Source organism: Lactuca virosa, chromosome 4 (assembly GCF_052849685.1).
Source record: "Lactuca virosa cultivar CGN04683 chromosome 4, Lactuca_virosa_CGN04683_v6, whole genome shotgun sequence".
NCBI lineage: Eukaryota > Viridiplantae > Streptophyta > Magnoliopsida > Asterales > Asteraceae > Lactuca > Lactuca virosa.
Window position 1 is genome coordinate 208120321 of NC_136429.1, and position 72089 is coordinate 208192409.

The 72089-nt window shown below is 38.6% G+C and overlaps 1 protein-coding gene across 1 annotated transcript; it reads left to right on the forward strand.

Annotated features, from left to right (window-relative positions):
- Positions 1–27567: 27567 nt before the first annotated feature.
- LOC145107952 (EPD1-interacting receptor-like cytoplasmic serine/threonine-protein kinase) lies at positions 27568–29664 on the forward strand. The gene is made up of 4 exons (XM_079044917.1): positions 27568–28151; positions 28237–28372; positions 28467–28603; positions 28702–29664. Exons 1-4 carry the CDS (start codon positions 27771–27773, stop codon positions 29476–29478), a joined length of 1431 nt encoding a protein of 476 aa, XP_078901043.1. The 5' UTR covers positions 27568–27770; the 3' UTR covers positions 29479–29664.
- Positions 29665–72089: the final 42425 nt, after the last annotated feature.

The window sequence follows — 72089 nt, forward strand, 5'->3', positions numbered from 1 at the left end:
GGTCGTGATGGGTTCACCATCCTTCATTTTGGTTGTGATCATGTAGGCAATGATCTCATACCTCTCCTACCGAGCACTTTGATGGTATATTTCCATCAAATCATGATACATTTCATAGGGGTAGTAGTCCTCATAGGACTTGTAGTCATGGTTGCAATCATAAGACACGACACCTTTGTCGCATCCCACTCATGAGTAGTGTGTTCAGCGATTTTTTCAGGGGTACCAGTGGTGACATTAATCTCTTTGAGCTCTTTATCAAGGACATATTCTTTGTCCTCATAGCGAATAGCCATCCTGATGTTTCGAATCCAGTCATTGAAATTTGAGCCATCGAAAATGACCCTCCCACATAGGTTCATGAGGGAGAAAGAGCCTGAAGGGATTGGGTTGGAAGCATTGTTTGGGATAGACATATGAAAAGAAGAAGAAGAAAGTTTAGATTAGATGAGAATCCTTAATATTACACCCAATATGAAATATTAAGCCTAGGACCCAACACAATATTCTACAATTGTGAAAAGGGATGCCGCAATCCAATTGTAAAATATTTGAAGGTAGGTAAATGACGATTTACCAATTTCCACCATGAAAAACGAAATAGATTATTAAGTTTTAATTGGATTTGAAATTCCTAGATCTTTGAGATTCATTGAACTTTTTCAAGGGCATGTTTAAATCTCGATTGTGCCCTTCAAGTTTGTGACTCGGATGCCGATGATCACAAACAAGGAGTGAATAACCATGCAAATTAGCTTGGTACACCCAATGTTACAAATCACCTAATCAATATGCCGGTTAACCACACACGCTCCATTGATCTATGATTAACACCAAGTTACCCTTTGCGACACATTGTCAGTCCCAGATTAGTGTGTCAGTTAACCACACACGCTCCACTAACGACTTAACAAGGTGCAAAGTGTAATTTCATGTATTAGCATCATTTCACATTTTCCTAAAGTAACTAAGATTGTGAATTTTAATAAAAGTTTAGTTACTTTATATTTTTATCATTACACTTTTAATGAGGGAGAATTAATGTCCTATCCTACCCGTTCGGCTAACGACCATCCACCAGTCAAGGAAGCGGTGGGTGAGAGTGGACACCCATTAAACTACCATTTTATAGGCAGTAACCTTACACCCCCCTTATAGACCGGCTTCGTGAATGAGGCCTACTAACGGTAAGACCGACTTTGTCTTATACACACACACACACACACACATATATATATATATATATATATATATATATATATATATATATATATTATTAAACTTATAATATTATAAAGTATAAGGGTTGAATTTTAACTTTTAAAACTCTAGGGTTTGGATTTAAAGTTTCATTAGTGAGACTCTACAAATTCCAAAACTTGAGGGCAAGTTTTGAAACTTGTCAAAACTCTTCATATTCATAACTTATGAGTTTAATTGGATTTTAATGTAAGAGACCTTTCATTTTCCATAACTTGAGGACAAGTTATGGAGGTCATTAAAATGCATTTAGATCATTTTTTCTCACAACTAAATTATCACATAATTCATGATCTAACTAAACTCATAGGCAAGATAAATTCTAGCCAACAATTTGAAAGCAATTTTTTTTATCATATAAAAACAACAATTATTTTAAAACTTTGACAATTATCTTGTGGTTGGATGAGTACAAGCACTACCATATCATAAAAAAAATTTCCAATGATCCAAAACAGTTTATGGTGGTGTTCCAAATCCAAACCAAGCCAAGAAACTCGAAATTCTGCACACAGAGCCTTCCACTCCTCAAGTACATGAACTGGACTCGCCGAGTTGCTCTGTTACTGAGTGGACTCGTTGAGTCTGTTCATGTACTCGGCGAGTTCACCAGTCAGAGGCAAAAATTTTGACTTTTTCAGCTTTGAAAAACTACTAAGCATCAAATATAACACTCCTATGGTGCACATGCAACCCTAAATGCTTTGGATCTATGTTTTCTCTAATTGTACATGCATTTTATTTTTCCAAAGCATTCACCCTAGCTAGCATACAATTGAAGCTATATAATAAAACTTAGTTTGGATGCTTACCTCTTGAGTAGGGTAGAGTTCTTGACCTTTGAAAGCTTGAGCACCTCAAGTGTGATGCCTCTATTGGTTCACAAACACCAAAGAGTGTGTAGCCGATTTTGGCTTATGGGGGCACTATTTATAATGTGGCAAACACTAGGGTTACACTTTGTAAACCCTAATGCTCCATGACTTTTCACATTCTTATGCTCCATGGGTTAACCTCCATGGACTATCCATGGATTATCTTATTGGTTTAGCCCAACCATATAGTCATGGATCATTAGTCCACATTTCAAGAATTATTGATTTACATAATCAATCCCCATATATTTAATTAATCTCTTTTTATCAAAAAGTTAATTCCAAATTAATTCTTGATCAATACCAATTAAATAATATTAATATATTATACTTTTAATATATTAATAAATCACAAATAACCTTATTCTAAAAAATCCTTCCTATCAAGTTGCACTGGTGAAGGCAACCCAAAAAGGGACTATGCTACAATCGGGTCAAGTACATACCAGTTATAGTTATGGGCTTAGACACCAAATCCAACATTTTGATGGTCAAAGCGAGCGGACCATTCAGACACTTGACGATATGCTATATGCTTGTGTTTTGGACTTTGGTAGGAACTGGGATACTTATCTTTTTTTCTAGCAAAGTTTTCCTACAAAAACAGTTACCATGATAGCATTGGCATGCCTCCCTTTGAGCTGCTCTATGTGAGAAGATGTCAGAATATGATTTGTTAAGGTGAGGTCGGTCAACGGGTGATGGGGAGCATTGAATTGGTGTTCAAGACCACCTAGTTGCTCCAACATATGTGGGATACGTTGCGGGTCGTGCAGAGCAGACAAAAGAGTTATGTTGATCGATGTCGTTCTTACCTTGAGTTTCAGGTGGCAGATCTCATGATTCCGAGGGTGTCACCTTGGAAAGGTGTCATCCGGTTGTGGAAGTGGGGAAAGTTAGGCCCCAGGTTCAGTGGACCTTTCAGGATTGTCGCCCACATGGGCAAGGTTGCGTATCGTTTCGATCTACCCGTTGAGCTTAGCCAGATTCACGATACCTTTTATGTCTCTCAGATGCGAAGGTGTTTGGCTGATGACCCCACATTAGTTTCCTTGGATGACATTCAGGTCGATGAGCTCTTGAAATATATGGAGAGACCGGTTGCGGTTTTAGACAGAAATACGAAGTCGTTGTGCAACAAGGTAGTGGGATTGGTGAAGGTGTAATGGTAGCACTGAAAGGGTTCTGAGTGGAATTGGGGACCCGAGGAGGAGATGAGGTAGAATTACCCAAATTTATTTGCAGCAACGGACTTCGAGGACGAAGTCTTATTCAACTGGGGGTGTGTTGTAATGCCCGGTTCCAGGTACATGTTTCACTTTATAATTATTGAGGATTTTGGTTATCCACTACGTGGTGAAAGGATCACCACGATGTGTCATTCTGTAGGGAACACACATTTTCATTGAAAGCACCACAATGTTGTTGGATTAGGTGTCTAAGTTCATAACTATTTCTGTGTGACATCCCAAAAATACAGTCTGAAAATTTCGTTTAAATTAGTAATAAAACCATATCCATCAAACGTCATATAAGAATCATAAACAATGCATCTCAAAATATCAAAACAACTGTCAAATATATCAGAGTATAAACATCCCAGGCTGAACAAATGGTGTGTGCACTGCAATCTTCCCGAGCTCCTCTTTTAAAACTGAGTACCTGAAACCAAAACTGAAAACCATAAGCACGAAGCTTAGTGAGCTCCCCCAAACTATCACATACCATACAATAACTCATATAGCACATACTGGGCCTCGCCCACTGCATCGGGCCCCGCCCGGCATCGGACCGAAGTCCGGACTAGCTTGGGCCCCGCCCACTGCATCGGACCTAAGTCCGGAATAACTTGGGCCCCACCCACTGCATCGGGCCCCGCCCGGCATCGGACCGAAGTCCGGAGTAACTTGGGCCCCGCCCACTGCATCGGGCCCTACCCGGCATCGGACCGAAGTCCGGAGTAACTTGGGCCCCGCCCACTGCATCGGGCCCCGCCCGGCATCGGACCGAAATCCAGAACTAGCTTGGGCCCCGCCCGGCATCGGACCAAAGTCCGGAACTAGCTTGGGCCCCGCCCACTACATCGGGCCCCGCCCGGTATCGGACTGAAATCCGGAACTAACTGAACATAGCATAGCATAATCATAACTACTGGCATAAACACATATACTGCATACTGTATCGGACCGAAGTCCGGAACTCATATCACAAAAACATGCTTGAATCACAAAGACATCAAGCACACTGAACTACTGCATCAGACCGAAGTCTGGAACTACTGCTAACTAAACGGGCCGGCATTATGGCCGTAGACCCGTTCCTACTGGAAGGAAACTCACCTCACACTGCTGAAGTCCCGTAGATACAATCTCATACTGCTGAAGTCCCGCAGACTCAACCCTAGCTGCTGGATGACAAATTCCCGAACTGTCAACACCAAAATAACACCCAATTAATAATTGGGATCTAACACATAACTATAAATACATACTTTGGATAATTACTACATTACCCCTAGCTTGGCTTACCCAAGCCCAAGGCCCAATCCATAGGCCCAAAGTCAACTAGGGATCAAAGCCCAACATATGGCCCAACTTTCCAAATTGGGCCCAAACCTCTACATGGACTTCTCTTAAGGCCCAATTGTTCAGTCCAGTCCAACATGTCTCATTCTAAGGGCCCAATATCATACTACCATCTAGGCCCAAACTATGGCCCATCTATGGCCCAATTTTCCAAATTGGGCCCAATCCTTCATATGGGTTTACCCTAGAGCCCAACTAATTACTCTAGTCCATTTGATTATTCTTGGATGGCCCAACACAAAGCCCAAGTGAAATTAGGGTTTCACATAAAATGATAATTAGGGTTAAGTGTTTCTTACTTAACCCATTAAGGACTTAATCCATTAAGTCCTTTATTCTACTAGATAAGTGATATGGAGTGATTTGGGCTTCATACATAATTCCATCTCCAATGGCCCAAATGTGGGCCCAAATAAGTCCAAGGCCCAATTACTCAAGATTAGGGTTTTCTAAACCCTAATTAGGGTTTTCACCCAAACACGGCCCAACAGGCCCAAAATAAATCTTTAAGCCCACTAGGGTTTTTCTAGGTCAATTAGGGTTTACTTGTGGGGCACCACCCACTACCACCCCGGGTAGTGGTGGTCAATGGCGGCTCACGGCGGTGGCCACCACCTTACGGTGGTGGTTTTGATTCTTTTCATTATTAACCAACGCTAATTACAATTACAATGCTTTAATCCAAATAAACACACACCACTAACTAACTAACACACACACAGCCACCCTAGCGGTGGCCGGCGGTGGCAAGTGGCGGCAGCCACCACCGGTGGCTGTTCTTGGGTATTCCGGCCAAACAATCCAACACCACTCAAATAAAATAAATACATACGCCCTACTGATCACAAAACGACCCCAGCCACCCACCTGGTGGCACACGGCGGCATCAGCAACACAAAACGGCGACAGCAGCGGTGCTCCTAGTAGCCGCAACGGCGGTTTTCCGACTCCTCACGAGAAGACACTAACGCCGGCCTTTCTTTTCTACTACTGCCACATAACGCGTCCCCATCATGGTTCCACGAGCTCAGCCACCCTTCACGGTGGCAGTAAAACATTCCCGACGACACTGGGTCTTCAACGAAACCGGCAGCAGCATTATCTGCGATTCAATAGCGGTGGAGTGGCGGCGTTCAACAACCCAAGCGACACCGGCGACGCGAGAGACGGCGTAGCAACGGGCAAGCAGCAGCAACGACGAACACAGCACCCTCCGCCGGCGGTGAGGCAACAGCGATGGCCTCATGGATTCACCGGTGGTCTTCGATGTCACCGATAGCAGGGGCACGACGATGGTTTAGGCTCTCGACGGTGGAGGAAGCGGCGGCTGAAGATGATTGTGGCGGCCGGCGACTAGAAATTGTAAGGTGGCGGCTGATCTCCTCATTTAGGGTTAGGGTTGGACTGGAGGGGTGACGGGATATATACCCTGATCCCCTAACTTGTTCCCATGATGACATAAGTAGTCCCTCTCTCTAGAAATATTTTGCAAACTAACCCAATATTTACCCTTTCAACCCTCAATAATAAAATTCATTACAATCTAGGTACGATAATTACCAAACATACCCTTGCCTCTAGAATTCTTCTCAGAACGACCCGTAATTTACTAATCAACCCTCCACTATTAAAATTCTTCACAAATTAATTCCGGGAATTACATTTATTAATTTATTTAAATAAACGGGGCGTTACAACTCTCCCCCGCTTAAATTAGATTTCATCCTCGAAATCATTCCTTACCATCTCTTATACGCCAAACCACTCTAGTAACATGGTCACCATTCTGAGTGCACCCTAGCCTTCTCAGGGTAGCTGTAACCAATCATCACAAATCCTTAACATCTGCAGGCGAACTAATCCCTCACAACAAGATCACATCTACTTCATCTGAATTCTGATGTCTCGAGATGATCTGACCCTCTAACTGACCGCCCATACTGAATCATTATTGCCGACTCCAATCCACTTGTCTCTCAGCTGCCTACTCATCTTCTGATAACTCAAGGCTCCCACTAAAAGAACAGAATCACAGACACCCCCTATCCCTGCGATTCACTTATACGTAGCCAAAACTCATATAATCCTGTTGTAAGTGACTTAGCATAACCCAAGCTATCTGTGACTCTAACCATACATGAAATCCCCAAATACCATTACTGCTGGAGACTCAAAACTGTCTGAAACACTGATCTGCCTGAAACACTGATCTGCCTGAAAACACTGAACTGCCTGAAACACTGACTGCCTGAAACACTGAACTACCTGAACACTGAACTGCCCGAAACTATATGCTGCCATATGGCTGCTTCCCAACATCTACTGAGACCTACCTGGCCTCAATTTTCCGCCAATCATCTGAAATATCGGGTTCCAGCCCAACGGCGGAGCGAAGGACTCCCTGCTTAGCTGCCTCGCACGACTTCTGAACGAAATCCTTCTATGAATCTAGCTGCTACTAGTTATCTTGTCACTGTGGCCCTAACGGCCTTCTGATCTAACTGATTGGGTCTGTGCGTCGAATCCTTATGTTACCGAACCACGGATAAAAGTGATTGCTACATGACCATTGGTAGCCTCATGTCATAAATGACCTTAAGCAGTCCACTGCTTCCTTGCTCTCATCTCTGTAGTGGCGCTTCTACAATCTCATCACTGGCTTAACCAGGTCTAATCCATCTGGGAAATTCTAAAATCCAATCCATGGATTTCCATTTCCTCACTGCTACACCCGAACTGGTGGGTACTACTGTCCTTTCCGCGTCCTAACAACGCACTCACGCTATCTACCAACCTAGTGAATGTTACGGCTACACCCGCAGACTTACAACACTCTATCACTGTCTGACTGCTAGTGAATGCTACGGCTACACCCGCAGACTTACAACACTCTAACACTATCTGGCTACTAGTCAATGCTACGGCTACACCTGCAGACTTACAACACTCTCTCACTATCTGGCTGCTAGTGAATGCTACGGCTACACCCGCAGACTTACAACACTCTAACACCATCTGACTGCTAGTGAATGCTACGGCTACACCCGCAGACTTACAACACTCTAACACTATCTGACTGCTAGTGAATGCTACGGCTACACCCGCAGACTTACAACACTCTAACACTATCTGGCTGCTAGTGAATGCTACGGCTACACTCGCAGACTTACAACACTCTGACACTATCTCATTCGATGGTTACCGATCCGAACACATCCAACGTCGAGCATACACACGACCTAGCATCCAAAACTAAACCCATGTCCTGACTGGAATCCCCAAACTGATTCCCTAAGGCTTGCTAGCAATATTCCGAGAACGCGATCTCATCATTGGCAAGTTTTTCTGAACTTCCATCTCACACTATCCTCAAATCATACAGCCGCTTGGGCTTTCTTCCTTCCTGACAAGGATGTGAAACTTATCCTATCTTCATAACCGCTCTTGCTTCGTTCCTTGGGTGATTCTCCCCCACTTTGTTTCAGCTAATGCCCTACAGCACCCAAAACTGGAAAAATTCTCAATTCTTTCTACCCTCTCATGACCAATCTGCTAGAACTCACGCTTATCCTTGATAGTGTTTCAACACTAGCTAATCCAAAAGATCACACAACTTCTAAAAATCCGAATAAATCTCCGGTAATAACCCCCTAAACTCACGAAGCTCCGAATCTCAATTGGAGACCTCAGAATCTCCCACTGCATCACGGCCTCTATCTTGGCCGGATCAACTAGAATATCCTTCCGATTGATAAGGTGCCCAAGAAATTGCACCCCGCGCAACCAGAACTCACAATTGGAGAACCTTGCGAAAATTCTCTCCCTGCTCAAAGTCTCTAGCACCTCCCTCTGGTGCTTCTCCTGCTGCTCCTCAGTCTTGGAATGAACCAAGATGACGCTGTACTTCCAATCCCGTAATCTGGGGAATTGCTCTATCACTATTCGCTAATGCTTCTCGGTATGCAATTGGCATATGACATCTCTTAAAAATATAATTCAGACACAAACGGAGGATAACTCAGGGTTACACTTACTCAACCCATGGAACAAAAGGCTCCCTTGTGCAGTTTCCCGCAAGTGCTGCACCGAATCTGACCCCGCTGGCCTCTCAGAAGCTGATCTGACATCTACGGTCTCCTCCCGAGACCCCTCACTATAAGCAACTGATCTGGTTCCCTCTTTCTAGTGTTCTCTAAGTCAATATCCCGCTCTCGAGCTCTAGAAGTCATATCATTCAGGGTCTTGCACCCCGAGATACTCACAATCTCCCTGCTATCATTCTACAGTATGTTTTGATAACTTACCTTCTTCATTTCCTCATCTGATGCATACTGTGGTACCATATAAGCTCTTTCCCGAGACTTGGCAGTGATCTCTGCCACAGTCTCAGTCGTCTGGTGGAGATCTAACAACTCTTGCGCCAACTGCTGCGCCTCAATCGTCTGGGCACACTCTGCCCAGAATCTGGTCTAAAAGTCATCCCATGACATAGCATTAACCGCATCATCACTCAACCTTCTACCAACCTCTTCCTATCAATCTCGTGCTCTGTCCTTCAGAAGACAGGAAGTAATTCATATCTTGTCTCCTTTTGAGACAATGTCTGGTACGAAAAGTGTTGGCAACATCTACCAACCATCTGCTGCTAACAATGAGGTCCCTAACCCCCATGACAATCTGAAGCCTCACAAACTCTGAATTCCCGAAACATCAACGTACGGGTCTCTATCATGACTGCTATCTCAGTGCGGAATGCACTCTGCCTCTCATCACAAATCTCTAAACTGCTCTCCTTGATCACAGCAAAGATCATAGGAGTCTGATCAATGATACTGCGCGTGCTTTCAGATGGAATGAACTCCCTCATCTGATCATCAATCTGCCCGTCTCCAGAGTCCGAGCCTGATCCCTTGTCGACACCAGACCTACCATCTGGTTTACCACGTAGCGTCACTATACTCGGTAATATACCATCACTAACACCACAATACTCATCCAAACTCGAGGGATCTCACACACTACAAGTTTCCTGGTCTCATCTCAGCCTTCCTTGAATCGAGTACGGATCCTCTGCTTTCAGTAGTACGGGCCCATACTACCTTCCACATCTATCCGTACTTTCCTCAAGAACTGCCTCGACTCCACCACGTCACTTCTACTGTTACTGATCTCTGCTACTCTCATCCTAGGCTTGCCCTAGGGAAATCTCTGACTCCACCCAAACCAGTCCTCAGCTGTTGAAGGCCTCCTTGTAATGCCAATTAGCCATCACTTGAATACCATCACATGTGACGAGGCTCAGATAATCCTTCGAGTAAAAGACTCGTCCCTACAACGGTTAAACTTAGACAAGAGCTGCGCAATAGGGCCAAATCCAGCACTCTAAGATTATTCAACCCTGATCACATGTGACGTGACGTATTCACCTAATGGCTAACTCCCATCACTCAGAGTCCCACAAAGCACAAAGCAAGCAGCATTCAGACACAGGAGACTACTCAAGCATATCTATCCTCATAAGGAGAAACTGTACTAGCATACAATGTTAAGCTCATACTATCAGGCATAACCTTAACAGGCTATCCTACTACTGTCTACTCAATACTAGCATGCAATTCTCATAAAGCTGAAGCACATATAACAGGCACATAAGGCATCCTCCTAGATCCTTAGTCCTATTCTAGCATGCTGTTCTACTGTAACTGAAACTGATAATCATAACATAAACTTGTATGGGTAATTTGGGAGTACTTACTTGAGCTCGGCTGATTGCATGCACCACACCCTTTTCTCTTTTCAAAATTCTTTTTGCTTTTTCTAAAACTCTTTTCTTTATACTTTTTCTAAAATTGTTTTCTTTTCTCAAAATCCTTTTGTAAACATGGTTTTTCTCATGAAAAATTTATACCACTTCCTTAGTTTGAGTTCAGACACACTCGGGAGTGCGCCCGAATCCCTCAAACCAAGGCTCTGATACCAACTTGTGACATCCCAAAAATACAGTCTGAAAATTTCTTTTAAATTAGTAATAAAACCATATTCATCAAACGTCATATAAGAATCATAAACAATGCATCTCAAAATATCAAAACAACTGTCAAATATATCAGAGTATAAACATCCCAGGTTGAACAAATGGTGTGTGCACTGCAATCTTCCCGAGCTCCTCTTTTAAAACTGAGTACCTGAAACCAAAACTGAAAACCATAAGCACGAAGCTTAGTGAGCTCCCCCAAACTATCACATACCATACAATAACTCATATAGCACATACTGGGCCTCGCCCACTACATTGGGCCCCTCCCGGCATCGGACTGAAGTCCGGACTAGCTTGGGCCCCGCCCGGCATCGGACCTAAGTCCGGAATAACTTGGGCCCCGCCCGGCATCGGACCGAAGTCCGGAGTAACTTGGGCCCCGCCCACTGCATCGGACCTCGCCCGGCATCGGACCGAAGTCCGGAACTAGCTTGGGCCCCACCCACTACATCGGGCCCCGCCCGGCATCAGACCGAAGTCCGGAACTAGCTGAACATAGCATAGCATAATCATAACTACTGGCATAAACACATATACTGCATACTGTATCGGACCGAAGTCCGGAACTCATATCACAAAAACATGCTTGAATCACAAAGACATCAAGCACACTGAACTACTGCATCAGACCGAAGTCTGGAACTACTGCTAACTAAACGGGCCGGCATTGTGGCCGTAGACCCGTTCCTACTGGAAGGAAACTCACCTCACACTGCTGAAGTCCCGTAGACACAATCTCATACTGCTGAAGTCCCGCAAACTCAACCCTAGCTGCTGGATGACAGATTCCCGAACTGTCAACACCAAAATAACACCCAATTAATAATTGGGTTCTAACACATAACTATAAATACATACTTTGGATAATTACTACATTACCCCTAGCTTGGCTTACCCAAGCCCAAGTCCCAATCCATAGGCCCAAAGTCAACTAGGGATCAAAGCCCAACATATGGCCCAACTTTCCAAATTGGGCCCAAACCTCTACATGGACTTCTCTTAAGGCCCAATTGTTCAGTCCAGTCCAACATGTCTCATTCTAAGGGCCCAATATCATACAACCATCTAGGCACAAACTATGGCCCAATTTTCCAAATTGGGCCCAATCCTTCATATGGGCCTTACCCTAGAGCCCAACTAATTACTCTAGTCCATTTGATTATTCTTGGATGGCCCAACACAAAGCCCAAGTGAAATTAGGGTTTCACATAAAATGATAATTAGGGTTAAGTGTTTCTTACTTAACCCATTAAGGACTTAATCCATTAAGTCCTTTATTCTACTAGATAAGTGATATGGAGTGATTTGGGCTTCATACATAATTCCATTTCCAATGGCCCAAATATGGGCCCAAATAAGTCCAAGGCCCAATTACTCAAGATTAGGGTTTTCTAAACCCTAATTAGGGTTTTCACCCAAACACGGCCCAACAGGCCCAAAATAAATCTTTAAGCCCATTAGGGTTTTGCTAGGTCAATTAGGGTTTGCTTGTGGGGCACCACCCACTACCACCCCGGGTAGTGGTGGTCAATGGCGGCTCACGGCGGCGGCCACCACCTTACGGTGGTGGTTTTGATTCTTTTCATTATTAACCAACGCTAATTACAATTACAATGCATTAATCCAAATAAACACACACCACTAACTAACTAACACACACACAGCCACCCTAGCGGTGGCCGGCGGTGGCATGTGGTGGCGGTGGCTGTTCTTGGGTATTCTGGCCAAACAATCCAACACCACTCAACTAAAATAAACACATACGCCCTACTGATCACAAAACGACCCCAGCCACCCACCTGGTGGCACACGGCGGCATTAGCAACACAAAACGGCGACAGCAGCGGTGCTCCCGGTAGCCGCAACGGCGGTTTTCCGACTCCTCACGAGAAGACACTAACGCCGACGTTTCTTTTCTACTACTGCCACATGACGCGTCCCCGTCATGGTTCCACGAGCTCAGCCACCCTTCACGGTGGCAGAAAAACATTCCCGGCGATACTCGGTCTTCAACGAAACCGGCAGCAGCATTATCTGCGATTCAATGGCGGTGGAGTGGCGGCGTTCGACAGCCCAAGCGACACCGGCGACGCGAGAGACGGCGTAGCAATCGGCAAGCAGCAGCAACGACGAACACAGCACCCTCCGCCGGCGGTGAGGCAACAACGACGGCCTCATGGCTTCACCGATGGTCTTCGATGTCACCGATAGCAGGGGCACGATGATGGTTTAGGCTCTTGACGGTGGAGGAAACGGCGGCTGAAGATGACGGTGGCGGCCGGCGACTAGAAATTGTAAGGTGGCGACTGATCTCCTCATTTAGGGTTAGGGTTGGACTGGAGGGGTGACGGGATATATACCCTGATCCCCTAACTTGTTCCCATAATGACATAAGTAGTCCCTTTCTCTAGAAATATTTTGCAAACTAACCCAATATTTACCCTTTCAGCCCTCAATAATAAAATTCATTACAATCTAGGTACGATAATTACCAAACATACCCTTGCCTCTAGAATTCTTCTCAGAACGACCCGTAATTTACTAATCAACCCTCCACTATTAAAATTCTTCACAAATTAATTCCGGGAATTACATTTATTAATTTATTTAAATAAACGGGGCGTTACATTCTGGGATGTACTTGACCCGGTTGGCATGGTCGATTTGGGTTGCATGGCATCATGCATTTGGATAGACTAAAATGAGAGAAATAACACTTAAGGTTTATTAATATATTATAAGTTCTAATATATTAATAGTATTATTTAGTTAGTATTGATCAAGAATTAATTTGGAGTTAATTAAGTGATCAAAAGAAGACTAATTAAATATATGGGTTGATTGTGTAAATCATCCATACTTATATAGTGGGCTAATGCTTCATGGATTATCAAGTTTGGCTGAAACCCATAGGATGCTCCATGGTGGTTATAGAACCCATGGGTCATGGAAATGAAAAGTCATGACAATTAGGGTTTACATGGTGTAACCCTAATTGTAACACACTATATAAGCATCCTTATGTTCACCAAAAATCGGCCACTAAGCATACATGTGAGGGCTAGCCGATTTCAAGAAGTGTATCATTTCTCTCTAAGTTATTCCAAGTGCATTTGGTGTTGTGTGAGACATTTGAGGCATCACACTTGAGGTGCTAGGCTCACAAGGTTTTCAAGGAATCCTAACTACTACAAGGTATGTATTTCCTACTAACTTTTATGTTTAAAAGTTCTCCATGTATGCTAGATAGGTTAAGAACCTTGAAAAACAAATTTGCATGTATTATAGAAAAACATAGATCCAAGGTTTCTAGGGTTGCATGTACACCATAGGAGTGTTAGAATGCTCAAAACCCTTCAGTGGTATCTGAGCCTAGGTTTGTTTTCTTGATACTTGATGCTATTTGCAAGAAAAATCGTTTTTTTTAATCTGCCAGTTTACCACGAGGTGGTGACTGTTCAGTGAAATTTTTTTTTTAGTTTTTGGCCTGTTTTGGATTAGAATCATTACCACAAAGTGTTTTTGTTCATAAAACTTGATTTTGATATTATGGTAATGTTTATTCTCATCCAAATAAATGGTTATTATCAAAATTTCAAGCTTTGTATGGTTTATTTATGATTCTTGAAATTGTTGATATGAAAGTTCATACACTTCTGAATTTAGAAGATCATAGGAATTATTTGTAACTTCCTTGTTAGTTTTATTCTTGATCATTATGTGTTTTTAATGGAATCCATAATTTGTCCTCAAGTTATGGATTACCAAAAGTCATTCTTTTAAAGTCCATTAAAGAAACACATAGGTTACATAAAATGAAAAGTCACTCATTTTAATAAACCATTTAACTCATAAGTTATGGAAGATGAAAAGTTTTGAAAGTTACAAAACTTGCCCTCAGGTTTTGGAACATGTAAAGTCACTCTAAAAACTTTAGTTCCAACCCCTAGAATTTTAAAAGTTAAAATTCAACCCTTATACTTTATAATATTATACGTTTAATAATAATTATATATGTATAAGAATAAGTCGTTTCACCGTTAGTAGGCCTCATTCACGAAGGCGGTCTATAAGGGGGTATAAGGTTGCTGCCTATAAAATGGCAGCTTAATGGGTGTCCACTCTCACCCACCACTTCCTTGATCGATGGAGGGTCGTTAGCCGAACGGGTAAGACAAAGACTTTAAATCTTTATTAAAAGTATGATGAATATATAGTAACTAAATGTTTTTATAAATTCCCAATCTTATTTACTTTAGGAAAAAGTGAATAAGGTGCTAACCCATGAAATTACACTTTGCACTTTGCTTAAGTCGGTTAGTGGAGCGCGTGTGGTTAACCGGCACACTAGCTGGACTTAACAAGGTAGGCAAAGGGTAACTTAATGTTTATCATAGTATCGATGGAGCGCGTGTGGTTAACCGGCATATCGATTGAGGGGTAATACATTAAGGGTACCAAGTAATTTGCATGGTTACTTCACACCTTGTTTTGTGATCCTCGGCATCCCAGTGACAAAACCTGAAGGGCACACTCGAGATTGAAACATGTCATTGAAAGTTCAATGAATCTCAAAGATCTAGGAGTTTCAAATCCAATTAAAACCTAATAAATTATTTCGTTTTTCATGGTGGAAATTGGTGAATCGTCATTCACCTACCTTCAAATATTTTATAGCTTGGATTACGGTATCCCTCTTCCAAGTTATAAAATAATGTGTGGGGTCCTAGCCTTAATATTTCATATTGGGTGTTATATTAAGGACTTTAAATCAACTATCTTGAATATCTCCCAAAAGATGTCTGGTTCAGACAATTATGATCTTCCCAAAACTCTTGGAATTGGCTTTCCTAATGAAGATGATGTCCCGTGACTGGAACATGGAAATCATACTTCAATTCCTCCACCTCCTCCAATTATTCTCCCTATCCCACAAGTTCAAGGTCACTCAAGCCCTATTGGCAAGCAAGGTCTATGTGTGATCACATCTTGGAGATGAAGTCACATATTGACAGGCCGGGAGAGTTGGGTGTCAAAGTCTTAAGAAAGTTGGTTGGTCAATCACTTTCTAAGTCACATACTGAGTGTCCTTTGGGACTACTATGGAAAAAACTATGACATGACCCTTAATGATCTTATCTATTTGCTTGGTGCTGCTGAATCAGAAATGATTTGGAGCTTTGGTAAAGCAAAGTTGATTAGTAGATCAACTTCCCAAACTACCATGGACATTGACAAATTGGTGACATTGGAAATCCAGAAAGCTTTCTCTTCCCAATGGAAAGGGATCGGCCATAGTCAACTCGATTGACCAAATGGTAAAGAGAAAGGCTAAGTCTGAGATAGTCCTGTGTACCATTACCAATGGGTCCATATGGTTCTATTGCCAAAGGAAGGGGCATTGGTTGCGAAGCTGCCCTATCTACCTGAAAGATCTGGGAGAAGATCAAGTCAAAAGTTTGAATCTGCTTCAGGTAAGTCAACTATCTAACTCTATTAAGTTTCTACTTGGAGATTCTTATTACATGATGTGACTCGGTCACATGTTGAAGTTTTAAGAATCAAAGAAAAGAGAGGAGGCTTAAAGAAAAGTAAGCTGATTCTGATCGCGAAGATGGATTTCAATCGCATGTTTCGGTGATCAGAATTTTTGAGCTGCTGTTTAAGAGTTGTGATAGATTGCTTAGGAATAGATAACAACATAGTTTTCATATGCATTTGCATTATTAGGATAGGTTTTTCCGCAAGTTTAAAATAAAAGAAAATTTCTGTTTTATTTATTTTGAGTATCCTTACAATGGCATCTGTGGAAAATTGTTGTTTAGATGATTCTAGTGATAGCAATAATGGAAATGTGAATTTGATTCTTTCATTTGTGGTAGTGTCTAAATTTATCAGATAAGGAAATATTCTCATCACCCAAGGTTTCAATTGGACCGAAACCTGGAATCACACAAGTTGTATAGTATGATGAATGAGAATTTTCATATTTGGAAAATTAAGGCTAATTCCTTGTTCACGTTTATATGTGAGTCAAGTGAAGGGCTAAGGTATCGAGTACACATTCTTGTGCACTGGTCAAGTCCACCACAAAAGATCGATTCGCCATGATTTACTAAAGTTCAGTAAATATGGTTATACTTACCAGCTTAAGTATAATTCTGAAACATTGGAAAAGTTTCAATGTTTTGCAGGACGAATGAGAAGAATCAAATTAGGCAGAAGGATAAAAGTTTCTCAAATCTGAAAAGATGGGAGAGTACTTTAGTATCATGTTTAGTGATTATCTTAGTGATTATGAAACCATATCACAATTGATCCTCTAAGGGCATCTTAGTACATTTGTTTGACTAACAAGAGGAATCGTGAATTGTAGAATTGGTTAAATCAAAAGATGAATCATACTTCGTTCCAAAACAAGTCTTAGAATTATACTCTAAGATTGTAATTTGAGTGACACATCTTAAAGAAAGGTTTATAACACTTGTCAAATGTATGAGTAAAATGATTCCTACTCTTGTACATTTGAAGTTGGTAAGTTGTGATGTTTTGGATAAAACAAAGACCAACTAAGGCCAATTGTGTGAAGTGTTTGTCTTGATAAAGAATCCGCACTATCTCTGAAACATCCTAAAAATACGGCCCAAAAATTTTGTTTTTCAATCATAATAAAAATCATAAACCATCCAGTATCATAAGTAAAATCGTAAGTCATGTATCATAACACATCATAAAATCTGTCTCATATATAAATCTCATGACAAAATATCAGAGTGAAACTCCCAGGCTGAAGACTGTGGTGTGTGCCATGCGATCATCCTGAGCCCTTCCCTTTGCTAGTGGAAGTACCTGAAACCAAAACTGAAAATCGTAAGCACGAAGCTTAGTGAGCTCCCCCATACTACCACATACCATATAATAACACGTAAAACACATACTGGGCCTTGCCCGCTGCATCGTACCGCAGCCCAAAATAACTTGGGCCTTGCCCACTGCATCGGACCGCAGTCCGGAATAACTTGGGCCTTGCCCACTGCATCGGAACGCAGCCCGGAATAACTTGGGTCTTGCCCACTGCATTGGACCGCAGCCCGGACTAACTTGGGCCTTGCCCACTGCATCGAACCGAAGTCCGGAATAACTTAACATATCATATACATAAACATGTAACATAAACATATAACTACTGCATCGGACCGAAGTCCGGAACACAAGGCACATAACATAAACATGCATGAATCATAAAGACATCAAGCATACATACTACTTCTCGGGACCACCCCGGCATCGGACCGAAGTCCGGAAACATATAAACTGCATCGGGCTAACCCTGACATCGGACCAAAGTCCGGAACTACTAACATCTAAACGGCCGACATTGTGGCCGTAGACCCGTTCCTACTGGAAGGAAACTCACCTCGTGTATCTAGCTGCTGAAACACTAAGCGGAAAAATATCTGACTGCTGCTTTGGCGACTCTCCGGCTATAATTTCCATAATGATACTTAGTCAGAAACTGAAAACTATACTTAGGGTAAATTGACCATTTTACCCCTGGCTAAAGTCCACATCCTGGTCAAAGTCAACTTTCCAGTTGACCGGACTCGTCGAGTTGGCCCGCCAACTCGCCGAGTCCCAATCCTTTCATCTATCCCCAACTCGTCCCCACTCGTCGAGTTTAGCAAGAACTCGGCGTGTTCTCCTTCAATCATAACATCGGGACAATCTTCATCTGACTCGTTGAGTTTATCTTCATCATATGATAGTGTCTAGACTGTGACTCGCCGAGTTGTATGAACAACTCGTCGAGTCCGTCTTCAGAAGTTGGGAGATGGCCTTGGACTCGCCGAGTACGTTCCTGCACTCGCCGAGTCTCATGGTTTCCAGATCCATGGCTATGTCCATTTCGTTGAGTCCCTTCCCTGGACTCATCTAAATCCCTTCTAAACTCAATTGGGTTTCTCCTTAATCGTAACAGTTGTGGGAATCAACCCACGACTCGCCGAGTCCAAAGAACGACTCGTCGAGTCTATGCATGTCCAAGCTCATAAGTCGATTTCTGATGTGAAAAACTTAACCAAAAGGTATATTTGGGCCCCTAAGGCCGATATAACACGTAAAGTCATACACTTTACGTGTATGCATGAAGCATTTGAGCTTAAAAGGTCAAAATGGGGGTTAATAGCATGCATGGGGGTTCTCATGGCCATAAAGATGGCACCTTTATGCCATGAGGACCCTTCAAGATCCAGATCTGAAAGTGTATCAACTTGGGACGTCCAAATCCCAAGGATCAAGCTTCAAAACCCAAAATAGCCATAAGAAGATCTAGGAAATCATAAGTCAAGTGTGAAGCTTTATTACCAGAAAATGAGGAGAAGATGGTGTTGATTCTGGATCTAAAATCTTCTCTTGAAGTCCTCCCTCTTCCTCTTCTTCACCCAACTTCAAACACACAAGATTACTTAAGGAAATGGCACCCAAATACTCACAAGGCTCAAGGGTGGCAGTTTAGAGCTTTTTGGACGTTGAGGGAGTGATAAGGGAGGCCACAAGGGTGTTATGTTCCTTTAAATAGGGGGACAAACCCTAAAATTAGGGTTTCCATCGGACAGCTCCTACTCACCGAGTTGGTCTTCCGACTCGTCGAGTAGGTCACTTAGTTCCCCGACCCCGAGTCGATCCTACTCGATGAGTTGAGCCCCCAACTCGTCGAGTCCAAGGGTAAAACATGAAGTTTGACTTGAATTAAATGCGTACCTGAGACCGGGTGTTACAATCTCTTGAATATTTGGCAAGTGAGTCTTATATGTCAATAAGACAATGGAAGTCTTAAAGATCTTGAAAAGGCTTCTAGATATAATCAAGAAGAAAAACCTATAGTTTATCACTAGCACACGACTTGAGGTTTATAACCTATCGTTTTGACATATTCCTATTTTTGTGCCCATTCTAGTTAAAGTTGGCTTTGCATATGAGTTCTGAGATTTCTCAATTGGTTGCATAACAACTTGGAAGCAATGGCAGGCCTTTGGGTTGCCAGGTGGCAAGAATTTAAGACTGCACAAGTTCAATCCATATGAGTTTGGATTTGTCACTAACCTTGTCTTGTGATTATGGTTTTGACAAATTCACATGGATAGGAACACATACATCATAAAATCTAAGTGTCATAAGGTTTCTCTCCGATTCATGAAAATGATGGTGAGGAAATTCTTTCACTAAGTAGATTTTAAGTAGATAACAATTATGACATTTGCATTCTCAAAGTCGTTAGTGGAGCGTGTGTGGTTAACCGGCACACTAACATGGACTTGTGAGGAATGGAAAAAGTCTAAATAATTGAGACTATGATTACGGCATCCCTTTTCATAGTTCTGAAATTGTTAAGACACACATGTGTGCTATCTAAGGAAAGGTGTATGATTTTGATAAAGTTTTATCAAAGCATCTTGTATCAGAAATATGAACTTTGGTAAGAATGTCAATAAAGTATTGATTTCTAGAAGTCCAACTGATTTCTGAGTACATGTCAAAGCTAATGGGAGCATAAGTGTTATGCTAATAATCATCATACAAGTGGGAGCATGATAATTATAATAAGTGTTGCAAGTTAGCAATGTTAATTATAGAAAACAAAAGGTTTCAATTGGGAAAAAGTTGTTTTGCTATAATTAAGGGAGAGGAAATTATACTTCACTTCGATTCTAAAAGCTTAGATTGAGGTTTTAATCATCTTTAGTCAAGGATATATATATATGAATTTTATGTTGGAATGGCTCAACACAAGGAAATTTTATATATGGGTCCATTATTTGCGTTCTAAAATTTGATTATGGTTACGGCATCCCTTTTCATAATCTGAATTATGAGAACTTGGCAAATAGAAATAGAAATATTATAGCAAAAGACTGGTCTAATATCATGTCTTTATGAATCGTATCCCATATGCTTCGGATATAGGATCGATTGCATGTGCTATAATATTCACCTGTTCTAAATTTTTCCAAATTCCTAATGCATTAAGAGGGAAAAAGTACTAGAACTAGATATGACTAATTTGATTAAGCAATTGTTGAGGACAATCTAAGGTTTACCAAATATTGGTTGCTCAGGGACAGTTGGAAGTATAGTGTTAATTTTGGAAGGACCATATTGACATATTCTGGAAAGAGGCAACTCTTGTTCAGGAGTAATAGTCAAAAGGGGAATATGGAAATATTCCCATAGGTGGAAGTTATTCATTAAATCTGTGTAAGATTAGAAAACTTAATGCAAGAAGAATGTTCAAAGGCAATGAACTTTGAATAGGAGACTTCGTTTCCATGGAGTTGATCTCCAGTAGAATACTCTGTAATGTCTGTTGACAAGTCTTTGTGACTCTGTTCATAATCATTATAAGAGGACCAATGCATATAAGTTTAGAATCTAACAGATTTAGGTAAATGGCAGGAATTTGGAATTCTTTCATTGCGGTAAGGATTTGGGATTGTGAAATAAGTATCATTGGAATTATGTCCAATCGATCTATTTCACAAAGTAAAGATCATAGACAAACTTAGTGTGCATACTTGGTGTATGGCATAACTAATGTTTGGAAAAACATAGTGTGCATACTTGGTGTATGGCATGACTAGTGTTTAGGAAAAAAAACCATAGTGTACATGCTTGGAGCATGGGACAACTATTGTTTTAATTCAAATATAAAGTTGATAGTTTGAAACAGTATGCAATGAATAATGTGTAATCAATATGGTGATAAATAAAAGATGTTTTATTTATATTCATAAGTTCTGAGACCATATTTGATTCGATTATTCTTGTGTTTCACTTTGCATGTTTTGACTTCCAAAATAACTAAGTCACTCTTCCTGAATGACTAAGTTATTCAAACCATCCACAGTCGGTCATATGTTGGAAGTAGATATGAATCAAGACTGTCATGGGTTGGCTTGTAGAGGTCTAAGATGTTGGACAAAGTGGTGCTACAACACTCATGAGTGCTCATAAGTTCTGAGTATTGGATTCAACCCACGCTCACTGGTATCACTTCATGGAATTTATCTCGAGTGATCGTGAGACGGTAATATCATATAAGTCTTCAAACCTAGAGATATGACTTGTTGCCTATGAGTTGGTTATACATTGATTGTACGTAAATGCATTGGTAACTCGATGATATAAAACGTGCCTTTGTGTATGATTCCACAAGTAGTAGAACAAGCATATGAGTCGAAGTTTATTTGTTCCTTCTTGGATTAGAAGCGATATCTGGGCCCCTCGATGATTTTGTGTTGACCCATGTACCGGGCCCGGTCAGAACTAAGTTGATGTGTTCAATTAAGTTCTATGTCAAACAAATCGGAAATCGGGAAACAAATTGCTGGACAATAAGTAAGACATTGTTCCATGTATTTTTCCGGCTGATATCTAGAAGAGAGGATTATATGATCACTTATCTTAAATAGAGTATCATCATCATCTCAGTTCCGCGAGACCTTGAAAGAGCTACAATTGCTGATTGGTTCCTGAAGTTATTCTTGCAGATATAGTTATTAGACTTATCCAAGTGGGAGACTGTTGGATTAGGTGTCTAAGTTCATAACTATTTCTGGGATGTACTTGACCTGGTTGGCATGGTCCATTTGGGTTGCATGGCATCATGCATTTAGATAGACTAAAATGAGAGAAATAACACTTAAGGTTTATTAATATATTATAAGTTCTAATATATTAATAGTATTATTTAGTTAGTATTGATCAAGAATTAATTTGGAATTAATTAAGTGATCAAAAGAAGACTAATTAAATATATGGGTTGATTGTGTAAATCATCCATACTTATATAGTGGGCTAATGCTTCATGGATTATCAAGTTGGGCTAAAACGCATAGGATGCTCCATGGTGGTTATAGAACCCATGGGTCATGGAAATGAAAAGTCATGACAATTAGGGTTTACATGGTGTAACCCAAATTGTAACACACTATATAAGCATCCTTATGTTCACCAAAAATCGGCCACTAAGCATACAAGTGAGGGCTAGCCGATTTCAAGAAGTGTATCATTTCTCTCTAAGTTATTCCAAGTGCATTTGGTGTTGTGTGAGACATTTGAGGCATCACACTTGAGGTGCTAGGCTCACAAGGTTTTCAAGGAATCCTAACTACTACAAGGTATGTATTTCCTACTAACTTTTATGTTTAAATGTTCTCCATGTATGCTATATAGGTTAAGAACCTTGGAAAAAAAAATTTGCATGTATTATAGAAAAACATAGATCCAAGGTTTTTAGGGTTGCATGTACACCATAGGAGTGTTAGAATGCTCAAAACCCTTCAAATGTGGCAGCATGCTTGCCACGATGTGGTGATAGTTAATGTGCAAAAATCTTAATTTCTGTTCTTAAGGCCCTATTTAAAGGAAGTGATGGTTAGGGTTTCCTCCACCCCAGCCTCTATCACATCCCAAAGCATCTTTGAGTAACCATATCCTCCCTTTGAAGTTCTTGACTCATTCTAGTTTCCTTGGTGCACTTTAAAGGAAAAAGAAGAAGGTTTTGGTGCAAGGATCGAGCAAGCAACTCCTCTCCATCTTTGGAATCACTATCTGGACCATTTGTAAGACTTCAAGACTTGATCTTTTTGGTTCCTTCTTAGTAGATCTAGTTTGGTTTCATTTATGGGTTCATACTTGTGTCTGGAATTGTTTTATGAGATAAGGTTTGCAACTTTATAGCTTATATTGGTCCCTTGGTCACTATATCTTCTAGATCTAGAAGTTGAATGATTTTTAAGAGCCATGCATGTGATTTAGGTCATTCTCATCTTTTGACCTAGTTGGGTGAAGGACATACATGGGTCATGCATGTCTATAAAGTTTGGATTTTTATGGACCACTAGGGTCCAAAGAAGCTTACTCGAAAGTATGAGCAATTGGCTTAGCAAATTAAGGACTAAATCCATTTAGTAGTCCAAATTGCAGTAACCACAACATTGTAAAGAGGTTACCATGATGTGGCGAAGAAGGGTTTCGCGACTGTTTTGCCTGGACTTTCCATGGTGTAGTGGCATGTTGTACACGCCATGGTAGAATATTCTAATCATGACTAAGCTGGGTAGCATGGCATGGCCATGGATTGGCCACAACGAGGAGGTCAATTGACCATTGACTTTTGTCCTGGTTTGAATTTTGGTCAATTGCTAGTTTTAGAAGGTAAACTAAGGATTTACCTTGTATGATTCAAAAGGAGGTGTGTAACAACCGCTTTTCGACTGTGAGAGCTCGTTAGCTGTCAATTGCGTTTATGAGGTGAGTTTTCTCACTATATTACGCAGGATGCTAGACAATCTTTGTGACTCTTGCATGAAAGTCTATGGTTGGATCACAACACTTGTATGAAATACTGTTGTTGGATCATAACACTTGTATGGAAGACCATGGTTGGATCATGGCAGGAAAGACTGCAGTTGGACTGTAGCAATGGAAGTGATTGTAAGACTATGGTTGGATCATAATTGTAACGCTAGTGCTCCAGGTATTTTTTATTTTAGCATTAATTCATTAAAAATATTGCAAAATTGGTCCCTACGTTGGGCGTACGAGATGGGTACAACGGGCGTAGGTCCTTAAAGATGGGTACGGATTCCCTCACGTACGTTGGGCGTACGTGTGTGTACGCATGCAGAGGGAAAACCCTAATTTTTAGGGTTTGGACCCTATTTAAAGAACTTTATGTTGGATTAGGTGTCTAAGCCCATCACTATAATTGGTATATGCTTGAATTGATAGAAGCACCGTCATTTTGGGTTGCCTTCACTCTTGCAACTTGACAGGATGACTTTTGGAGAGAAGCTGAATTTATTATTTGTAATAATAAATTGATATAAATGATTTATTAATATGTTATGAAAATAATATTTTAATTATAAATCATGTTATTTAATTAATATTTAATCAGAAATTAATTTGGAATTAGTTTTGGGATTAAAGGAATTAATTAAAAGTATAGGGGTTGTTTTGCAATTAATTGATAGTTGTGAAATAGGGCTCTTGGACTCCTTAGATAGGAATGGACGAAAATTATAGGGAGGCCCTATAAGTTTTCGTCCAAGGCTTCTAAATGAGGAGTCCATGGGCTGCTTAGGCCTTAAGCATGAAATTAGGGTTTCCATCTGCAAACTCTAGCTTTGGGACTAAGCAACCTCAAGTATAAAAGGAGCCTAACCCTTTGGATTTTCGCCCACTTGCTTCTAACCCTAGCATAGCCGAAACTTTGGTGTTATCTCCTCCTCTCTCCTCTCGTCCTCTTGCAAAGAGTGTTTGTAAGCCATTAGAGGTGTCACATTTGAGGCAGTTGCTCTCAAGAGTTCAAGATCTAAAAGGATTAATTGTTATTGCTATATAACAATTGAGGTATGTATCTAAACCCTAGTATTAGGTTAATTTCTATTATTATAGATGCATATTGGGGTTTCTATTTTGTATTAAAGTTTTCATGTTCAACTAGTGAAAACCTAGATCCAAAGCATTAGGGTTGCATGAACACATAGGATTTGTAGTTATGCTCAAAACCCATCACTTTATGGCCTTAAACCCTTTCCTACCTCCAACCTCCATCTCTCTTAGCCTCCATCTTGAAACCCTAATCCATGTGTGCAAAAAATGAAGCTTTTAGTGATATTTTGGTGTTCTTGGTGGTGAAGGAAAGCCTTTCGAGTTGTGGTGTTGCTCTTAAGCCTTTGGATCCAGATTCTTCTCATCTGTGTGCATCTTTAGGAAGTATAGAGTTGAAATCTTGATGATTGCTTTGATAGATATTGTTTAAGATTAGATTTATGTTCTTTTGTCCCAAAATCTTGATCTTTGTGAGTATGGAATACTCCAGAGCTTTTGAGCTGTCTTTTCAGGCACTTTAGAGTGTTTAGTGTAATAAAATGCAAGCTTGGACATTGTTATTCTTCCATGCAAGAGTTATGGAGTTTTAGATGGTTAAATGAGTTAGGTTTTTGGTGTTGGGCTCCTTGTAGCCATGCAAAGGCATAATGGTTGAAAATTTATGATTTTAAACGTTTACTGGAGCTAGATATGAATTTTGGACGTTAAGTCTTAAAGCATTAAGACCTTAATAAAAGGTCTAGACTTTTGAAGAGTAATTCGGGCGTAACCTTGAGTACGCCGCGTGTACTGGATCGTTGCCTCGTAATCCTTCCGCATCAAGTGTTGTACGCAGGGCGTAATAAGTGGTACGTAGGGCGTACTACCAGGAAACCCATTTGGGCCATTTTTGGGCCTTGGGCCCTAGGAGTTTTGGGGCCTTGTATAGTTAGGTCGTGGATAGGAAGGGCAAAATGTTCTTTTGCCCTTAGATAGATAAAGGATGAATTAGGCCTTCATTTATGGATTAATACTGATTATTAATTGGGATTGTTATTGGATTATGATTAGTGTGAGGAGCCGTGTTAGCAGCAGTTCGAGTGTGCGATTCAGTTATCTTCAGTTAGAGGTGAGTCTTCTTAGCACACTAGTAGGTCGAAAGCACCAAAGTCGGCCCACTGATTTGTATGTGTAGGGTGTATGTCATTATGTGACTATTACTTTTGCGACTGTATGATATATGCATGGAGCCAATTTGGACTCAGAGTCATTATGGACTCGATGTTGATACAGACTCGACACAACTATTTTTTGTTACATAGGGTTGATACGGACCCGAGCTTGTTACGGACCTGACACAGCCACGTGATGTTATACTTATGTGTAGGGTGTATGAGGTATTTTGGGGAAGCTCACTAAGCTTTATGCTTATAGATATGTTTTTGGTTTCAGGTACTTCCGGTACAAAAGGGAAGAGTCCGGTATGATGGCAGAGCATCCCCCCCCCCCTCATGATTTCCGCATTTTCTGATCTCTGTTACTCTGATATTTTGTGATAGATTGTATTTTGGATGATTTCGAGACATGTGATGTTTGGATTGATGAATTTAAAAATGAAATTTTTACTTATGGATTTTGGATCGTTACAATAACATTCACATGTGTTAAAATACAGCCCTAGGGCTGGGCCCACTAATATGTATGGTATGTGGTATTTTGAGGAACTTACTAAGCTTTGTGGTTACAGTTTTATGTTAAAATGTTTCAAGTACTTCTGGTTCCAAAGGGAGGGCCCGACATGATTGCATCGCATCCACCGGAAATTCCGCACTTATGATTTTGTTATTACTCTGATTTTATTCTGAAACATCTTTCGATACTCTGTCTTCTTGAAGTAATGAATGAATGATTTGTTTGATTTAAAAACGAAAATTTTTACCTTGTATTTTGGGAGGTTACAACAACCAACAAATAAATTGATCTGAGACACACTTGAAATTAACAAACATTCATTTTGCAACGCTAAGTTTCCACATTTTTTGTTATAATTTCTGAAATCGGACTTTGATTTATGAGATTGTTTTGGTTTGACCAGTGAGGTCGTAAGAAGAGTTGTAGGCTTCATTAGATGGGCACGTTAGGTGTAGTGGTTGTGTCCAAGTCTAATGTAATAATAGCCAGAAATATATAAATGAATGATAGATTGGTAATTTCACAAGTACTTAGCTTTTATATTCTAACAATGATAGCCAAAAGACTTATCGGTGCAACGTTTTCAAATCACAGGATATCTCACCCTGTCAAAGAATTTACATAGGAACTATATTTGGTCCATTTTATAAATGATAAGGACCATTTATGTAATTTTGTCTAATTTATATGTTTATATATACTCAGGTGCTAGAAGCCTGCAAGAAAATAAGTGATTAGTTATCCTTAAAGACTTTTTGTTCCAAGAATCTTCTAACCAAAACCCTGTTGCCACCAACTTCTATCCTCTCTTTTTCAAATGATAGTTGGTTCGCTCACCTCCTAATTTTGTCCAGATTACCCCTCATCTGAACCGGCCGGTTCACAATCACACCTACTTATATACTCCTAACCTTCACCACCATTATTCCACATTCTTCTTCTCCCATGGCTCTAAGAAAACCCAACGCATGGAAAACCATTCTACTCGGTTGTTTCACAAACAAAACAGTTCGCTTAGACCCACAGACTCTTGTTTCTAAAACGGGTACTTCACAGAGATTATCAATATCCGATGTTAGTTCATCACTTTCCATCATCAATGGACTTTCGAATTCTATCGTTGGGTGGGACCTTCATGAATTCACTATGGCGGAACTTACGATGATTACACATGATTTCGCATCTAGTAATTATCTTGGTGAAGGTGGGTTCGGAACGGTTCATAAGGGTTTTATAGATGATAAACTTAGACCGGGTTTAGAGGCTCAACCGGTTGCCGTCAAGCTCTTGGATTTAGATGGTGGTCAAGGCCACAATGAATGGCTTGTAAGCATATAAATAAATAACCATTTTTTTTTCTTCTTTTATATCAAATCTTTACTGATTTTGGATTTCTTTTATAAATTTATAGACTGAAGTGACGTTTTTGGGGCAATTGAGGCATCCTCATCTTGTGAAGTTGATTGGTTATTGTTGTGAGGAGAAGAACAGGCTTCTTGTTTATGAATACATGACAAGGGGCAATTTGGAAAGTCAATTATTCAGAAGTAATTTTTTTTAATCTCTTTATAAAGTTTCAATCTTTTAGATATAATTATGCACAATATTAATCAAGATCTTGTTATTTATATATAAATTCAGGGTATTCAATCTCATTGCCATGGTTGACCCGGATTCAAATAGCACTTGGTGCGGCAAAAGGTCTCGCCTTTCTTCATGGCGAGGACAAACCCGTCATTTACCGCGACTTTAAAACTTCGAATATATTATTAGCATCGGTAATTTCTTATATTCTTTTGTTCATCGATCTTTATAATAACTTTATATCATCTTTTTCTTTTTCCTTTTCTCTTTTCTGATTCTAATATGTTAACAGGATTATACTGCTAAACTATCGGATTTTGGGCTAGCGAAAGATGGACCAGAAGGAGATGAGACGCACGTGAGTACACGTGTCATGGGGACACACGGATATGCGGCGCCGGAGTATATCATGACCGGTCATTTGACCACCATGAGCGACGTTTACAGCTTCGGGGTGGTTTTGTTAGAGCTATTAACGGGGAAAAGATCGATGGATAAAAAACGACCAAATCGAGAACAGTGTTTAGTGGAATGGGCACGACCGCTTTTGAAAGATTCGAGTAATCTTGATAGAATAATGGATTGTAAACTCGATGGTCATTTTCCGGTGGAAGGGGCAAAGAAGGCGGCGGCGTTGGCTAGCCGGTGTCTAAGCCACCACCCGAAATGCCGACCTGCTATGACGGAAGTGGTGAAGACGTTGGAACATATACTGGAGTTGGACGATTTGGAAGTTGGTTCGTTTGTGTATATTGCTCCTAAAGAAGGAGAAAAAGGTGTAGAAAAAGAGAAAGAGGGAGATAAGGATGTTAGTAGGAGTAGGAGTGGGAGTAGTAGCTCCGGCGAGAAGGCGGAGGTAGTGGTGGTTGTTGAGGAGAAAGAACATGGCCGCCGGCGGGAAGGTGAAAAGAAAGGTCATAGGCATAAACACAGGATAAGGTCAATGAGGTCACGAGCTGTGTACTCTGATACAGCTTTGTATAAGAATTTTAAGAAGGGTACGAATAGTCCACTTTTGCCTTTGCCCCAACCCAAAGTAAATGGAGGTGTGAATTTGTTAAAATGTTAAATTTTGTTTATATTTAGGGTAGTTTTTAAGATTGTTATTTCTTTTTGTATCATTTAAAAAGAAGAGAAAAGAGGTTTATTTGGTAGTTGGTATCAAGATTTACTAGTATATGTAGTAATTCATCTTCGAAGGAAGATTTGTAACAATACATCAAAAGTAATAATATCTAAGGTCAATTGTTAATCATTTTCTTTTTTGTTTCAAAGTAATTGTTTGTGGTTAGAATCAAATTCGGAAAGCAACTGTTGCGATTTTTAAATTTGCTTATCAATGTTTTATATACTTATTGCTGTCAAAATTTTAATATCGGTCGTCAAATACTGCTATTTAAAATCAAGGTTATCTCAGTGGTATAACGGTTTTTTAATATTAAGTATAATTTATAATTTCATATTATATTTATATATTAGAGTATTAATATTATATATTACATAAACATATATGATATATTGACACAAATTAAGAATTTAAAACTATAACTTCATAAATTCGTTAATTTATGTTTCTAAAGGCTATAACATATATTCAGAGTGAGATGATTGATTGCTTCTATGCTTCATAAATTCATAAATTGTATTGATTGTTTCATAAATTCATAAATTAACGAGATCATAAGTGTGAAACAATGAAAGAGAAACATTTAACATTAAATGATTAAAGAAAACATCACATTTAACATTTAACATAGATTCACAGTCAGTGATTGAAGCATTTGACAGTCACCAGTTTATAATTGTGAACTATTGAAACATTGTATGTCCAAGTGTGTGTGTGTACAAAGGAAAGGAATAAAGGGAAAAACACATAACTAGTATTGTCGAGTAGCCAAATGGCCAAAATGTGAACGAAAGTGCAAATCGGTTGTAGTGTCGCTATAGCAGTGATGTGTATCGCGGTAAATAGCGCTCAATAGCGCCGCTAATATCATATCCGTTATTCGTAACACTATTTTGAAATAGTGGTTTGTAGCTCCGATAAACGCTATAACATCAATATAGCGCGTTATTGATAGCATAGCTAATGTTTATTTGTCAGATATGACAAGATATCAATTTATTTTTCTTAAACTGTATACCTTATAAACTATAGTTGGTATAAAAAAGAGTTGATATAAGTATCGTACAAAGTATATTTGCAATCTAATTATTTGGCTACCAACAACTTTGTTGATTATTAATTAGAAATGATATATGTCAACTTTTTTCTAGTTTTCAACTGTAATAGTTAAAAGTCATCAAGGGCACGAGACAATTTTGCCGTCTACTAATTAAATTAGTAAAGTTTTTTTTTAGTTTATTAAAAAAAATATTTAGTAAATTTTTTTAATTTAACATGATAATAACTATTGACTATTGTAACACCCGTTTCAGACATGGGTCTATTCATTTATTTTTCAAAATTTTATTTTTGGGCGGCCACGACGTTGTTGGGCTTCACCACGGCGCGACGTTATTTCTCTTGACCGCGGATTAAAATGACCCGCCACAGCGTGGCAATGGGTGCCATGTCGTGGCAGCCGATTTTGGAGAAACCCTAATCCCTAGGCTTTGGGCCCCATATAAAGGACATTATGGATAGGGTTTCGTGATATTTCAGCCTCCATCACCCTCTCAAGACCAGAAACCCTAACCCTAGCCTCCCTTGTGTGACATTGAGTTTTTGTGGTGTTTGGTTGCATTTTGAAGGAAGAAGATAAAGGTGCTAGCCCAAAGATCAAGCAAAAACTCCTCCCATCCTTGGAATCACTCTCTGGACCATTGGTAAGTCCTCAAGTTTCCATCTTGATGATTCTTTGGTTGTAGATCTAACTTATTTAGCTTATTTTGTTCCATAAGTGATGTTTGATTGGTTTAATGTGATAAAGATTGCAACTTTATGACTATCTTGAGTCCTATGAGCAATATATCTTGTAGAAATAGACTTTGGTTGGGATTCTTAGCCTTGCATGAGTTTTGATCACCTTTTTGTTCATTTTAACCTAAAATGGAATTTAGACATGCAATGGTCATGCATGTCTATAAAGCACCCAAATTTATATTAGATCTGGTATTAGAAACTCCTCTAGAGTTGGTTGGACTAAAGGCTTTGAGGAAAAGTGCTTAATGGTAAAGCCCATGTCATGATTTTCCATTTATTAGACCTTTGATAAGAGATCTTGTCTTATTGAAGTGTCTTAATGGATAAAGTTGGAAACTTTATCCATTAAGGCGTTGAGAAGGAGTAGATCTGGGTTTTTGAGCCTTTGAATTTGAGTTAAAAGCAGCTTAACTCGATTATGCTAATCAGACTGTTCCTCATGGCGTGGAACTAGGCCACCATAGCATGGCGAGTAGGGACTAGTCGTGTAACGCCCGCAGAATCGGGCTAGTCAATTTAGAGATAATAAGTGTTAAAAATGACTTTTGATAGAAATTTATTTAGAATAAATAGTCTTAACCAAAGTACAGTATATGTCATAAGAATTCCGTACATATAAAGAATGTTGAAATCCGACTTATAACGAAGAAGTTATGACCCGTCGAAGTTTTACGACTAAACCGACACAACGTCGCGTATCGTAAAAAGTGAATTTTTGATAAACTACTTTTTAGCCTTAGCGATCTAAACGAAAGTCGTAGTATACGTTAAACCTAGAGCGTGCATATAGAGAACGTCCAAATCTGAATTCGTTAGAGGAAGTTATGATTTTTCTAAAATTTAGCATAGCAGTATGCAGTCCGGAAATCGAATTCTAGATCGATCATTTAGCCGACATAATCTAAACGAGAATCGAAGATCTCTTTAATAGAATCTCAACGATATAAATACAGACGAAACGGACTTCGAATGATAAAGTTATGAATTTTTAACGGACTTTACCTGTATAAGTCTGTTAAAATATAACTTTAAAAATAAAGTCAATATTAGCTGACGGAGTCTACACGAAAGTTGTATATCACGTCAATACCTACGTATGGATATTAAAAAACGTAAAAAACGGAGCTCGTATTCGAAAGTTACGGAATTTAGAAGATAATTAAATTATGGGTTAAAATGTGAGGCTGACACGTGGCACAATCTCAGCCCCACATTTTTTCCCATGGCTTCGCATGCGATCTTGACACGTGCCGACGGTACACCCAGTGTAAGGCCTGGTACACCCCGCATACCGAGTACACCCCGAGTACATCAACATTACGCACCGCATAACTCGATCTGACAGCCTCTAAATAGAGTCATTTTTCCTCATTTTTCTTCACACCTTTTCTCAACTTCTCTCCAAAATACCCCCAGACCCTCTAAGTTTTTCCCTAACACCTCCTAGGTGTTAGAAGCGAGTCCCGTAGTGCCAGAAGGCCCCGAGAAGAAGAGCTTTCGTCTCAGAAGTTCTGCACGCGTAGAGCCCGGTTCTTCGCTAAACCCCCTTATAAGTGAGTTATGCTTACCCTATTTTAAGTATAACTTATGTTTAAGTTCATTATCATTATTATGAGCCTATAAACAAGATTTATCAGTGATTCCAAGTCGTTATACCGATTGATCTACTTACAGGGATGATGTCTAGGTTGTGATTTAGTGAGGTGTTAAAGTGGGATTTCCAAACAGTATACTTCGTATACCAAACGGACCCTACCTCCGATATGATCCTACCTGGTTGTTCCTTACTTGATAGATCGTGAAGTAGACTTGGAGTTAATGACAAATCTAGAATAATAATTAGTCGCAATAAATATTAGACTAAAAACTTAGTGATAATAATGCTAGGTTTCGTCGAAGGAAAAGACGATTGTTAGAAGCGAAGCGCTGTCCGAATTTTGAGTCATCACTTTAACAAGTGAGTGCATAGTTACTTTCATCTTACATATAGATATGAAGTATTTAATATAAATTACGTGTTATATGTGCCTATTATCTGTGTTCTTGATATCTATGTCGGATGAACGATTTATACATGTGTTACATAATTTAAACTATATATGTATTTTTATATCTATAAATATATTGGGTAAATATGGGTAGATGAATGATGAGAGATGAAAGATGATATAGATGATGAGAGGTGAAAGATGATGAGAAGCCTTGACTTTAACGATGATCCAGTCATCTTGTAGAGTATAGATGACGACCACAGACTATAGGTGTTTGTGAACGCTAGCAGGCTCGCAACCTGTAGGTGTTTGTGAACAACATGTTCACCAGATGTACTCTAAAAACCCTGGTAACTATGGGCTTAGTACCTTATAAGTGAACGTTGACAGCTATGGATTTAGTGCCCTATAGATGAATCATTGGCAGCTATGGACTTAGTTCCTAATAGATAACATTGGCAGTTATGGACTTAGTGCCTAATAGATAACATCGGTAGCTATAGACTTTGTGCTTGTTGGATAAACCCTGACAGTGATAGACTTCGTGCCTTTTCCTTAAGACAATCCTTGGGAACGAATGAATGAAGAATAGATGATTCTTACGGTAGATCCTTAAGAATAAAGAAGATAATAGGGATGGGAAGTTGGGTTAATTGTTTGATGATTAAACATAATAATTATATTATTATGGGTTGAAAACCCTATGTACTCACCAGGTTTCCCAACCTGACTCACTCAGTTTATTTGTATCACAGATGTCGATACGAAGATACATTACACTAAGAGATTAAAGGAGATGTAAATCATTAGTGTAAATGAATGCAAGGTCTGTTTATGCTTATGTTTCGGTATTGTCGATGACATCCCAATATTTTAATATAAACAAAATACATTTCTTCGAAAATGCTTTGATAATATTTTTAACATGTTTTCTGGGACCAAAAATTCCGCAATATTATTCTTTAAAACGGATACTCTGATTTTTAAATAAGAATAAATAAAATTTTTAAAATGACCGTGAATTTGGGGATGTCACTGTTGGTATCAGCATTAGTTTAAGCGAATTAGGAATTTATAGGAAATTTCTAGACTTAAAATTAGAATGCTAAGTGATGATTGTGAGATGAGTGTCTGCTATATTTAGGATGTATGTCTGAATACACACGAGCACTAGCTTATTTAGGGGAGATGCTTAAATTGTTTTTATGTGCTAAATGATTTATGCTATAATATGTCTTATATGCTTTATGATGTTATCGTTTGATCGGATTTATGGTCTGTTGCCGACCGGATCTAGCAACTTTATGTGTTCAGATTTCTAAACATTTAATTATAGTATTAGATCTGGCATATAACTTTTCAAAATGATAAGGAAATTTATACGTCTATCGTAAATAAAGCTTTCCCTATCTTAATTCTCATCATTGCACACCGAATGTCCGATTTGATGTATAGATCGACATGGTAAGAAATGGAAGCGGATTGGGAAACGGTAACCAGCAACCTGAGCCACGAGTGATTGAGTGTTTATTAGAGGTAGCAGCTGCGCCCGATCCAATCACGATGACAGGAGTCCAAGTGATGATTCGTGCTATGATGGTCGAACAAAATGAGGAGATGAGACAAATGTTGCTCAATAGGGATGAACCTATTGTACCCATTGTGCAACCTAAGTTGAATGAGGGACAGTCAGAAGAAGGAAACTATGGTAGGACCGTTAGTCAAGCCGAACCACAAGTGTTTCACCCTCAAGCATCCATTGGAGGTATAAAGTTTGAAACTTGATGTGTTAGCCTTGAATTTGTGTTCATTTTTGGTCCCATAAGCTTGGTGTTCTTGAGTATGGATTACTCTAACCAGAAGAGATGTCATTTTAGACGTTTTATAGGAACTATAAAAATATTATCTTGGTCTTTCTATCTCTTCCATGCAAGAGTTATGATGCCTTAATGGATTATTAAGTTAGGGTTTTAGCTTTTGGACCTTGTCTAGCCATGGAAAGTCATAAAGGTGGAAACTTTATGACTTAGAATGATGTTTTAGGTCTAGATCTGGGTTTGGACGAAAGGTCCTTAAGGAATAAGCTCTTAATATGAAGTTTTGGATTCAGACGGAGTACGTTGGGCGTACCAAGGGGTACGCTACATGTACTGGATTAGAGTCCCATGATTTTGGATGAGTTCCGATTATGCCTAACGTAGTAGCTGAGTACGCGGGGCATACTCAGCCAACATAACTTTCCCTTGACTTTTTGACTTGCTGACTTTGACCTTTAACCAAGTTTTACTTAAGGGCATTTTTGGTATTTTTGAGCTGTAGTTTGAGTTTAGGCCACTATTTATTGTATAGGTGACCTGTAGAGTTGGCATCTGGAGGAGCGTTCTTTTCTGCTATCTTTTCATACTGTGAGGTGAGTTTCCTTATTGTACTTGAGGGTCGAAGGCACCAATGTTGGCCTGCTAGATTATGTATCCTAGTTTAGGATGTTGTTATGCTGTAGTGATAAGCTAAGATATGCATGTTTATTTGTTACTGTTATATGTTTATCTGTTGCTTATGTCGACATAGTGTGGTTAGGTTGAGGCAATACTACTCTATGCGGAAGCCAACAAACCCGGGAGAAAGCCAGACATAATTTATGGGCCAGAAAGGTAAGCCAGACTTATGTTGTGGGCTCGGGAGCAATACAAACATGAGTTGTGGCCCATAAAGGCATGCCAGACTCATGCTGTGGGCTTACGGGTAATCCAATCTGATGGTTGTGGGCCCAATATGCATGGTGTTATATGTTTGTGTGGTGGTATTTTAGGGAACTCACTAAGCTTTGGCTTACAGTTTAAGTGTTATGTTTCAGGTACTTCTGATGATCAGGGAAAAGAAAAGGCGTACTCGTGTACTTGACAATGGTTTCTTATGACTTGTTTTTGGTTGGAAACAATGATTTTACTTTAATTAAAAATGAAAATTTTTATTGTGATTTTGGGATGTTACAAGTTGGTATCAGAATTGGATGTTACAAGTTTAAGAGAATTGGATGAGCATTCGTGTGAATCCAGACTCAAACTATGGATCTGCAAAAGAAAAATTTTCAAAATAATTTCGAAAATAGTTTTTAAGATTTTTTTCCAAATTGTTTTCAGGGATGACCGAGAAGGATGAGATGTATACAATCAACCTGAGCAAGAAAGTACCCTAATAAACCCACACCATTATTTGCTTATGATGATGATTTTGATAGAACTGGATGCTAGTTTATAAGATAAGGAAATTCAAGAATTGCATGTTGGAATTGCCTAAGTTATGATGCTTGATAGCCTAGGAGAATCTCTTGTGTGTTAGATGGAGTTAGCATCATTATTGTAGTTGATTAGGGTGTGCATCATAGTTGTACATAACTAAGATTTTATAGCATGAGAATGTTTGGTTTAGCCTTATTTCCTATTCCTTGATTGGTTGTGGACTTAGGGTAGAATCAAGTATTCGAATATCTATGGGATCCAATGTTATTTATGATTAGCATGCACGAGCGGCTGCAGGGCTGGTAGAAGTTTCATGAGTGAGTATGGATGTAGCAGGCCAGATGAAGAATGATTAACCACTCTCGAGAGAGTGAGTATGGGATTTATATGTATCCTAGTTATGGGTTTGTTTTCGGGTAGTTTCTGATGATCTGTCACACCCCCAAACCAAGGATGGCGGAAACGTTTGGGGGTGGAGGACTTCATGTATAGTATCACAACAACGAGTATAATAGTGCTCAAAGTAAATACAACCATCATAAATATAATTGAAAAGGTTACACCATAGTATATGTTTACATGTTTCAAAATCAATTACATTATGATGACAAAATGAACTGTTTGACGATTTAACGTCCCATCCTCAAAATGCTGTTGGTTTCCTGTTTCACTGATTTCCTGAGAATACAAGTAGTTTTGAAAAGTGTCAACAATTAAGTTTGTGAGTCCATCAGATTTTTGTTGGAGAAAGAAACCGTTTTCCTTGTAAAAACGACAGAGTATGTTTCCAGAAAATCCAATATTTTCTTTATTAAGTGTGAAATGAATGCTCCTATGTTATGCGATAATGTACCCTAGAAGGACCCATAGATTCCTTCTATAATCACCCAACGTATATAAGTTATATAAAATTTAAGTTAAATAAACCGTTGAATATAATGGGTCTGCCCTAGGTCCACAACCAAACAAGGAACAGGAGATAAGGCGGGCCCACCAATTCTAAGTCGATTTCAATTCAATTTTATATAACTCTAACATGTACACTTAGCAATTATAGCTGAAAACTAACAATTCTAATTGATATGTAGTTTTAATACCATAAAACCATTTTTGTGTAAACCCGGTACTTTGTATTCGTACCCTGTTTATATGAAAACCCGGTACTTTGTAATGTACCCCTTTTTGTATAAACCCGGTACTTTGTAATGTACCCCTTTTATATGAAACCCGGTACTTTGTAATGTACCCCTTTTTGTATAAACCCGGTACTTTGTAATGTACCCCTTTTATATGAAACTCGGTACTTTGTAATGTACTCCCTTTTGTATAAACCCGGTACTTTGTAATGTACCTCCTTTTATATGAAAACCTTTTGTAATGAGTTCGTAATGTAAATGAAACATAAACTATACCTATTATAGTTTATTATAATGTTTTTAATGTATATGCAACCTAACTATACCTATTATAGTTTAGCATATTTGTTTGTGGTGTATCAGAACCCTTTTCTATGTAAGTCGAATGTATAGCAAAAATATATCTATGTTTATCTTGCCTTGTTTTGTACTATTGGTAATGATGGAGGATTCTTACAATTCAGTGAGTATTTTCTGTCATATAATTATACCACAACAAGAAACACATGTAAAATATGAAATCCTCAAAGATTTACACTTTGCTCAACATGTTACAAAGTCTGATGAAAGTTATAAGTTGTTATCTAGATTTTGACCTTTCTACACTGTTTTAGAAAAATCATACGAAGTCGAAAACTGAATCCGTAAATTCTGAGAGTTCAAAAAATGTGTCTAGTTTATTCATAATTTTTATTATGATTTTTAGAAGTCTTTAACTTGTGTTAAAATGCTCATATTCACATACTGGTCCGACTTCGTTTCTGAAATGATAGACAGTTTTGTAAAAAACACCATAAATCGTATAAAAATCGTATAGAGATGTGCAGGTAGTCATTTTAAAGGTATGAACCTGAAATATTTGCATATTAAACAGTTTTGAAATATATTAAGTTTAAGATAGTCAAAACAGTCTGTGAATAAGACTCAACTTTTCTGATGAAAGCTGTTGTTTGAGTTTAGTTGTGTTCTTGGTGTTTTAACTTGTATTCCCCCCCCCCCCCCCCTAAAACTTGAAGAAAACATGAAAATGTAGGGGTATGAACTCACCTTGAGTGATTTCAGAAGATGGATGATGAAGAAAAGAAGTGCTCAACTCAAGAACACTTAGAAGATGCTAGATGATTCGAAGATCAAGGTGTGTGGATAGCTCAAGATCAGCCTTGAATCTCGAATTCTTGGTGAGAGGAAGTGAGAGAGAATGCGTTTTTCTCTTTGGTGAAAAGTGAGTGAAATGGGAGGAGAGAGGAGATTTTCAGCTTTTTGTGAACCTTTACAGCTGGAGGAGGGGTGTCAAAAGACAAATAGTTGACTAGGTAGGGGGAATAGTGACTAGGGATGGTCATGGAGTGGGTATGGGAGGTAACTTGTGTCCTTACCCAAAGGATAAGTCAACACTCCACCTAAATATCTCACCTAATAGATTTTATTCTTGGACAAGGATTTCCCCCAAAAATATGATTAAAAAAGAATATTTAGGGTCTCTTATATTAAATTACGAGTTTTGGTGAAAATCCCGCGTTAAAATCACGAAAAACGGGCCTAAAACGAAGATTGGGTCAAAAACCAGGAAGAAAATGCTAATTTCCGAAGTCTGGCCGAAGGTTGGGTCTTGAGAGGGTTAGAACCGAAGGTAGGGTTCGGTTGGTGCATTGGAACCGAGAGGAAGAGGAGGGGACCGAAGGTGCGAGGGGCAGGGACCGAAGGTTCGAGGTCTCGGTTCGGTCTGCTGAGCTTCGGTCCGAGAGGGTGTAGTTCGCTTCTGACAAGTTTGGTTCCTAAGAGGTTCGTTCGGCTCCTTAAGAGGTTTCGGCTCCTTAAAGCTGTTTTTCGCGTAAACTTCCGTTTTCGAGCGGTTTTCGGCTAAATTAAGGGTCGGGATGCCCCGAGTGATTATAAAAAGTTGAGAGAGATTTTGAGAGAGATTTGGGAGAGATTTCACACACTTGGAGAGATTTCTCATACAAAGAGAGATTTGGGAGAGATTTCACATTCTTGGAGAGATTTCTCATACGGAAAGAGATTGGGGAGAGATTTCACATACTTGGAGAGATTTCTCATACTTGGAGAGATTTGGGAGAGATTTCACATACTTGGAGAGATTTCTCATACTTAGAGAGATTTGACAGAGATTTCACATACTTGGAGAGATTTCTCATACTTAGAGAGATTTGGGAGAGATTTCACATACTTGGCGAGATTTCTCATACTTAGAGAGATTTGGGAGAGATTTCACATACTTGGAGAGATTTCTCATACTTAGAGAGATTTGGGAGAGATTTCACATACTTGGAGAGATTTCTCATACTTAGAGAGATTTGGGAGAGATTTGAGGTAGAGAGAGATAGAGCAAGAGAGATTGAGAGAGATTTCGCTTGCGACCTTTTTGAGTGTTTGGCTTCGTAACGCAAGGTTCGTAAATCCCGTTAAGCCTCGTTATGAATGTTATACGCCCCCGTGGGGTATGTAATAATGTTTTTTCGAGTAGTTTCATCACTTGCCCTGATTAGGGTCTAGAATTTCCGAACACGTGAAAACTCTAAGTGATACTTTGTATTAAGATTGCGAGTTGTACAATAAGAAACTTAATGGAAACCCTAATATACAAGGGTTAGATGAGTTGACCGGTTTGACTCGTTGACTTTTGTTGACTTTGACTTGACCGGAAATTGTCGGTTGCCGCATCATCCCCCCGTTAGAAAGAATTTCGTCCCGAAATTAGCACTTTGATCGGGACTTCGAGAGTTGGGGAAAGATGTGGGAACTTTTCGTAGTACAAGAAATTGATATGGTGGGGACCAATCCGCCTGGTGTTAAATGACGACCTTGGAATTTCTTATGGTAACTTGAGCTGAGTCGATTTAAAAGGAGTTTATTGTTTTGGAATGATAGTGTATTCAATGTGTGCCTTTATGCTCCCCGTTTTATCCTTGTTGTTACCACTATGAATATTTTATAATGTAGTTAGTGAGTACTAGTATTACGAATGCTTTCACAATTTGTGATGAAATTTGCAATATAAGTCCTACCAGATCTTTTATAATCGTTTGGTGTAAACTAGTCGTATATCATTAAGATTGCAAGGGCATTCGAATGAGTGACTCCGCCTTAAGCCCACAACCTAACAAGGAACAGGAAATAAGGCAGAATTACACATTCTATGTCCATAGAATCTTAATGATATATGGCCATAATGTTTACACTAGCCATCATAGATTCACTAGTAAAAACCATGTGTTTTTATATAGGAGATAAGACTTATTCGGGTTTTGCCGTGTTCTCGAGATTTATGGTTGATATACTTCAATCGATACTGGTTTTTAGTAATAAAAAGAAATTTAAAATTTAAACATCGATGTTAGAAACACGTACTGATATTTACGGGCAGTTCCGGGGTGGTCTCTCCTGCAGTGATCGCAAGCACCCTTCCACCATCACCGGAATTCCTTGCTCTTGGGCAGTCCCTTTTAAAGTGTCCCGTTTCGCCGCACTTGTAACAGGTTGGGCTTACTCCAGTGCCAGGGACCTGGTTGATGGGTCGTGCTGGTGCCTTACAAAAACGGACAGTGTGCCCCTTTCTGTTGCAATTTTTGCAATGCATCTCTCGGCAAGCCCCAGTGTGATCGAAGTTACACTCGTTGCATTTCGGAAGGGTTCCAGTGTATTGTTTTATAGGTGCTGGCGTGGCGAGGGTTGTGGCAGCATGAACAGCAACGATCTGTTGCTTCTTAGTGAAGTCCTGGGCTGGTTGGTCCTTCTTGTTGTCCCAGAACTTCCTTTTGTTGTTCCCTCCTCTTGCTTGATCAGGGGTGGTTGTCGTAGTGTCATGGCTGGCACGATGGTCGATGAGTTGTTGTGCCAATTCCTTGGCACTGTCAAAGGTAGTTGGTCTTGAGGCCAACACGCTATCTTGAATTTGGGCGGACAATCCCCAGAGGTATCGCTCCAACTTTTTGTCTTCCGGGGTGACCATAGCGGGACAAAGGAGTGCTAGATCATAGAATCAGACGGTATAGGTTGCAAGGTCAGAGTCTGTCATTTTGAGGTTCCACAGTTCTTGCTCTAGCTTTTGCACCTCGCCCCTTGGACAATACTCTTTCAGAATCCTTGCCTTCAAGTCCTCCCAACTCATCGAGTTAGCAACTGTAAGCGTCAGTGACTTAACGTGGCCGTTCCACCAAGTAAAGGGCCGGCCGGAGAAAGTGCGAGCTGCGAATTTGACTTTGTTCGCTTCGGGGCACACACAGATCTCGAAGACAGATTCGGTCTTCTCGAACCATTGCATCAAATCGATGACTCCCCCGCTGCCATTGAATGAATCGGGTCTGGAATTGGTGAAGTCTTTAAAGGAGCATTCTATATAATGCCCTTGGCTATCTCCTTGAGTGGAGTTATTAGTACCGCTCCCTGTCCGTCCTGCACCATCAGTGCTGATTTGGGACATAGCAGCTACCACCGCGGCCGTGACCGCAGCTTGGAACATAACAGGATCATATTGGGGAGGCGGCGGTGGTGGATTTGTTTGCGTTCCGCTAGTGCGTATGGCAGACCTACGAGGCGGCATCTTTCTGTTATAGAATTTCAAAGACGAAGTGAGTATAAGTCTTTTAGTAATGGTTATTAGTTTTCAAGTATAGTATTTCCCGATTTTTCGAATGTGGAAAACAATTCATAGCAGAGGTTTATATAAATAAACTTATGAATTTAGTAGAAATGACTCGATTGTAATCTTGTGATTTGTTCCATGCCCGATCCACTCCTAAGATCACCCAATGTATACCAGTTGTGTGTAATTAAGGTCCAATAGGCCGTTGAACTTAATGAGTCTACCCTAAGTCCACAACCAAACAAGGAACAGGACCTAAGGCGGACTTACCATTTCTAAGCCGATCGTCTCTTAATTACACATACCCTTAAGGTATACATTAAGTAATCTTAGAGTTACCATAAGCAAATCGTTTGTAATAACAGGTTATGAGATATGTGGTAAGCTCCCAATGAAATAAAATGCATGCCAATTTTTTTTTGATATACTCTATTTCATAGAGTTCAGGAAAGTTTGACCTTATATTAGGTCTATATTTCGTTAATGTAAGGAAAAACTTTGACGGTGACACGATCCCTTGAATAGCGTAGTCTCTAAATTTGAAGGGTTGAATTTATGTATATGACAGGGCAGTGCTCAAACGCACGCCAGGAGTTTGAGTCTGTAATGGTATGTCAGTAGTGTACACACTACTCGTGGCGGGTGATGTTCCGTGGGCCATAGAGTGAAGACATGAAAGTTTGCATTGCCCTAAACCTTGCCCTGGCTTCTCCCATTTCTTCTTTTCCTTTGATTTCCTCCGGTTTCATCTTTCTTTCGCTCCTCTTCCGAATTGTCTTCTGATCCAACCACCATTTTTCCTGGTTAGGAAGAATAGGGCCTCCTGGTAGTTGGGTTCCTGTCACGTTGCTTGTGCGAGAACAGGGGTAGAAGAGATAATTAATAGGCGTCTAATCCTATAATTACTTATAGGGGGTGATCCTTATTGGTCACGTCTAAAATCACATAGTGCATACCAGTTATACATAATCTAAAATAGAATAGACCTTCGAATAAATGACTCTACTCTAAGTCCACAACCAAACAAGGAACAGGAAGTAGAGCAATAGTCATAGATTCTGAGTCTATAATATCTTTAATTATGTATAACCTTAGCGTATGCACTCAGTCATTATAGACCTACTAATAGGGGTCTTTAGTTTTCACATAAGTTGATTATAGTATCACCAAATACTCCTACAGTATTTTAATGTTTGTCTTATGTTTTCAATGTTTCTTTGTAGGTAGAGTTGGTAAGTTTTTAGACTTGTTGCAACACCACAACCATTCTCGGGCATATCCTAATCACTTCTGGGATAGACATAGTTGATCAGACTATGTCATTCCCAGACCTGGCCATACATCCCCAAGCCTACTTGTGCCATTCAACAATCATTACTTTTGTTTTGTTCTAGTATGATGTTGACCTTAGTATGTATGCATGCATGTATACTTTTAACACGAAACTATTTATTTCTAAAAGTATAGTCTTTTGAAAATGTTGAATCAGAGACTTTAGTCCCAATGCATTTATAGTTTGTATATCTTATGTGGTTCGATATACTTAGTTCACTATAAACAATTCTCTGATACCAATCTGTCACACCCCCAAACCAAGGATGGCGGAAACGTCTGGGGGTGGAGGACTTCATGTATAGTATCACAACAACGAGTATAATAGTGCTCAAAGTAAATACAACCATCATAAATATAATTGAAAAGGTTACACCATAGTATATGTTTACATGTTTCAAAATCAATTACATTATGATGACAAAATGAATTGTTTGACGATTTAACGACCCATCCTCAAAATGCTGTTCGTTTCCTGTTTCACTGATTTCCTGAGAATACAAGTAGTTTTGAAAAGTGTCAACAATTAAGTTGGTGAGTTCATCAGAGTTTTGTTGGAGAAAGAAACCATTTTCCTTGTAAAAGCGACAGAGTATGTTTCCAGAAAATCCAATATTTTCTTTATTAAGTGTGAAATGAATGCTCCTATGTTATGCAATAATGTACCCTAGAAGGACCCATAGATTCCTTCTATAATCACCCAGCGTATATAAGTTATATAAAATTTAAGTTAAATAAACTGTTGAATATAATGGGTCTGCCCTAGGTCCACAACCAAACAAGGAACAGGAGATAAGGCGGGCCCACCAATTCTAAGTCGATTTCAATTCAATTTTATATAACTCTAACATGTACACTTAGCACTTATAGCTAAAAACTAACAATTTTAATTGATATGTAGTTTTAATACCATAAAACCATTTTTGTGTAAACCCGGTACTTTGTATTCGTACCCCGTTTATATGAAAACCCGGTACTTTGTAATGTACCCCTTTTTGTATAAACTCGGTACTTTGTAATGTACCCCTTTTATATGAAACCCGGTACTTTGTAATGTACCCCTTTTTGTATAAACCCGGTACTTTGTAATGTACCCCTTTTATATGAAACCCGATACTTTGTAATGTACCCCCTTTTGTATAAACCCGGTAGTTTGTAATGTACCTCCTTTTATATGAAAACCTTTTGTAATGAGTTCGTAATGTAAATGAAACATAAACTATACCTATTATAGTTTATTATAATGTTTTTAATGTATATGCAACCTAACTATACCTATTATAGTTTAGCATATTTGTTTGTGGTGTATCAGAACCCTTTTCTATGTAAGTCGAATGTATAGCAAAAATATATCTATGTTTATCTTGCCTTGTTTTGTACTATTGGTAATGATGGAGGATTCTTACAATTCAGTGAGTATTTTCTGTCATATAATTATACCACAACAAGAAACACATGTAAAATATGAAATCCTCAAAGATTTACACTTTGCTCAACATGTTACAAAGTCTGATAAAAGTTATAAGCTGTTATCTAGATTTTGACCTTTATACACTGTTTTAGAAAAATCATAGAAAAATCATACGAAGTCGAAAACTGAATCCGTAAATTCTAAGAGTTCACAAAATGTGTCTAGTTTATTCATAATTTTTATTATGATTTTTAGAAGTCTTTAACTTGTGTTAAAATGTTCATATTCACAGACTGGTCCGACTTCGTTTATGAAATGATAGGCAGTTTTGTAAAAATCACCATAAATCGTAGAAAAATCGTATGGAGATGTGCAAGTAGTCATCTTAAAGGTATGAACCTGAAATATTTGCATATTTAACAATTTTGAAAGATATTAAGTTTAAGATAGTCAAAACAGTCCGTGAATAAGACTCAACGTTTCTGATGAAAGCTGTTGTTTGAGTTTAGTTGTGTTCTTGGTGTTTTAACTTGTATTCCCCCCCTAAAACTTGAAGAAAACATGAAAATGTAGGGGTATGAACTCAACTTGAGTGATTTCAGAAGATGGATGATGAAGAAAAGAAGTGCTCAACTCAAGAACACTTAGAAGATGCTAGATGATTCGAAGATCAAGGTGTGTGGAGAGCTCAAGATCAGCCTTGAATCTCGAATTCTTGGTGAGAGGAAGTGAGAGAGAATGCGTTTTTCTCTTTGGTGAAAAGTGAGTGAAATGGGAGGAGAGAGGAGATTTTCAGCTTTTTGTGAACCTTTACAGCTGGAGGAGGGGTGTCAAAAGACAAATAGTTGACTAGGTAGGGGGAATAGTGACTAGGGATGGTCATGGAGTGGGTATGGGAGGTAACTTGTGTCCTTGCCCAAAGGATAAGTCAACACTCCACCTAAATATCTCACCTAATAGATTTTATTCTTGGACAAGGATTTCCCCCAAAAATATGATTAAAAAAGAATATTTAGGGTCTCTTATATTAAATTACGAGTTTTGGTGAAAGTCCCGCGTTAAAATCACGAAAAACGGGCCTAAAACGAAGATTGGATCAAAAACCGGGAAGAAAATGCTAATTTCCGAAGCCTGGCCAAAGGTTGGGTCTTGAGAGGGTTAGAACCGAAGGTAGGGTTCGGTTGGTGCATTGGAACCGAGAGGAAGAGGAGGGGACCGAAGGTGCGAGGGGGAGGGACCGAAGGTCCGACGTCTCGGTTCGGTCTGCTGAGCTTCGGTCCGAGAGGGTGTAGTTCGCTTCTGACAGTTTCGCTTCTGACAAGTTTGGTTCCTAAGAGGTTCGGCTCCTTAAGAGGGTTCGGCTCCTTAAGAGGTTTCGGCTCCTAAAAGCTGTTTTTCGCGTAAACTTCCGTTTTCGAGCGCTTTTCGGCTAAATTAAGGGTCGGGATGCCACGAGTGATTATAAAAAGTTGAGAGAGATTTTGAGAGAGATTTGGGAGAGATTTCACACACTTGGAGAGATTTCTCATATAGAGAGAGATTTGGGAGAGATTTCACATTCTTGGAGAGATTTCTCATACGGAGAGAGATTTGGGAGAGATTTCACATACTTGGAGAGATTTCTCATACGGAGAGAGATTTGGGAGAGATTTCACATACTTGGAGAGATTTCTCATACTTAGAGAGATTTGGGAGAGATTTCACATACTTGGAGAGATTTCTCATACTTAGAGAGATTTGGGAGAGATTTCACATACTTGGAGAGATTTCTCATACTTAGAGAGATTTGGGAGAGATTTGACATACTTGGAGAGATTTCTCATACTTAGAGAGATTTGGGAGAGATTTGACATACTTGGAGAGATTTCTCATACTTAGAGAGATTTGGGAGAGATTTGAGGTAGAGAGAGATAGAGCGAGAGAGATAGAGCGAGAGAGATTTCGCTTGCGACATTTTTGAGTGTTTGGCTTCGTAACGCAAGGTTCGTAAATCCCGTTAAGCCTCGTTATGAATGTTATACGCCCCTGTGGGGTATGTAATAATGTTTTATCGAGTAGTTTCATCACTTGCCCTGATTAGGGTCTAGGATTTCCGAACACGTGAAAACTCTAAGTGATACTTTGTATTAATATTGCGAGTTGTACAATAAGAAACTTAATGGAAACCCTAATATACAAGGGTTAGATGAGTTGTCCGGTTTGACTCGTTGACTTTTGTTGACTTTGACTTCACCGGAAATTGACGGTTGTCACATGATCCATTGAGACAAATACGAGTAGGTGCGGAAGGTAGTATGGGCCCGTACTACTGAAAGCACAGGACCCGTACACATAGCAAGAAAGTCACAAACCCCGAGAGCTTAGCCTCATTGTAATGATTGTAACATTATGGATTGTGGCATTTCTAATATATATATATATATATATATATATATATATATATATATATATATATATATATATATAGGTTCATTTTCAGTATAATGTTCATTAGAGGATCTGGTTCTGGAGCTGATAGCCAGGATAGGCCAGGATTGAAAGATGATTGTAATGTCCCGATTTTTCAAACCAAAATTTTCATTTTTATTTATTAAATATTCAATTACATTCGAGTATAATGCGAAAAACATGATTGTGAATGCGCATGAGTACAGTCGAACCTTGCCCTTCTCATGAACCAATGAAGTGCCTGAAAAACATTTATAAAAACTGGGTAAGCACTAGGATTAGAGAGTTCCCCTAATATACCATATACCACAATACACATACATGCATAAAAATAGTATACATATTTAGGCTTACTGCCTAAACGCCTTTTTGTCTTCAACACGAGTTTACGTGTACTTACGGCCTACATGATATTTCATTAACACTTATCAATGTCTACTTACGGCCTACATGCCATTTCGTTAACACGTGGGCCTATAGACTCCCGACCTCTTTGTCATTCCACCATCATCTCCTAACTAATTTATAACAACTTATAAGCATATCAACAATCACGCACATAGATACTACATATTTGGCTCTACAAACACATAGAAAACTATACTATGGGCTCTACACTGCTATTTCATATATCCTAACACATATGGATATATATACTGGAATAAATATTATAGTGAGATGAATTCACCTTGAAAATTACTTAGACGATTGATAGGATCTGGGCAATCCGATTGGTGATCCAACATACAGGTAATACGCCTAACGAGTATCAACCTATAATAGTATAACTTATTAATTTCTATGACCATCTGGTAACATAGGCTAGGCCTATCACTAATCCCAATGAATACTGATAGATCTATCAAGTAAGGATCAGCAAGGTAGGACAGTTGGGAGGTAGGATCATTTCGGCATATAGCTTTTCTGACATCCAACAACCAAGCAAACGTGACCATGCTAGACACCTCTCCTATAAGTAGATAAATTGGTATTATAATATGGAATTACTGATAAGTCTTAATTATAGGTTCATAATAACGACTATGACTAAAATTAGAAGTTACACTGAAAGTCAGAGAGTGTAGCTTAACTTACAGAGATTACCTAGACAAAGTTTGGAAATTACATTGGCAGAACTCCAGCCTGATAACTACTAGTTGTCGGGCTCTCTGGGGCCTCAAAGCTTCACCAAACTATCCTATATACTAAGCAGATTTTGTAACTATAACTCATAATTTCGAGAGAGAGAGAGAGAGAGAGAGAGAGAGAGAGAGTTGGAGGGGTGAGGGAGAGAATGAGGGTTGGTGCCCTTTTATAGGCCATTTTTGGGTTGCGCGACATTCAAAAAGGGTGTACGTTGCACATTTTAAGGTAACCACTCCCCAACCACTTTGTGTCACATGTCAAGCTCTTAGTGGTCTGCGTTTTTAACTTCTAGAAATGCGTGTCACGCACCCAGTAAGCACCTGGTGTGCACTGTGCGCAGTGCAAAACATATATTTTGTAAATTCCATAACTTCTTCATAAAGACTCCATTTTTGACATTTTTTTTCCACGCGTAGCTCTCAAAGAGTACTAAAACTTTCCTTTAGGCTCCATTGGCTAATTCTGACTTTATTTTTAGCCCTCATTTTTATATGATTTAATGATTTTGTAAAAATCATAACTCTCTCCTACGGAACTCTGATTTTGGTGTTCTTTTTACCAAAATTCTTATCTTAAAGAGTACTACGATTTTCCTTTTAGTGACTTTACCCAAAAGTTAACCATTCTCATCGCATATTTTTGCGTCACACATTCCTTGTGCGTGACTGACTTTTATATCTTATAAAAATCATATCTAATTCATACGGAATCAGATTTCTACGAAATTTATATTTTCGGGATCGGGACGATGTGTACTTTATATATATATATATATATATATATATATATATATATATATATATATATATATATATATATATATGTTTTTGTGCACTCATTTTTACGATTTACCAACGATTCGGTTTATTTTTCCTATTTTTTTGGCTAAAGTGTAATATATTTATACATTGAACTTTATAAACATTTATTTATATTGAATCCTATGAAACGATAAAAATTGGGTATTACAAATCTCCCCCCACTTACAAAGATTTCATCCCCGAAATCCTACTCCTAGCACACCTAGACGTTATCTTATCTGAGTTATCAAGATCAAGTCGACGTTGTAGCATCTATACATCTCATAAAACTTCATTTTCTACCTTAGACGTACTCCTGAGCTTCTTGCGAAGTCTTACCAAACCGGGAACTCGTCGGTTGGGACTCTCTGAATTAATATTTTACGACGAATGGTCACCTTCAGACGTGAAATATTGACAAAGTTGACTTGTTATGAAGTGATTAACTAGGGTAATTCATCTACGACATACTAACAAAATCTGATTTTCTGGAACGTGCCTTTAAAAATGCTTATAATGTACTATTTTCACTTTATGTCCTATGATATTTTTCTATGACGTACTTTTAAACCACTTACGATCCTAGATTGTAGGTAGCTTATCTGCCTAGTTCAGGTGTCCTAGCAACCTGATATTTAACTAACGGGTTTACTAAATCCTATCTGATGCTTGGGAGGAAAGGCCAAACCTTTCCTTAAGAATTAAGAAGCTCATAGCCTATGGATAATCTTAACAGGAGAATTTCTTCTTTCTTTACCCTAAACCTAGATGAAAACTTCTATCTACTTGGTTCGTATTCCTTATGATTAAACTAACAATCTCCACCTAATTATGTTGCCACTCCTATACCTTGGTGTCGAATCCAAGAATCGAGTTGCTCCTCGTACTTTTTGCTTAAGGTTCAGTTCTCCTCCACTTGGGTTCGACCCATTATCTGTTACTACTTGTCACTGATCAAAGCTTAAGTTGGATTTGCCTATGAAATTGGTAGTTCCTTTTTGACTTTGAAGAAACTCGTGTTTTTCATATCCAATGATCTTTGATATTCCTATCGTACTACTACTACTTGTATTCTTCACAAGTGAGTTCCTTAAAATAAGATAAGCATAAGATGTTTGGAAATACTCTAATGCATATGTTTGATTATCTTAATACTAGCAACAATATCTAAAGTAAACATTCCATATTTATTATAATATTGTTATCGTATATTTGTTAAACCTATCATAAAGATCTAGTGGAATCCTAAAACTAATTTATTCGATATGAGCCTTCCCTTGGTCAGAAGAACAACCAACCACGTTCTCCGATGCTTCCCTCGCTTCTTCTACCATGAGTTGTAAGGCTCGCCCTTTGGCTCTTGGGGCCTCAACTCCGCCTTTTCTTTCGTCGGTTATCCTTAATGATGCAGGTGTTGGAGATTGTATTGCTCCTGTTGTGTTCAAAAGAGGAGAATTGGCCTTGATGCAACCCATTTGGTTGTAGTGGAAACAGATGTGCACTCATTGTGCTCCCTGCTTATAGCCTCGGCTGTAATGTACTTCATTTTTGTAATTGTAGCATATTATAGCACGAAAAATCCCTTTGCGTGATTTTCCACACTTATCACACCTTGGGCCTCTCTATCCTTCAGGCCTCGAATCTGTGTGCTTAGACATTTTGGCTACTGGCTAGGAGGGAGCTGGATTCTGCCTCTTCTCCTTTGCTTGAGTTTTGAACTCAATTTCCCTCCTCCTTGAATGGTCTTGCATCTCTGCCAAGTTTTTTGTATCGATTTCTCAATACTAAACTCTTTGATATCGATCTTTAGTATGCTCAGGTACCGAGACATCTGCACTTGTTCTGGGGAGGAATATTATGGGAAGAATAAGGCCCTCTTTATGAACATCTTGGTGATCTCTGTCACCGATTCAGTTGTCTGTTTGAGTGACAAGTATTCTTGGGCTAGTCGCTACCTCTTTATCAATGGTACATCATCCTCTTTGAACTTCTCAACAAACTGCTCTCAATTCACGGCTCTTCTCCACCCGTGAATAATCCTTTGTGACAAAGTTCCACCAATCCTCCGCCCCATGACATAGGAGATTTTGTGCATACCTAAACTTCAAGTTTTCTGGGCAGTCACAAGTGTAGAAGCATCCTTCTACATTAGAGACCCATCTCATTGCAGTAATTGGATCTCTAAAACCTTCAAACTCGGTAGGTTTTGTGTTATTGAACTCTCTATAGGGCATCTCCTTCTCCCTAGGCGAGGCTGCAACAGCAACGGCAACAGTGGCTGCTGCCGCGGCATACCGTTCGTCAAACATGACGATTAGTTCAGTCTTGATAGATCTGAAAATCTTTGAATTATTTCTCTTACGTTAACTGATACAGCTGCTTCTATCTAGTCGCGAATGTCAGTCTCGCTTGGTCCTGATCCTTTTTATCCAAAACCCAAATCGCGTCCCCTCGTGATCAACACCATTCTGGAGATATAGATAGGGCTAGATTAATACGAATCTATACACTATTTTTGGGTAACGATCGATCCTTTCCAGTTTCTTAGTAACCTTGCAATTCTTCTTAATTCAAGTATGAATCTTGTACTTCCGGTAGTATGGGCCCTTATACTACTTTCCATACCATCTCATACTCATCCCAAGAACTGTCCCAATGTTTCTAAGTCACTACACTCTCCTATAGACATGCCTTTTCACAAACACAGTGTTCAAGGGATTAACTACTCTCTTTCCTAGACTTTTCTAGGATCTTACGTTTCTACCGACGTCCTATTATATGTCATTTTATATTTTCTCGACTCTCCTTCTAGGATTCCTTCTACCTCACTCTACTATCGGCCGAGGAAGAGCTTCTACTAATATTAACTAATTATCGGACAAATACAATTGCATGCCGCTAAAATCAAACAGTTTAATGACTGAATGATCCGACACTACAATGGTTGGACTCAGACAAGAGCTACACAATAGCGCCAATTCAAGAAATCTAAAACTATTTAATTTTGGGAGCATGTAACCTAATGTATTTTTTGAAAAACTAATTAATATTAATATAGGCTCTAAGAAGCAATTAACAATCAAATCCCTAGGCTATAAGGCTTCTAATTCATCAAGCAATTCTATCTGACAATTCCCGAAAAGATCCCTAGCCTACACACTGGCATGCATTTCTAACATTTCATATATCAGAAAACATAACAAATAAGGATATTGTACGCATCACATTATTTCCTTTTTGAATTATTCTTTTTATAAAAATATTTGTTAATGACTCAAATCCTTAGTTTGAGTCTGGAATCACACGAGTGTTCATCCGGTTCACTCAAGCCTGAGCTCTGATACCAACTTGTAATGTCCCGATTTTTCAAACCAAAATTTTCATTTTTATTTATTAAATATTCAATTACATCATAGTATAATGCGGAAAACATGATTGCGAATGCGCATGAGTACAGTCGAACCTTTCCCTTCTCACGAACGATTGAAGTGCTTGAAAAACATTTATAACAAATGGTTAAGCACTAGGCTTAGTGAGTTCCCCCAATATACCATATAACATAATACACATACATGCATACAAATTATATACGTATTTTAGACTGACGGCCTACACACCATTTTGTCTTCAACATGAGTTTACTTGTACTTACGGCCTACGAGCTATTTTGTTAACACATATCAATGTGTACTTACGACCTACATGCCATTTCATTAACACATAGGCCTATAGACTCCCGACCTCTTTGTCATTCCACCATCATCCCCTAACTAATTTATAACAACTTATAAGCATATCAACAATCATACACATAGATACTACATATTCGGCTCTACAGACACATAGAAAACTACACTATGGGCTCTACGCTGCTAGTTCCTATATCCTAACACACATGGATATATAGTGTAATACATAATATATTGAGATGAACTCACCTGGACATTTACTTAGACGATTGATAGGATCTGGGCAATCCGATTGGTGATCCAACAGACGGGTAATACGCCTAACGAGTATCAACCTATAATAGTATAAATTATTAATTTCTACGACGATATGGTAACGTAGGATAAGCCTATCACTAATCCCAATGAATACTAATATATCTATCAGGTAAGGATTAGCCAGGCAGGGCAGTTGGGAGGTAGGATCATTTCGGAATATAACTTTTCTGAAATCCAACAACCAAGCCAACGTGACCATTCTAAACACCTCTCCCATAAGTAGATAAATCAGTTTTATAACATGGAATTACTGATAAGTCTTAATCATAGGTTCATAATAACGACTATGAATATAATTAGAAGTTACACTGAAAGAAAAAGAGTGTAGCTTAACTTACAGAGATTACCTGGACAAAGTCTGGAAATTGCATTGGCAGAAGTCCAGCCTGATAACTACTAGTTGTTGGACCCGATATTGGCGATGAGGTATATTTCTTATGTGGAGGGATGTTTCTTCACATATTTCTGTCTGGAGGACTAGAAGGTCAGGTGTGCCCTAAACCTTCTTCGACTAGGCGCGAATGACTGATGGAACCTGGTGACTAGTTCTTACACTCCTGAGTAGAGGACTGTTGTTACTTGGGAGCAGTTCTCCGAGATGTTTCACATGAGGTATGTTCACCTGGTGGAGAGGGAGAGGTTGGCTCAGGAGTATTTGGATTTGATGCAGACGACGGAGATGGTGACGGAGATCACCAAGATGTTTACTAAGAGGGCTCTTTTCGCTACAGAGCATGCCCAAATGACGTGATAATTGAGCATGCTTAAGACTGATATTCAGAAGTTTGTATCTACCTAGCGTTACAGTACCCTCACCGAGCTTTAGGGTGTCATGAGGAGGCGAAAGATTAAGGTAAAGACCCAGACGAGGGAGCAACAATAGGCTCCGGTTTAGTCTCATCCTGCAGCGAAGCGGTTCAAGCTTGTTGATTCATGACCAGGAGGTCAGAGGGATATACTTGTGGTAAGTGCGGCAAGGTTCATGAGGGTGTTTGTCGATTTTCTTCTGGGTGCCACAAATATGGCTGGGAGGGCCATATTGCTAAGGATTGTCGTCAAAAGGCCCAGTAACGAGCACCGATATTTGCTATCACTATGATCAGGTTGATCATGTGAAGGCCAATTGTCCCTTGCTCACAGCGAGACTGGTGTAGGCTCCAGCACCAGCTACTTTGAGGATCACAGATGGATGCCAAGGTAGGGTGGAACCCCCGAGGGCTCGAGGTCATGCGTTCCAGCTCTTAGTAGAGGAGTCCAGGGCGACACCTGATGTGGTTACTAGTATGTTTTCATTTATTATTCTGTCAAGTTATTTCATTGTTAACTTATGATTATGATTCTGCTAGGTACCTTCTTAGTAAACTCCATGCATGCTCTTGTGCTTTTTAACTCGGGTGCGAGTCGTTCTTTTGTGTGTCGGTCCTTTAGTAGGAGTTTTGATATAACTCTCGGAGAGTTAGAGTGTCTATTACAGGTTGCCATCACCAATGAACACGGTGTTTTTGAATTGAGTGATTTTCGTGATTGTACCTTGGAGATATTCAGGGTTTCTTACCTGATTGATCTGATCCCTATCCCTATAGGGATGTGTGCGTGATAGTAGGGATGAATTGGTTGAGTAGGTTTAGTGCGATGATTCATTGTGAGGGTCAGCGGGTGGTAGTTCGAACCCCAAGTGGGGGAGAACTGATTATTTATGGAGAGGGTATCAGAGTTGGATCAGCCTTTTGTTCTACTATGGGTTACCTCGTGTATGTGGTTGTCACTCGAGTTGGGAAGGAGGTTTCAGTTTCGGATGTGCCCGTAGTCAAAGAGTTACTAGATGTGTTTTTAGAGGAATTACTCGGTGTGCCTCCAGAGAGGAAAGTTGAGTTAAGGACTGATTTACCGATTGCTAAGGTGTCGTACTGATTTACACCACCAAAGATGCAAAAGTTGTCCTCTCAGCTTCAGGAGCTGTTGGGCAAGAAGTTTATCAGATCGAGCAGTTTGCTTTGGGGAGCTCGGTCTTTTTTGTGAAGAAGAAGAATGGGTCTCACCGCATGTGTATTGATTATCGGGAGTTGAACAAGTTAACGGTGAAGAACCATACCCACTTCCATGGATGATGATCTCTTCGATCAGCAACAGGCTGCATCTTGGTTCTACAAGATCGATTTGAGGTCAGGGTATCATCAGATGAGGGTTAGAGAGGAGGACGTGGGGAAAACATCATTTTGGACTCGTTATGGTCATTACGAGTTCGTGGTGATGCCATTCGGGCTCACCAATGCACCTGTGGCATTTATGGATTTGATGAATCAAGTGTGCAGGCTAATGCTCGATTGATCAGTTATTGTTTTCAAGGATGATATCTTGGTCTATTCCTAGACTAAAGAACAACATAAGGAGCACCTTCGAGAGCTGCTCGGAGTTTAAAGGAGGGAGAGGTTGTATGCCAAGTTCTCGAAGTGTGAGTTCTGGTTACGGGAGGTACAGTTCTTATGACACCTTGTTAACCAGAATGGGATTTTGGTCGACCCGGCCAAGATTGAGGCAGTTATCCAGTGGGAGGTCCCGAAGACTCCTTCAGAGATCAGGAGTTTTCTGGGTTTAGCAGGGTATTATCGGAGGTTTATTCAGGATTTCTCCAAGGTTGGTATACCCTTCACTCGTTTGACGAGGAAGGCGTGGATTTCTGTTGGGGCCCTGAGAAATAGGTTACGTTTGAGACACTGAGATAGAAATTTTGTGAGGCCCTGGTGTTGACCCTTCGGGAGGGTGTAGAGCATTTTTTGTTTATTGTGATGCTTCCACCATAGATTTAGGGGCAGTATTCATGCAGAGAGGGTGGGTGATTGCTTATGTTTTTAGGCAGTTGAATTCGCATGAGGTTCGGTATCCGACACATGATCTGGAATTGGGGGCGTTAGTGTTTTCCTTCAAGATTTGGCGGAATTATCTATATGGGGTCCGGTGTACCATCTATATGGATCACAAGAGTTTGAGATATCTCATGGATAAGCTAAATTTGAATATGAGACAGTGTATATGGCTTGACCTGGTTAAGGATTATGATTGTGGTATTCTTTATCACCTGGGAAAAGCAAATGTGGTCATTGATGCTTTGAGCCACAAGTCTGCTAGTTCTTCTGTGGGGAGATAATGTCTGAGGATTTTGATCGATTAACCACTTTTAGCCTTGATCGGGGAGGCTCATGCCGAGGGAGTCAAAATAGAAAATTGGAAACAGGAGAGAATCAGGGGCGAGATTGACTGGTTTTCTATCGATAGCCATGGATTGTTAACCCGGTGTGGTCGGCTTTGGGTACCAGATTTTGGCGAGATCAGGCAGACTATGTTGGTGGAAGCACATAAGTCTAGATTTTTGATACACCCAGGAGCCACCAAGATGTATCGGGATTTGAGACTTAGCTATTGGTGGTCATGCATGAAGAGGGAGATAGCCTGGTATGTTGAGAGGTGCTTGACCTGTCATATGGTCAAGGCCGAGCACCAGAGACCGCATGAAAAGCTTCGAACTTTGGAGGTTCCCATGTGGAAGAGGGAACAGATTGCCATGGATTTCATCACCAAGTTACCTCATACGACTAAGGGATTTGATGCGATATGGGTTATAGTGGACCATCTAACTAATAGTGCCCACTTTCTAAATATTCGAGAGAGCTCCTATAACATCCTGTTTCGAGAAGTTTCTTATTTTGTGATTGTAGACAATAAATGGATCAAGTAAAGGCCTTCAGATTCAAGGGAGTGGATTTTAGACCTTATTGGATGATGATAATGTTGGATAAGCGATTAAACCCTTGGTTTGTGTCTTGGAGACAAAGGGTAAAACGGGAAAAGTGAATGTTTCAGACTTCTTTTATGAATTAAGGATTTTAGTTCGATATGTTTTAAGTCAAAAGTAATTAGATAGGATTGTGGGGCTCGTCAATACCTTTCCGTGCATATAAATAAAACTGAAAACAGAGTTGAAACGAAGAAGTATGATTGTTTGAAGTTAGAGTAATTTGGGGTGAAAACCCGTTCTCACAAGGTGAGAAGTAATTCTCATTGCATGGGAGTCCTCGCGAGGTGAGAATATATTCTCATGACATAAGAACTGTGCAGCCCAAAGCCCACACAATTTTTAGGGTTTTCAAGGTATTTAAAGGTAAAGATTCATGTTTAAGGGTATTTTGTTAGCCTCCATCTTATCTAGAACCTCTTGGGAGAAACCATAGCCTCCATTTTATAGATTTGAGCCTCCCATCTCCTCTCTCATCCATTATTGGAGTTTTTGGTAGTTTTGGAGCAATGTTTTCATGCAAGATTGATCCTTGAAGCTTGGAAATTGAAGATCTCAACTTTCACCTACCTTCTAGACCTTTGTAAGTTATAAAATTTCAAGCTTTATTGCATTTTATATTTGGATCTAAGTGTATTTGGTGTTTTGATCTATTTTAATGAGTTTTGAGTGAGATTTGGGAATAAAGTTTGCAACTTTATTACTCTCTAAGGTCCTAAGAACATTGTATGTTTCAGATCTGGACTCCGACACCATTTGATCAGTTTAGAATGTTTTCTTGGACCTCATGGACTAGGAAAGTTTTGATCTTTTTTCCTTCCCTTTCAACCATGCAAGTTATTTTTGGTCATTTGGGCCATTTTGGTGTATTAAAGTTTATATCTTGAAAGCTTGAGACATTATTATGGATATAGTTGGAAACTTTATCCATATAAACATCATGTTGATTCATATATGAAGGTTGGAGACTTGCCCTTAATGGATTAAGTTGAGAAAGATGCACTTTTAGGTCCCTTTGAGACTTAAAATCTGGATCTTGGTGCTTTGGACCTTCCTAATGGATAAAGTTGGAAACTTTATCCATTAAGACCTTGGAACGAATCAGATCTGAACTTTGGAGTTCTTAAAATTAGAAGAAAGTAGATTAAGGTCGTTTGAGCTGTTCAGACCAGTCCCCACGACGTGGCCCTAAACTGCCACGACGTAGCGACTGGGGGATTAGCGACTATTTTGGCATTTTGTGCCCACGACATGGCCAAGGAAGGCCACGATGTGGAGGGCTACTGTTTGGCAATTTTGACTTCGACTTTGACCGTTGACTTTTGACCAGTTTGACTTTTGGTTAAACTTAAGTAGAATTAAGCATTTGGCTAAGGATTTGTTTTTGTTTGGCATTAGGAAGCTTGGGTTGGATGTTTTGTTATTGAGGTAGTTGTTGGGCTTCTATTGAATAGTTCAGGTGAGTCTCTTCACTATACTCGTAGGTCGAAGGCACCAATGTCGGCCCACTGGATTATGTTTGTAGGATGATAGTGGTCTTTGTGACACTTGCTAGTATGCCTGTATGTGCTTGTTGTCTTTGTGACTATTGCATGTGTATGTATGTTATATATATATATATATATATATATATATATATATATATCACATGTATATATATATATACATACATGTATATATATATATATATATATATATATATATATATATATATCATTATGGGCGTGGACCGTATGCGATTTGGGGGGGGGGGGTGGCGTATACAGTTTGGGTGGAGCCCGTTTATATGTCTATGGTATGTGGTATTTTGGAGAACTCACTAAGCTTTGTGCTTGCTGTTTATGTTTAAAATGTTTTTAGGTACTACCGGTTTCAAAAGGAAGGGCATGACTTGATTGCACTGCATTCCCTGGAGATTTATTCCGCATTGACTAGTTATGATTTTACTCTGATGTTTTGAGAATACTTTTATTATAACCGACTTTTGGGATAATGAATGAATGGTTTTGACTTATTTAAAATGAGATTTTTACTCGACATTTTTGGGGGTTTATAGCTCCTCAGCCGAGAAATTGGTCGATGTTTATGTGTGCAAGATTATCACTCGGTATGGTGTCCTGGTTTCCATTGTATCTGATCGAGATGTTCGGTTCACTTCTCAATTTTGGAAGAGGTTCCATGAGGAACTAAGTACGAGTTTGCATTTTAGCACTACTTATCATCCACATACTGATGGCCAGAGTGAGAGGACCATCCAGACACTCGAGGATATGCTGAGAGCATGTGTTATAGATTTCGGTGGGAGTTGGGATTCCTACCTTTTTCTGGCTGAGTTTTCTTACAACAAAAACTATCAGTCTAGTATCGGTGCGCTGCCGTTTGAGCTTCTTTATGGGAGGAAGTGTCGTACTCTAGTCTGTTGGGGAGAGGTTGGTCACAGGTTCATGGGAAAGACCGAGGTAGTTATCTAGACGACAGATCTTATCCAACAGATTAGATAGAGGTTGCTGACAGCTCATAGTCGGCAGAAGAGTTATGTTAACAGACGTCGATCTGAGTAGGAGTTCCAGGTCAACGATATGGTTTTACTGAAGGTATCACCCTGGAAAGTAGGGATGTCAACGGGGGCAAACGGGATGGGGATTGCATTCCCTACCCCCACCCCTGAAATTTCCCCATTCCATCACCCCTGCCCCAATTTCCCTGCCCCCGATTGATTTTGGGATATTTTTTATTTGGCATAAAAGAAGTTTTTTAGGCTTAAAGAAGCTATTTATTGGGTTAAAAATAGTTATTTATAACATAATTTTACATGTTAAAAACAAAAATGTTATCACATCTCAAAAACGTGATACTAACAACTTAAAAATATGATTTTTTGTTGACTTTTGGAAGCTCAAAATCATTGCTATTATTTATTTTATATATATATATATATATATATATATATATATATATATATAGTATATTAACGGCGCCCCATGGGAGTTTAGGACGGGATTGCCTACCCCCTTCCTGCCCCCGAAATTTAAACATGGGTTAACATTCCCCTGTCACCAAATTTTTTTAACAAGTATTCCTTATATGAGATTGGGGCCCCACGGGTTCGGGGTTCCACGAGACATTTTGACATCCCTACTAGAAGGGTGTAATACGCTTCAAGAAAAGGGACAACTTGGGGCCCCGAGATATTGGGTCGTTTCAAGTATTAGCCAGGGTAAGCCGGGTAGCCTATCAGTTGAATTTGCCTGAGGAGATCAGTTAGATTCACAACACCTTCCATGTTTCTCAGCTTTGGAAGTGTGTGGCTGATGATTCAACAATTTTTCCTTTGGATGATATTCGGGTTAATGATCGCCTGAAATATGTTGAGAGACTAGTGGCGGTTTCGGATAGGAAGACGAAGGCCTTGCACAATAAGGTGATATCATTGGCCAAAGTTCAATGGTTGCATTGGAAGGGTTCCGAATGGACTTAGGAACCAACACTACCCTGAGTTATTCGCAACATCAAACTTCGAGGACGAAGTCTGATTCAAGTGGGGGAGAATTGTAACACCTTGATCCAAATATTTTCCATTTCTACCCCTTAGTATGAATTTTAATTGCAAAATTGGTCCATTGGCTCATTAAGTGAAAACACGCCACTTTGTGCGTACGCTGGACGTATTCATTGGTAAGCAGGGCGTACGTGGCAAATGAGCAAATCCTAATTTTTGGGGTTTGAGCACTATTTAAGCATCATTAACTTCTCAAGACCTTTTCCCATATCAGCCTCCATCTCCCAATTCATTCCTTGCAAATCCTAATCCTTTGTGTGAGCCTTTTTGAACTTGAGAGTGCATTTTTGGTGTTCTTGAAGGAAGAAGAAGGAAGGGAAATCATATTTGGGGCTCAAGGCATCTTGGATCCATAAGTGTTTCACCCTCAAGCATCCTTTGGAGGTATAAAGTTTGAAACTTGATGATTTATTTGCTTTGATCTTGTTAGCCTTGAGTTTGTGTTCATTTTTGCTCCCATAAGCTTGGTGTTCATGAGTATGGATTACTCTAACCAGAAGAGTTGTCCTTTCAGACATTTTTAGGTGTTGGGAACCATAAAAATGTGATCTTTGTCCTTCTATCTCTTCCATGAAAAAGTTATGATGCCTTAATGGATTATTAAGTTAGGGTTTTAGCTTTTGGACCTTGTCTAGCCAAGGAAAGTCATCAAGGTGGAAACTTTATGGCTTAGAATGATGTTTTGGGTCTAGATCTGGGTTTGGACAAAAGGTCCTTAAGGAATAAGCTCTTAATATGAAGTTTTGGATTCAGACAGAGTACTTTGCATGTACTGGGTTAGAGTCCCGTGATTTTGGATGAGTTGCGACTACACCCAGCGTAGTAGCTGAGTACGTGGGGCATACTCAGCCAGCTTGACTTTCCCTTGACTTTTTGACTTGCTGACTTTGACCTTTGACCTGGGGTTTGACAAAGTTTAACTTAGGGGCATTTTGGGTATTTTGAGTTGTAGTTTGAGTTTAGGTCACTGTTTATTGTATAAGTGACCTTTAGAGTAGGCATTTGGAGCAACGTTATTTTCTGGTATCTTTTCAAACTGTGAGGTGGGTTTCCTCACTATACTTGGGGGTCGAAGGCACCAGTGTCGACTAAGTAGATTATGTATCCTAGTTTAGGATGTTGCTATGTTATAGTGATTTGTTAAGATGTGCATGTTTATTTGTTACTATTATATGTTTATCTATTGCATATGTCGACATAGTGCGGATGGATTGAGGCAATAATGCTCTGTGCGGAAGCTAACAAACCCAGGAGCAAGCTAGACATAAGCTACGGGACAGAAAGGCAAGCCAAAATTATGTTGTGGGCTTGGGAGCAATCTAGACATGAGTTGTAGGCCATAAAGGCAAGCCAGACTCAAGCTGTGGGCTCAAGGATAATACAGTCCGATGGTTGTAGGCCTGGTATGTATGTTGTTATATGTTTGTGTGGTGGTATTTTGGGGAACTCACTAAACTTTGGCTTACGGTTTAAGTGTTATGTTTCAGGTACTTCTGATGATCGGGGCAAAACAAAGGCGTGATCGTACACATCCTTCGGTGGCATTTTCTGGAGATGTTATGATGCATTGATTTTGGAATAATTGTACTTCACAATGGTTTCTTATGACTTGGATTTTTGGTTGGAAACATTGATTTTACTTTAATTAAAAATGAAAATTTTTATTGTGATTTTGGGATGTTACACATCTTTTGTAGATCTCTATGATGCAGTTTTTTTTATGGTTTTTCTTTTAGTTAAGATGTGAATTTAATATTTTAATCTCTCGTTTATAGTCTAGTTTTGTTGATCTTAATTTTAATTGATGTTAAGTTGTGAATATATAGTTTTTTTTTAATTCAATTGTGAATTTATCGTATTATTTTGTGAATTTTGTGTATTAAATTATGATTTTTGTGTTTTAAACCGTAAATTGACTGCATTAAATTGTGAATTTTATGTGTAAATTGTAAAATGACTATATCAGGCTTTGAATTTTGTTTATTAAACTGTGAATTTATTATATTAAGCTATGAATTTTATGTATTAAACTGTGAATTGACTGTATTAAGAGTTTTAGTTGATAATATGGTTGTGGATGCATAATTTTTGTGTATTAAACTACAAATTTATTGTATTAAGTTGTGAATTTTATGTTTTAAGCTGTGATTTTTGGGTTTTAAACTATGAATTGACTGCATTAAGTTGTGAATTTTCTGTTTAAATTGTGAAGAGACTTATTAAGCTGTGAATTTTGTATATTAAATTGTGATTTTTGTGTTATAAACTGTGAATTAACTGTATTAAGTTGTAAATTTTTTTATTTAAACTGTTAATTGACTGTGAATTTTTAATGAATTTTGTGTTAAATTATGAATGATTTATGTGTGAATGTTTGTATTAATTTCTTATGAATATATTTATTTTTTTCCTTGTATAAATATGTAAAAATGTATCAGTTTTTATAATTATTTTGCATTAAATAAATGAATTAATTGGTTTATTAAATTGTGAATATGGTATTTAAGCTCTCAATAAATGATTCTATATACATATTTGATTTGGAAGGAATGATTGTTGCGACGACGACACGTGTGGTTGGTGGTGACGTGTGGTAATTTGTTGTAGTGTTGGTTGGAGAGTTTGAGTTTGAATTCTTTAAATAGGTGAATGCATGTATAATAGATTGTATTATGTTATGTTGTGAATTTTATGGATTAAATTAAAAATGGATTGCATTAAGTTGTATATTTTATATAAATTTTGTATTAAAATATGAATGAATGTATGCATGAAAACATTAAATTGTGTATTAGTGAAATATTATGTTTATTTAACTGTGAATATTTCTTATACACGATGTATTTTTTTAAAAAAATTTACAACTTAGAAAAAAGAAAATTGAACTTTTCAAGAAATATTTTTATTCTTTTTACTAAAATTTTGTATATTTTGGCTGGAAAAATAAAAAATATTACCAAAGAAATGCGAGCTACAATGTTTGTTCTATTAAGTTGTGAATATGATCAGAAAAATATCACCAAATTTAACGTTAGTCCGACGACAGTCCGAAAATAGTCTGATGACAAGTGGCAAATAGTTTGTAACTAGCGAATGAAATGTTTGTTTAATACAATATAAATGTTGGATTTATCTAAAATACCCTTAATGAAAACATTTTAAAAAATAATTCTAGGGTTCTTAATTTTTTTTTTACCTTTGAACCTCCCCCCGCCCCCCCCCCCCCCTCTCTCTCTGTATATATATATATATATATATATATATATATATATATATATATATATATATATATATATATATATATATATATGGATTTGTTGGTATGGTAGTACGTAGTATTTAAAATTCTATACTATTACTATATCATGATTATTCAATTTCTAATATACTACCAACAAAACATGTTGGATATCAAACATATTGGCAACTAGTATTTTTGGTTTTATTGGTAAAATGTTGATTGATTTTCCGTGATATATATTTGACATATTTGTCTATCATGGAACCTTAAATTTGATTTTCTTTTTTTTATTAAAATGAAATTCCCAATTATCAAGTCTTTACATCAACTTAATGTCCTTTTGTGAATGCTTTTGTAAAAATCCGTAAGGGAAACCCACAAACCCGATATAGCTTGTTTGGATAGCTACATGGTGATAAAATTAAAAATTTAAGGACTTGATCAGCACAATTAAAACTTTAATGATCAAACGGTCACAATTTTAGTACGTCAATGATTAATAAAATCAAAACTCCTTTTTGAACTTGTGGTTAGGGTTCTTAATGCGGGAGATGTTATTTATAGAAAATGTTATAGACAATGGGGTTAAAAAGCACAATATTTTTTAAAGCGCAAGGGAGAGATTAAAGGGAAAAAAAACAATTTTTTCCTCATGTGATGTGTTCGTAAATATACTAACAATGAAAAAAAAAATTACGGAAGTTAAAATAAGGGACCTATTCCACAATGAAATGTTGTCAGACATTTTTTGTAAAATTTATCTTTGAGGGACTTAAACCAAAGAACAATGTTAATTACAAGGATCATTCTTGCAATTTACCTTTTTAAATAAAAAGAACTACATTTAAGATAAGACGAATAAACCTCTAAAGGCATAGAAAAAAATGACAAATTGTTTACCAAATTTGGATTTAGCGCTTTCGTCGTTGTTTCAATAATGTTTTGTTTTTCTTCACATAATTTCCTATAAATGGGATTTCAATACATGCATCATAAGATAAGACCTTTTGCAATAAATTCTCACACTTGGAACGAACCACTTTGAAATAAGATTTGCCTTCATACATGTCAAATGGACCAATTCGAAATGAATTTTCACCGCACACACTACATTGATGAATAATTCATTCACGTTGTAACAAATTTAATTATAAAAACTAAAATTTCCTTTTAAACAAACAACAGAGGCATAACGTTGTCCGGACGATGAGTTGTTTGATATGTTTCTTACTGAGTCTGATAAGAGATTTGATTTAAATCGGTCGATTCAGATTGTTTGATATCACGCTTAAAAGTCTCTGACTCGGTCCTGACTAATCTGATATGTCTCTAACTCAGTCGGTCTTAACTGAGTCTTAAACCGATCAAATATGACTCAATCAACAACTATAAAACAAACCGAGTCATCCTAAACAAAATAATTCACCCTATCAAAAAACGAGTTCAATTAGAAAGCTAGTGTGAATTTAATATGGTTTTTCTTTTTATTATAATTTTCACATAAATACAACTACTTGATTGTTTATTAAATAGTTAAAAAACATGGGCGATTAAGGAACACCAACTATATTTTAATAATATTTATAGAGTATTCCAATTTTCCATCATGATCTTACATAATATAACTTCAAAAAAAGTTTGGTTGTGGGTGGTAGAAACTTAGTGATTGGAATCATAGCGTTGAATATTTCTAATTATAAAGACAATAATACTACCAATTCAAATTATAATTAATTTGCATAATCCACCCTATTTAAGTCTTATTAGTGCCCTACATTAATAAGTGACTTATCAAACAAGCCTAGACCAACGATGTGTGTAGGTTGTAGCCCAAAGTCAATATTCAAAGGTCAATCTGAAATCTGAGCTGGAAGTTCTAGAAGATTGTATTAAATTAATACTATGACAAATAAAAATAAAAAAAGCTATTACAAGATTCAGTTACAAATGAATTAGATAAATAGTACAACTAGATAAATGTTTATTATAATAAGATGGCATGATAATAGACATGCATATGCCTAATTCATGAGAATGAAAGATAATCACATCTTAACAACTCAAGTTGAAACTGTTGATTGTAACTGGTGATTGTCTTTAGTTTAATAGCGACATGCAAGCTACCTAGTGTATAAAAGTTTAGTGATACTTAAGGAAAAAGAAAACAAATAATAAGTCCAATCAGTTTAGGTGATAATAATTAATAAAATTTAGTTAATTCCGACCTAAATTTAACCACTAAGTTCCAGAACAAGGCCACATAGTTACGCTCAGCAGCCTCAATCCAATAACATAAAGCTAGTACAATTTTAAAAAATTGCATACTGTAAACCACGACGTAAAATAGCCCACAAATAAATTTATAGCCCATATGGATGAATTACTCATATTGAGCCCCTCCCAACCTTATTTTAAAAGACTTATTTTATATAAAAAACAATGACACTATGAGAATTGTAACCAAAATTGAGGCCCACGTTTGATTTAAATCTCACTGCCTTCACTCATGTTTCTTTTATTTTAGTTCGCGATTGATTGTAACCCTATTTTTACCAATTATTCACTAGCTATTTTGCATGCATCCTCATTTATTTATAAATAGTTGTAATTGATGATTAACCAATATTGTTGATAGTTGTTTTGTTCCTCCACTGTTTCAGTTAAGAAATTGTTTTTAGCTATACTACTATATCTACAAGATTTCAATTCTCTAATCAAAAGAAGGTAAACTTTAATTCATATTGCATCTTTCATTTTATGTAACTTGTAATTAATAATTTAATATCGTTGATAATTTGGTTTATTATAATCACAAGGGAAATCACGAATAGGAAAAGAACCATCGATTCATTTTTCAAACGAATAGAATATGTGTGATCTAAAATTACATCTAGTTAGTGATAAGACTAAAGATTGTTGTAGTTCCTATATAGACAATCTTCTTCTTGATGAATTTCTTTTTTAATTTTACGGTATTTGTTGTAATATTTTGGATATAAAAAAATATTTCAATATCTTATTAAGATCTAAGCCCCCCTTATCCTAAAATCCTGGCTCCGCCCCTGGTGGCTGCGGGATGCGATGCGCGGGAAGAGGATGGGGGGTGGGGATGCCGCGTTCTCACTCTTCACCTCATTTGTCGGTTATTTTTTTTCTTTTTTTTTTTCTTTTTTGATTCAAACGGCTATATAGCCGTTAATATATATATTTGCTTTTCCCCCTTTTTTTAAACTATAAATACCACAACATCCAACCATATTTTTTAACCCATACCTTATACTTCTCTCCAAAATATTTTAATCAAAATGTCATCATCTTCATCATCTGATTCGACGACTCTAGAGGAGGCTAAGTTTATCGGTTCCGTCATGGCGAAAACGGTTGCATACTATCAAAACCGACTAGGCGAAACATCACATGCACGATCTAAACCAAGAAAGTCGCGGTTGCGTAGAAATCACGAAGCCGGACACGATCGTCTTATAGAAGATTACTTTGCAGATGACGCCGTCTACGCTGTAAAGTTTCGACGTCGGTTCCGAACGAGGAAGGAACTATTCTTACGTAATGTTGGCGATTTGGAAGGCCGCTTTCCATATTTCCAATGGAAAATGGATGCGAGGCGGATGAAAGGTTTCTCTCCCATTAAAAAATGCACGGCTGTAATTCGTCAGTTAGCATACGACATGGGCGCAAACAGATAGGACGAGTATTTTAGGATGTCAGAGCGTACCGTGCGGGAGTGTGTGTACAACGATATCCACCAATTGTACACGGTGCATGAAGGCAAGCATGGATTCCCTGTAATGCTTGGTAGTATCGATTGCATGCATTGGGGTTGGTCATTATGCCCCAATGCATGGCGTGGTCAGTACATGAGAGGCGACCACAAAGAGCCGACGATCGTTCTAGAGGCTATCGCATCACATGATCTTTGGATATGGTATGCATTCTTTGGTCCAGCTGGTGCAAACAATTACATCAATGTGCTAGACCAGTCGCCGATATTCAACGATATCTACCTTGGAAAGTCGCACGATGTACCTTTTCAAGCAAATGGGGTAGCATATAAGCATGGATATTATCTTACTGACGGTATATATCCTCCGTTGTCTGTTTTTGTGAAATCGTTTACATGTCCTAACGACCCGAAAAGGAAAAAGTTTAAAGAGGCGCAAGAGTCAGCTAGGAAGGATGTGGAGCGAACATTTGGTGTACTTAAGAGACGTTGGCAAGTACTAGCATGCGGGGCAAGGTCATATGAAGTAAAAATGTTACAACACGTAATGTATGCATGTATCATATTGCATAATATGATTCTTGAAGACGAAGGAAGAACGATATGTCGGTACAACGAAAATGAAGTTTTGCCAAATGTCGAAGGAGTAGCCGTTGGTATACAAGAGTATAGGGCGAATAGAAGAGAAGTACACAATCACGACACTCATCAGGCCCTTCGTGCTGATTTGGTGGAGCAAATTTATAGGGCTCATATTCAGCCCCCGATAGAGTTTTCTCGCGATGATTTGTTTGACGAATCAGACGAGGATTCTGATATGTTCTTCGAGAGCGAAGATTCCGATGACGAGAGTGACGTTCGGGAGAATGAGGAAGAAGATGAGGCCGATGACGAGGACGATGCTTCCGAGTGACGTATTTTGATTTTTTGTTTGATTTTTGTTTGCGTTTTTTTTAATTTTCTAATTATTTAAATATTAGGTATAATGTAATTTTTATTTTAATTAATAAAATGCTTTTTATTTTTAATTAAATTTTATGTATAGTATTAATTTAAAAATTATAAATCATAAAAAAAAAAAAATTTATTTAAAAAAGTAGTGAGGGAAGCCCTTTCCACCCATTCCTTGGGTTTTAGGTGAGGGAAAGGAAAGTGGGGGAAAGGGGTATGGCCCACAAAAACTTACTACATTATTTTGATGGTATTGTTGTTAGGGAAAATACCACAAATAGACAAAAAATGGGGGTGAATTTCTAAATTTAGTCATAAAACAAGATTTTTCCAGCTATAGACATACATTCCGCGGAGGACCCTCCGCGGACCTCTGCGGAATGACGTCATCTCCGCGGACCACTCGAAAGTCTAATTTTTTAACGTTTAAAAGAGTGATCCGCATGGGCCCTCTGCGGATACAATAACACCTCCGCGGAGTGAGTTGTTTGGAGGTCATAAGTACCTCCGCGGAGATGGTGACGAGGATCTCCGCGAAGAGAGTAATGTCTCCGCGGAATGGGTGGTTGGAACGGATTTTATAGGGTTTTTTGATACAAAGTGTTCTTTTTCATATTTTTAGCCCCATTTGGTCGATAGATTAGTTCTTTTCATTTGATTTTCAAAAAAAAAATATTAGTTTTGTTATTTTATGTACTAGGGGTTTTTGGCAGATAAGTAATGGGATTAACACCTACGTTAGACCAAAGTTTAATAACTTAGGTTTACTGCTTCTGCCAAATTTTGATCGTCGAATATTGCTTGATTTGGTCAAAAGTAAGGCTAATGTGTTCAATAGTAATATATCATTGTCATTTCAACACCCGGTTCATGGGTATGTTATGAATATTTTAGACGAAGCAGATGTTCATCAACTCAGAAATGTAATTTCTGAAACGAAGGAGATTGTGCATTTGTATTTAGAGGTGTTTCAGGGATTGGTCGAACAGACAGAAGCGATTCAGAAAGTTGTACCATACAATGTTGAAAACGTTGTATCTGATAATGTTGAAGAGTGTCCAGAAGAAGAAACTGTGGCAGTGAATACGGTTAAAGAAAAAAATTTATATGAGTTTGGAAGACTGACTGACAAAACTTTGTCAGACGGTGAAGAGTCAAATGAAGGATGGTCAGAAGATGAGTTCACACACGGGAAAAAAGCTTCAGACATATTTTACGATATGCCTCCCATACCTGATTGTCCTGATCCAATTGTTGAACCCTGACCATTTCACAGTTTAGGTCCAAATGATGATATGTTTGTTCGTCAAACATATGATAACAAACAACAACTAATATTTGCTTTGAGTCTTAAAGCAACCAGAGAAAAGTTTCAGTTTAAGACCAAACATTCTAACAAAAATCGTTATGAGGTATATTTTGAAATTGAGAACTGTTGTTGGCGTTTATATGCAAAACGCCTTGATCCCACTGATGAATTTGAAATCAGGACTTTCAACAACGTGCACACATGTTCGTCATTACAGATACACCCTAATCATAAGCATGCTAATAAAAAAATGATGAGTACTATATTGCATGAGATTATGGGAAAAACTCGTTCCAAGGTTTGGAGGCCTAATGAAATATCAAGGGATTTGAATGCTTTGCTGGAAATCAATGTAGATTACAAACAAGTTTGGCGTGCAAAACAATATGCTATGGAACTGTTGTTGGGATCCTCTGAAGAATGTTTTTCCAAACTTCCTATTTATTTTCACAATTTGAAGAGGCATAATCCCGGTACAGTGGCCTATATTCAAACAGATTCTGAAGATTGTTTCGAGTGTTGTTTTTATGCCATTGGGAGCACAGTAAATACAAAAAATTTGTTTTTATTTAATATATAATTTTTTTTAAACAAACTATAGAGTGTTTATGTGTTCCATTTTAATATATTGCAGATACGAGCGTTCAATCGTTTTTGTCGTAAAGTTATAATTATGGATGGTACCCATTTGAAGGGTGATTTTAAGGGAACCATATCGCATGCAGTAGATATGGATGGGAACAACCAGATATTGCCCCTTGCGCACGGAATATGCAAAAAAGAGAGTGGTCTTACTTGGACATGGTTTCTTGAAAAGTTGTATGAATGTGTTGGTGATTGTCAAGAATTGACTTTTGTCACTGATAGAGCCGATGCAATTCGGGTTAGTATTGAAAATGTTTTCCCACATGCTCATCATGGCTTGTGCTTTTCATCTACTAGGAAACATAGTACACAGGTTTGGGAAAAATGATAAAACAAAATTGTTGTTTTGGAGGCTTGTGAAAGCTTACAGAAGAAATGTTTTTGAAGAATTGTGGTATAGATTTAGTTCTACTAGGCCGCAAGTAGCAGCGTATCTAAATGAAATTCCCCGTGCTAAGTGGACTAGAGCATATTCGCTGTCGAAACGGTACGATTACATGACCTCGAACAGTGCAGAGTCCATGAATGCTTTATCTGTAGATGCAAGGAAGATGCCTATAATACCCCTTCTTGAGTTCTTCCGTCGTCTTTCACAGGAATGGTGTAACAAGCGTCGCATCGAAGGAGGTATGAATTTAATTTGGACTTTAATTAGGTCGAATAATAAGTTAATTATATATATCTTCTTTACAGGGAAACGTTCAACCGTGCTAACCGAGTGGGCTGAAAAAGTAGTTAGTAAAAATGAAGAGCGTACGACAGGATGGTCTGTTTCTGGTGTTTCAGATGCAATATATCAAGTTCATGATTTCAAACATGGTGGCATAGTTGATCTGAGGCAAGAGACTTGTACATGCAAATATTGGGAAGGAACTGGGTTGCCTTGTGGTCATGTCATAATGGTCTTGAAGCACTTGAAAAAAACTAACTTCGGACATCTGGCTATAGATGCTTACAAAATGGAAACGTACTGAAGTACGTATGAGGAGCTGGTTTACCCCCTTCCAGAACCGTGTGATTGGGAGATTCCTGCTGAGATGATGGTTGTTAAACCCCCGATAATGGATACACGTCAAGCTGGTAGACCGAGAAACAGAAATCGTATCCCGTCACAAGGTGAGGAACCTATAGTAAGAAGGTGTAGTAGATGTGATAGTACAACACATAATGCAGCGACTTGTCCGGCATTGGTCCCAAAGAAACAAAAAAAGGCTACAAAAAGTAGTGCAGCATCAGGTAGTAACACAAAAGGGAAAGGGAAAGGGACAGAAGGGACTCAGGAGACGCTAGAGAAACACGGGACACAAGAGACGTGTTGGACGAGTGGGACGCAGAGAGAAGACTATTGTTCAACGTTTGATTTGAATGATTGATGTTGTATTTATAATTAATTATGTTTTGTTTTAG

Bases quoted from the DNA above. Each gene is read 5' to 3' on its own strand.
- LOC145107952 (XM_079044917.1), top strand. From the start codon at position 27,771: ATGGCTCTAAGAAAACCCAACGCATGGAAAACCATTCTACTCGGTTGT. The intron at 28,152-28,236 runs GTAAGCATATAA...ATAAATTTATAG, and splicing joins AAGGCCACAATGAATGGCTT to ACTGAAGTGACGTTTTTGGG. The intron at 28,373-28,466 runs GTAATTTTTTTT...ATATAAATTCAG, and splicing joins GGAAAGTCAATTATTCAGAA to GGTATTCAATCTCATTGCCA.